Source organism: Bombus pyrosoma, linkage group LG13, assembly GCF_014825855.1.
Source record: "Bombus pyrosoma isolate SC7728 linkage group LG13, ASM1482585v1, whole genome shotgun sequence".
Taxonomy (NCBI): Eukaryota; Metazoa; Arthropoda; class Insecta; order Hymenoptera; family Apidae; genus Bombus; species Bombus pyrosoma.
This window is the reverse complement of record NC_057782.1, coordinates 3282893-3354981: the sequence shown is the minus strand read 5'-3', so window position 1 is coordinate 3354981 and position 72089 is coordinate 3282893. Positions and strand designations below refer to the sequence as shown.

General features: G+C 36.9%; 5 protein-coding genes and 1 long non-coding RNA gene across 22 annotated transcripts in view; 1 reads left to right on the top strand and 5 right to left on the bottom strand.

Annotated features, from left to right (window-relative positions):
• Positions 1-13952: 13952 nt before the first annotated feature.
• LOC122574390 lies at positions 13953-23732 on the bottom strand. Of its 12 annotated transcripts, XM_043741918.1 has the most exons (7): positions 23046-23732; positions 22814-22866; positions 22627-22727; positions 21227-21519; positions 20003-20053; positions 19533-19630; positions 13953-14390 (listed from the first exon to the last, which is right to left on the bottom strand). In XM_043741918.1, exons 4-7 carry the CDS (start codon positions 21386-21388, stop codon positions 14237-14239), a joined length of 465 nt encoding a protein of 154 aa, XP_043597853.1. In that variant the 5' UTR covers positions 21389-21519; positions 22627-22727; positions 22814-22866; positions 23046-23732; the 3' UTR covers positions 13953-14236. The 12 variants fall into 12 exon arrangements, with proteins under 12 accessions (XP_043597853.1, XP_043597845.1, XP_043597849.1 ...); XM_043741910.1 differs by having other exon boundaries at positions 21227-22727; XM_043741914.1 differs by lacking the exon at positions 22814-22866 and having other exon boundaries at positions 21591-22727.
• Positions 23733-24346: 614 nt separating this feature from the next.
• On the bottom strand, positions 24347-64059 carry LOC122574389. 3 transcript variants are annotated; one of them, XM_043741908.1, is made up of 12 exons: positions 63405-64059; positions 35754-35859; positions 35405-35630; positions 34294-34782; positions 31936-32848; positions 31268-31381; positions 29991-30389; positions 29076-29422; positions 28458-28973; positions 28031-28143; positions 27728-27935; positions 24347-27634 (listed from the first exon to the last, which is right to left on the bottom strand). In XM_043741908.1, exons 2-12 carry the CDS (start codon positions 35842-35844, stop codon positions 27070-27072), a joined length of 3981 nt encoding a protein of 1326 aa, XP_043597843.1. In that variant the 5' UTR covers positions 35845-35859; positions 63405-64059; the 3' UTR covers positions 24347-27069. The 3 variants fall into 3 exon arrangements, with proteins under 3 accessions (XP_043597843.1, XP_043597842.1, XP_043597844.1); XM_043741907.1 differs by lacking the exon at positions 63405-64059 and adding an exon at positions 55605-55682; XM_043741909.1 differs by lacking the exon at positions 63405-64059 and adding an exon at positions 47398-50428.
• LOC122574391 lies at positions 41888-51157 on the top strand. 2 transcript variants are annotated; one of them, XR_006319012.1, is made up of 2 exons: positions 41888-46738; positions 50422-51157. It is a non-coding gene; the product is annotated as an uncharacterized LOC122574391 (long non-coding RNA). The 2 variants fall into 2 exon arrangements; XR_006319013.1 differs by having other exon boundaries at positions 41888-46751.
• Positions 64060-67751: 3692 nt separating the features above from the next.
• Positions 67752-68318, bottom strand: LOC122574368. The gene has a single exon (XM_043741883.1). It carries the CDS (start codon positions 68316-68318, stop codon positions 67752-67754), a length of 567 nt encoding a protein of 188 aa, XP_043597818.1.
• An 854-nt stretch (positions 68319-69172) lies between these two features.
• On the bottom strand, positions 69173-70312 carry LOC122574108. 2 transcript variants are annotated; one of them, XM_043741271.1, is made up of 3 exons: positions 70156-70312; positions 69838-69924; positions 69173-69458 (listed from the first exon to the last, which is right to left on the bottom strand). In XM_043741271.1, exons 1-3 carry the CDS (start codon positions 70291-70293, stop codon positions 69378-69380), a joined length of 306 nt encoding a protein of 101 aa, XP_043597206.1. In that variant the 5' UTR covers positions 70294-70312; the 3' UTR covers positions 69173-69377. The 2 variants fall into 2 exon arrangements, with proteins under 2 accessions (XP_043597206.1, XP_043597205.1); XM_043741270.1 differs by lacking the exon at positions 69173-69458 and having other exon boundaries at positions 69593-69924.
• Positions 70313-70731: 419 nt separating this feature from the next.
• The window catches only part of LOC122574239, a 1736-nt gene continuing 378 nt past the window's right edge, over positions 70732-72089 (bottom strand). The window contains exons 1-3 of one of the 2 annotated variants that reach the window (XM_043741597.1): positions 71787-72089; positions 71600-71686; positions 70732-71544 (exon numbers count right to left, since the gene is read on the bottom strand). The exon at positions 71787-72089 is cut by the window's right edge and continues 378 nt beyond it. In XM_043741597.1, the coding sequence (XP_043597532.1) occupies positions 71479-71544; positions 71600-71686; positions 71787-72089 (456 nt within the window). In that variant the 3' untranslated portion in view covers positions 70732-71478. Of the gene's footprint in view, positions 71687-71786 lie in introns of both variants that reach the window. The other variant, XM_043741596.1, reaches the window with a different exon arrangement.

The following is a 72089-nucleotide window of genomic DNA, read 5'->3' as shown; positions in this document are numbered from 1 at the left end:
TAAGGAAAAGAACAGCGAATATTTTCAATTTGCAGCTCTTTAAGCGATTGCGACAAAAACTAGATAAACTAAAATTCACTAAAAAAATTTTAAATTTACCCTCACAGTCCAACAGAAATTGAAATATTCTACCTCCCTAATTAATTACGATAAAAGCTACGCAAATCTACTCGTCACGTTTCAAATTATTCTCAAAAATTCTAACATGACGAAAAAAATGCAAATCCAGTCGTCAAAACGAACAACCATAGTTTAATTAAGCACTTCGCCTATTCGATCGTCAATTGCCAGTCAGTTAAACGCAGCACTCATTAATTAATTACCAGGATGTCGTCGAGCGTGAATCGAACCAGCCCACTTGTTGCGTTCGGCGCCGAGGGACAAAACGCGTGGAATAAATCGCGGCTGGCTCACGCATCGATGCCGTTGCGTGTCACCTACGTGGATACCTATAATTTAACGTTATAATAACTAGTTGCCGGGGCGCCGCGTGATGCACGTGCATTGTGCACCGCGACAGAGAGGCGAGGGCAAAGCAGCCAGGTAGGTGAGCCACGGAGAAAGACGGAATAGAAGAGAGAAACTCTCGTGGCCGAGCCAACCGATGATTCACACTTCTCCAGTCGAGGAAGGTGTCACTGCTTGTATGCATAAGCGCGATTCATTATTGCGGCCTCACCGTGGCCCACGTGCCACCTCGAACGCAGAATGCAAATCGAGAAAGCCGAGAGCGTCTTTTTCTGCCTTGTGCTTCTCCACTTTGCCCTTATCGACCTCGAAATCGTCGGAAACGACGAAGGGGGTCAAATGTCTTGTCGAGAAACGAGAAATGCAGTTCTGTAAATTTATTTCTAGTGAGTAGATTGTTTGGGGTATTCTATTTGCAGAGTCTGGGAACTCTTCTTGAAATTTTCATTAGTAATTCGGAGAATAGTCATTTGATAGTAAATGATTCTTTTCAATTTTCATGTTTGGGTAAATACACGTAACTTTGATGAAAAATAATTTTTAGAAATATATTCAACTTAACTGTTTCAGATGCAGAGTAGATGCCCGACGATAAATAGCAATTTTGCTCAAGAATAATTTCCATGAATGAAATTTTGTAAAGGTAAATTTGGAAGTGTATTAATTTGGTTTTAGGAGGTGTTATGAAAACGTACAAGCGATTGGAAGCCATCGTTGATGATTGGATTGAAAAGCACATGCTCACAACCAACATTCGTTCCAAGTTGAATCGAATGATTTAATATAGTTTTGTTCTACGAACAATTTTGGAATAGTTTCTTTGAATTTCAAAATAATCATAATGAACAATTCAAAGAAAAAATCTTCACGTTTTCTCACTATAAAGTAGACTGTTTGAAATTTGGTCAAGTGAACGAAAGAAACAGAAATACTATTGAATAAATCTATCATGAAACCGCTAATATAATCGTCATGGTATGTCATGGATCGGCGTGTAAATCGGTCGGAGATCGGTAGAAATTCATGACTCGACCGGCTCGAGATTTGCGAAGGTGGCGGGAGTCACACCGTAAACCGTACTCCGTAAACTACTCATCATAGTTACTCCGTGTAGGTTGTCGAGCCATTGTCATTATGAAAATGACGGCGTGGTCCGGAGTCAAAGAGTGGTAGTCCCGCACGAACACCTTACCAGATATACTTCAGCGTACGGTACAGCCATAGAATCAACGTGCCAACGATCTCGCACGAATTTTCCTGAACAATGATCCGTGAAGAGATCACGACTCAACGTCTAATTCTGTATAATTAAAAATGATTCACTCTGACGTTGATATCATTTTTCTAACAGAGTTCTCGATATAACGAAGATTATTAAAAAAAGAAATTTGGAAATGCATTAAGAAATTCCCTCGTTCATTGGTCACAAAATCTAAATTTGATTTCGAAGGCAAAAGTTTCGTGGTTCTTAAAAGTCAGAACTAACCAATTTTCAAAGACTAAATTTTCAACTATCCCTTGATATACACGTATGTATATACGATCATCGTAAAGCTGAATATAAAAATCGGAACATGAAAATCATAAAAAATATTGCACCTATTTGTTTTAGTTCGCGAAGAACAAAATTTCTTTTTCTCAACCTTTCAAGAGAAATTGCTAAAACGGAAACCTGATTCAACTCGCGAATAAATCAGGTGAAAACTAAATATAACCTACTGAACCTTTGAGAAGAATCCGCAAAAAATTGATCGAGGATGAAAAAAAAAGCGACTTCTACGATCCTATGATCAGACAGTGGTTAATGAGGATGACATTTCGGGATTATCGTCGTAAAGATCACCGAATTACAACGTCTAGCAGAGCATACACGTGGGAAATGTCAGACGTCAATGTTACTCATCAACATTAAAGTCTATTCGCCGGATTGTATATATTAATAAGGAGTTATGGCAAAGCCGCGGTGGAACACAATTGCGGATCGTGATTCGATACTAGACATATACTTATCACTATTGTTATCCCCCATGGAGGATGTCATCAGGGTCTATCTGCGGTATCACGATCGGTAGCTATACGTGTATCGCGAATAAACGATTACGATAACTCGGGATCGATAACGATCTCGTTTATGAGCGACTCCCGGACAGGATCGGCTTATGCGATCCGATCGAGCTTATACAATCGAGGCAAAAGTCGTGGATCCCCGTGGAAATAAAGGTATTTCATGATCGTGAACCGCCTGGATCGGCGAGCTCGCAATCTAATCTCTTCGAACTAACGGCGGGGACAATCGTTTCGCGTTCTCGAATCGTTCCGCGGGACACTTGTCGCGATCGATGCTCATGAAGATCGGTAATCTTAATGGGAACACCCACGTTCGTGTATACGAAGGACCAAGGATCCTGTCTTCGCGAAGAAATTTAGAATGCATATACCATACGATCCGATAGGGCAGGATCGGATTCGCTAATTGCAAATTTACGACTGACTTCGCCAAATTCAATGGTAAAACTGGCACGTTATCGAAGATAAGCCGTGCTTTATTCGTCTCTGGTACGCTATTTCACGAGTTTTCTTTGATCTGCTCTGCTCGTCCGCTTCTCGGTTTATCGTTTATTTTAATCTCTATCGAATTTGTAATTCGTAGAGAAGTAAGTCTTGTGACTTGTTTTTACAGGAATATTAACACCGTATTATTGTATTTTTCTTTTTTTTTTATAATTTGAATATACGGTACATAATACATTTCTGTGACGTTTACTGCACTGCATTTATTAAATCGATTTGCAAATAAATTTATTTTAAACATTTAACATTATTTCCATTCGTGCTTTCTCTTTATTTTCTTTTCCCTTTGTCCATTTTTTCTTTTCCCATTTTGAGTAGATCGAAAGGAAGATCGGTGTAAATCACCCAGAATGCGATCTCCATTGGATCGAAGAAACTGTCAGCGACCTAAGACAACGAGATCAATAATAACGTGTAAGTAGTAAGTACTTAGAATACCGGTATAAAAGGAGAGGTGGCAATGTCGACAGTGTGGCGTATGTCTACCACCGCGGAGGTGGTTTCAAACGTGAAATAATCACGCGTGGTCGAGCAAGAGACGTCGAATGAGTCACGCCTTGCAATACTGTAAGCGAGTCGCGCGCGCATTTTGTCATCGTGAGGACTGTTAACAGGGAAAAGAACGGTTGATTGCGGAGGAAAAGCAAAATTAATCGATCAAACGAGATACGACAGTATCGTAAGCTACATGGTATGCCATTATCGTGACGTTTGAATCGTTGATTAACATTTTTAGTATCACGACATCGTCGTGTCCGCATACATAATTTAATACGAAAAACGATATCCTCCGTGACATACAATTTATCTCGATTTTAGGTCCTTTCGCTAATAATTTTGGTCACGTTTTTTTCTAAAATGTGATAAAATGTGATACTGCCTAAAATTTAGATTTTCGTTTGTTAAAAAGCAAAAAGCAAAAATATATTAATTCTCATACTGTCACTTTTTTGAGTTGCTCTTCATCTCTGGGATCATCTAGACGCAAAATACCAAAGAAATCAGTTTCAAGCTGTAACACCTCTCACAATCTAATTAAAGAGACGAAACATCTTAAAAATATCTATTCGCAACGCGAGAACATCTGCCTGAAAACGTTTGTTGAGTGATGATCGATGCCCCATTTAGGAACAACAAAGCTATCACGTAGAATTGAATCGTTCGCCCAGGAATTCGTAAATCAAGAAGCAAAACATAGAAAAGTCCGGTTTTACTGCTTCCTGGCGCCTCAGTTAGTCCAGACAATGCGTCACACACTTGCAACTGCTGAACAAACGTCGAACAATGCTCCGCGCGTTAAAACAATGCGTCGTTAATGCTTCCCTTGTGTTCGTGACAAGATTTTTCGCTGGTATCTACCGGTAAAACCGGGATTCAAACGAAGACGATGGCGAACCCGAGTTTCTAGGCCGATGCATGTCTCGATCTTCTGTGAAAAGGAAAAATCTCGAGATTCTTTGCGCAGGAGGAGCACTTCCGTAATTGTGTCGTATAATTAGGAAGCTTAATGAGCTACTTGCCTCTTCGTGAACTTGTCGAGGGATTGATAGACATTTACACGCGGTAAAACGAAGTGTTTCGTCGATCAGTGATTTGCAGTTTAAAAGAAAATTTATGCTAATGGTAAAGAATTTCAAGAGCAGGATTAAGAACTTGTTTACTTTAAAAGCTTGAAATCACGCTGAAAATATAAAAATTAGAATACAAGATGCGATTCTCATTATTTATTTCCCGAGTAGAGATCATTTTTGACAAAATCGACCGCTCACACATATCTGTCGTGACTTAATCTGTATATTCGATGTTTTATTTAAATTGATTGTTCGAATTGGACTATGTCGTAATCCATACGAAAATAGGAGAAGTCACCACTTTGCTAGTTTCGAAATAAAAGTTGTCAGTCTTTGCTGATCTCTATAGAAACTACATATCTTCGTAAAAGAATCTACCTACAAACCTTGTAATCGACACCTTCCTCTGAAATATTTGATTAGAGTTGCAAACCACGAATTCACAACCAATCTCAGGTTTCAGAATCTCCGTTTTGACTACGAATCAAAATTTTCTTGCCAGTTGTTCAACATCAGCAATGTATGAAATTGAACGCTACTTTGAAATCGCACGAAAACGAGATATTCTTAAAGAAAAATTCTTAATAAATCACACCGATAATCCAAGCAATTGCAACCTTGTCCCAGCGATAAAAGTCTTTCAGTTATGTCAGGATATATTCATCGCGTCGAAAACTACCCCTTTGTTGCCAGCTCACTCAACGACCATGACATGACAGAAAAAACGAGAACTAAAATTCCACGACGTAGTGTCGCATAAAAATTCGCGTGTACGTTTCTGTCGATCGATTGCAGCGATGGAGCACACAGGTCTGGAGAGGAAGAGAGAATTATTCGTCGTTCCTGGATACGAGATTTCTCGATATCCCGAAGAAGCATAGACTTCTTGCCTCCACGATTTCACCTCTCCTCCCTCTACTTTCCTTTTCCCTTCAGTTGTTTCTTCCCTTGGTTGGCTTCTCGTGGCGTGCCACAATACACAGAGAGGGTAACCAGGAGAACGGCCATAAAGCAAACGATAGAGAGACAATATTCTCTCCTGTGCAAACAATGGCTAACTTACGGCGATCGTAAACAATCCCCTTATCCGCAGGTCGTTAACGCTGCATAATAATTTTCACTAACTCTCACCGTGTCACTAAACATTATTTCGCGAGGGATCAATCGGGAACAACGATCGGCATACACCCTCGACAATCGTTAAAATCTAATCGTCTAATTTGATTACATTGTGATGAGTGAATTGATAATAGCTACATTACTTTTGATATTCTGTCTAAGGGTTCTTCCTGTTAGAATCAGGATTTTTATTAATTTTTAACAAATTTCTTATACGCCCTAAACCCTTTAACTGAAATCTACACTAATATTATTAATGAAACGCTAGGAATAACGGATAACAAATTGCCAATAAATAAATACCTCTAAATTTTCTCGCATACACATTAGAATTTCTAGGATGAGAAAATCGTAATCATAATTGAAATAAAATTTTGAATTCAAGATATAAAGCGTTAGATTAGCTTTCTACGTTTACCTCGGTTTGATTACGCAACAGAATAACAGATAAATCTCAGTGTCTCGACAAATTATCTATCCTGTGCAGAATTAATAACTCGTAATCGTACTCTAATAACCAATTCGCTTCGTTTCATTCCATAAGCACGGACAATTATATCGATCGAATCGTATCAATGCTCGTTGCGATTTAATTGGAGCAGTTTGCTCGGGCTCCGATACGTCAAGGATAACGTCAGGCTCTCGAGCCATTGAAATTCATCGAGCGGACGAGCGACGAATAAGTTAATTAGTCTGTTTTATTAGCAAATCCTTCACTCGGTATAATAACTCGTTCGTGCGTGTGGCAAATGATTGTTCGATCGAAACGAACCGAAAAATAGAACGAAACGAGAAAAACGACTGGCAAGACAACGTTTCCACAGGATATCTATAATGAGATCGGTGGCATTGATTCGAGACAAAGTTGAAAATCACTTTGGCCAAACGTTCGAGTCGGAAGGTACGCCTACAGGCTTAGAACAGGCGCGAGTGATCTATTTACGATCAGGTGTGATCTATCGGCGATCGACGGCCGTGGGTGGCGGACATTCGATCCACGGTACTGGATCTCGACGCCGCGCCACGCCGGTGAGAGGTCATTCTGACTCATTTGAGCCACCAACGTGACGTATTGTCCTGCGACAACGTTAACGTTGCACTCGAGATTATGTAAGCGTACATCGTAACGATATGAACGTGGATATGACAAAGTAACGTGTATATGGTAGAAGAAAAGAATTATGATACGAGCTAATTTTAATCCTGCAACATCTTTCGAGTAATTTCCAATTTAACTATGTTCCTCTATCGTACGAGGTTTTGTTAAGTTTGAGGCAAGCATATTTGATTTTTTGTTAAAATACCCGGTTTCTTTGAAGTTCAGGATCTTTCGATACTCGAGAACCACAAATAAAATGAACAGAAATAGAAAATAGAGAAGAACTGTTCTAAATCTAAATTATCGTAATAGAACGTCTGCTATAGAAAAAATGACATTCACGTTTAAAATATTTGTTACAATTGTAATTGCATTTGATATTTGATGCTGCACGTCTCGCTGTATTTCGCTGACTGTGTTTCGTCAACAACCACTACTCCCAGAACGGATAGTCAGCAACATACATCGTCGTCTCGCATATCAAAATATAAACATGTAACCATTTGTGAAACTAATCTGTGTCTTGATTCAACGAATTCACACGGTACGCGATAAATAATAATCATCGTTGTCGATACTCATTACGTATTTTACGACATTTCACGGTAAATCGACTAGCAAAATAAACGTCACAACAGAAACGTTTCGACACGTGTGATTTACGAGTGAAACCACTAAAACCAAAAGGTCCGTGCAGTTGATACAAGACATAGTGCAAAATCGAAACTCGTTCCTTGCATTGTTTAATGAATCATTTAGCAACGTTCATCGAGTTCACCTACGTGAACCTTTTATCCGTTGTTTTAATAAGCTTCGTGTATAATGTATCCACGTGGTTTCGGTGCAGAGGAAAAGAAGAACGAAAGAAAAGGATTTGCACGAGTGTATGCGTGTACGTGTGTACTGGCCGTGTGGCACAAAAGGAGCCTGCAGCGATACATGGCTCGACGTGGAGCAATATATATCGATCGGGAGGCCGATTGCGTAATTGCAATTAAAGCGATCTTGTAATCGTAAGCCGGGTATAATTAATGAACTGAATCGTGCTGACGCTCCGAGTGTTGTCTATCGCGGCGCACGATCGTGCTGCGGGGCCGTGAGTAAGCGCAATTTGCCATATTGTCTCTAATAATCCTGGCTAATTAGTTTTGTCTCCCGTTTATATCGGTCGCCACGGCGGCGCACCGTGCACACCCGTGAGCCTCTTCTGCCGAGAGCGTTCTACAAACGGAAGAGAAAGCATCGACGCCCACGCGTCCACACGACCACAACGCTGAAAAATTTGGAAAAATTGCCAGGATGAAAGCAAGTGGCGGGAGGGGGAGGCGCTCTGCACGTTCGTTCTTCTTCCTTTTCATGCAGCGACAATCGTGAGTGGTTAAGCGGACACTTGACTGTTTTGAGGGATTGAGCAACGCGAAACTTTTACCAGCGTTCGTTGCACTTATGGAATAATTAAATTGGAAGCGCGATGAAATATTTATTAAGACGAAGCGTTTGACAAGTATAGAGCATTTGGTGAAATGAATACGTATCAGGATGAGATATTTTATTTACGGCGTAGACAAGCGATAGATTAAAAGTTTCTCAAAATGTTTAGCAATATGAAAAAGATATCGTTGATCGTATAAATTGTTGTATTTGTCTGTTTGTGCGGATATTTCTGGAAGAATTTGCAAAGAACCGTACATTGCTGAAATCCATTTTATGAGTTTATACGTAGTAACTATCGGAGAAAATCACGTTTCACCTTTAGAACGAAGTATAACACATTTATAAACATACTTGATTAGATATTAAGCAGGTAGATTGCATTGTTTGCTAAGTCGTGGAATAATAAATACACGCTAATAAATTATCAATGATAATTTCAACTTCATAAAGAACACGATATTATGGTAATTACATAATCGATCTCTGAAACTAAAAAATTCGATGTTGGATTACTCGAAGAATTTACGAAACCCTGTTTCTTAGTTCCCTAGTCGGAGATATCAAACGAAAGCACAGACGAAGAAGCTAAATTGAAACGTAAAGGCGAACTAGGAAATAATCAAGGGATCTTCTATCTATGCGCTTCTTCTACAAACAGGGCATAAAACCCGGCCGGTCATAAATCCGCGACCTCCGGTCGCTCGCCTTGCTCTCTTTGCTCTTCGTTCGCCTCGTCTCTTTACGTTGCATTATCTTTGCCTTACGTGCAGAACTAATTCCACATCTTCTAATAGACCGTGTCTGTTCCTCTATTTTCCCTCACTCTGCCTCCTTTCTTTTCCTTCCAACGCGAACATTCGCGAGCAGATAAAGATAATTCGAAGAAACTAGAAAATTGGAAATTACGCGTGGAGAATTTTGAGGGCGCGTTATTCGCTCCCAACGATTCTGGAATTCGTCACACGACTACGTTAAATCGAACACGATGTTTTATTTAATTTCGTCTGTTCCAATTTTGATACAATGCCTATATCTTTTTTATACTAAGAGTATATTTGAATATAACGGGATATAGGCGAATTAAAAGTATTTTCAGAAATAGTTGACGAAAAGGAAATAAAAAGAAATAAAAGGAAAGGCTCGAGAAAACCCGAACAGTTGATTATGAAAGAAAACACGTTTAAGATCGCTGATAACAAAGTCATTTATTCGATTGTACCTTACAACCCGTTGATACCGATATTGCAATCATAATTCCTCCAACAAAGGCCATGCACCGAAATCAACAATTCACTGACACGGTTCTGAGTGAAAGATCCTTTTATGCGAAGGCTGTAATAAAGTACGACGTTGGTTTAATTACACATACCATGGTGGTCACTATGTACGTTTCTGTCGCAACATGAGCCAATAAAGCCTGGGGAAATCTTTGTTAAGGGATCGCCGCGAACCAAATAAATCTCAATACAAAGTCAATTATAGGTGGCAGCTATGGTCACGAGCGTGGGCGTGAATAGGTCGCGCGACGCGTTTACCTCACACGCACCAGACACTTCGTGTTGATTTACAAATTCTAGGGAAGCAAGGTTGGGAAATCTCCGTCGTTGACTAACGCGTCCACCGGCAGACACAATCGCGTCGTTTTCCCTTCCCTAACTGCGAGATAAACAAAATTTATTCGGCATAAACAGCTCGACAGCGGACGAATGAATTTCATTAAGCTGAAATTACGAGGCTCTCGTTGCCAGATTCCAAAATTTTTGCGAAACGAAAAACACAGCTGCATTAGTAAGATGCATTTTCAGCTAATGGACACGTCCTGACTAGACAATTCGAGAATATTTATCGTTCATAAAGCTGACAGATCTACGAGCCGGTTCCTAGTTTCGTTTCAACTGGACCTGATTCAAACGTGCGATGGCAGGCGTTGGCAAAAACAGATTATTCGTCATATTAATATATTACGGGAATGAAATTCGTTACGCGAGTTCGGATCTCCAGAAACGTACGTTGCTACGCGATAACGTAAAATTTTCATGTATCAAGAATCATTTTCATGGATCTTTACGTACAGGAGTTTGTATATTTTAATCCTTAACACACCTAGGTGAAGTCACGTAATGGGCCTCATTGATTCGAGATAATTCTCACGATTCTTATGTTTATGACAAAAATAACATAATACAAATTGATATAAAAATAAACAGAAACAAATAGTTTTGTATCCTTCGAAGAAAATGCTCGCATTACTTACAAGTGACAAAATGTCTGTTTGTCATGAAAACACGTATCTGAATATTAACCAATGAATAAATTAAACTGGATTGAACCAAATAGCTTTACGAATATATTTCTGTCAGAGTGACATTTACAAAGCGTCTTTTGTAAAATCCATCTTTCCAACTTGCAACGCGACAGATTAATAATTAAACAATGAAATTCGGTGAAATATTCGTATGCAGATGTAGAAACAAAAAAAAAATGACGCGCAGGTCGATTTATTCGTTGTAAATTCGTCGTAAAGACATGCCAAATCCGAGTTGGCACTTGGAAGGCAGCACGCAAACAGATCGCGAGGTATTCGAGACGGTGCGGCGCGAGAAGATTTATAACGTGGCGCAAGTGCAAGAACCGCCGCGACTTTCTGTTATTAATTTTATATGTTGCGCAATGCGAACTTCGACTACGGAGGCGTCGCGTTCGCGTGACGATATTAAATAGCTTGACTTTTAGCCGGGATAATTAACTCGAGACGAACGTGGAATGTTGGGGCCTTCGTTTTATGAAGATACGAGTGAAACGGTCGACGATACACAGTGAAAAGAAAATGGAGAGAAAAAAGGTTTCGTGGCACCCCCTTTGCGCAATTATAGCGATTCTTCCTCCTGATTGTTTCTTTTCGTTTCCTCTTCTTTTTTCTTTTCCTTTTTCTTTTTTTTTCCTTCTTTCACTCCCTTCCATGCCACGTCGTAATGACGGTCGCATAACTCTCGTGAAACGACTTCTGGCCAGGTCCACGGAGACAATCAGATAACTGTGAACACCCGCGTGATCTTATGTAACCGTGCACGCGTTACAACGTGCGTGTGACTCGCCACGAATTCTGATTGTGTGGGTATTATACGCTTTTGATTCCGCTGCCGAGGTTTTGAGTTTCTCTTTGACAGCTTTGAAGATCGCGATAAAGAGACGATGAACGCAGAATATAGAAAACACAAAAGAATTTGATGTAGAGTATATGGATTCTCTTTTTTTATTTCTTTAATATTCTATTATTATTCTATTCTTGTATTTATTTATTGTTATTCTTCTCTTTATTCTATCCTATTATTATTTTATTTCTTATGTATTTTATTCTTTTTACACACGCATATTCTGAACGTTCAGACGAATACAGAATATAAAAAATATTCCGAGAATTTCTCTGAATTTCACAGGATCCTACAAGTAATTTATACCAACGTAGACGATTCGTATATCTGAGAAATAAAAAATTAATTCTTAAAAAAATAAATTCCTCTCCCGAAATTTCAGCAAACTATAGAATATAAAATATCCTCAATAAATATGTAATAATTTCGAATGTCTACAATCTTTCAACTAAAACCAAAATACAAAAAAATAATGAAACCTTCGTTTTAACATCGAAAAGGTACAAAAGTTTTTGGCAATTTTAACGGATTCAAATTTCCAATAAACGATTATCACGGCTTAAGGCCCATTGAATTTCGCAGTGACAAAATGTCATCGGATTAAGAGATTATCACGACGTGACAATCGAGAACGCGGGGGTAATTGCCGCTTGCTCGTGACACAATGATCACGAGCGATAATGGCATGCTTAGGCCTTGCTAGACACTGGACGACAACGTGTGTCGCGATAGACTTGCGTCACGCACGCACGTTGAATAATTAATGATATCCACCGCACTGAAAGAAATAAATGTCGGCCCTCGCGGAATCGGGTAAACACACGGTGTGGAATTAATTTTGGCGTGTCGCAGCACCGAGAACCTGCTTAATCGATCGTGGAACACGCCCCTTCAAATGTAATTATTCGAGCAATGTAAACCTTCGGCGATAGGGAAAGCGCAACTCTCGCACGGAGCACGATATTATCTCATCGAATAACTACAGGTATGAAGATAATTCAACGTGCATGAATCGCCGAGTTACAACGACCGGTATCTTCCTTTCTTCGGTGTTTGATTAACAAAGTATCAATGTTTGGTTTAATCGAGCGACACTTGCAGGGAAATTCTAAGAGTGCACGCGGTGCAAGGTGTTTAGATTAATTAAAAGCAGTTACATCATCGAGTTGCAGCGTGAATACCAATGTAATCTTGGTTAAGAGATAATTACTTTCAATCAGTTTCCTATTAAACGCTACACATAATCAGGAATTCTTGCAAGAACGTAACGCTTATCACCCAAGATTATAGCCTCTATCTGTCAGAAACTCGCAATAATTACCACTTGAAAGTGTTAAACTACCGCTTTGCCTAACCAAATTAAGAGCAAAGATATCAAACTGAAAGCGACCAATTCTTCAAACCTATCTAACACGTCAAGAAACTTACGAAACGAATCGATAATCGAACGAGGGAGCACGTTGTGCAAGAAACGCGCGCGCGGAGAAGTGTCCACGCTGGACAACGAGCCTCCGTTCGAATAAAACATTGAAATGATCGAAGAGAAAGAGAAAAAAGAAAGAATTTCTGCTCCACTTATAGACAGAACTGTATCTGGCAGCTGCTACGAGCATCGATCGTTCGATCCTCTCCCGAATCGTTTAACATTATAATGACGAGAGGCCCCCGAGAACATTCGTAACAGGTAGGAACATACCACGAGACCTGTTGCGAGAGAACGGACCCCCCGCAGCTTGCGTTCGCCGACGTCAGATGTTATCTTCATCTATCCGGGACCTAGAGAAGCGGGCCGCTAGATCGACTTTTCTTCTCCTCCTGTTCGTGCTCGGGCGAAAATATCGCGAGCCGACTGCGCCGCCTTTATCGCCACGATCTTTGGAGGCATCTTGGCCACGACGAAAAAGGGAACCCGCATGTGCGTCGTTGTATCCAGCGTTTTTTGGAGAAATTAATGGCCCCTCTGCCGGTGGACATTCTGTTTTTTTGCTTCTCTTACACGAACACTCTGGAATTCTTGTACCTTACGCAATTTTGCGGTACCTTTAAGACACTTTTTTCCTTCTTTCCTTCGTTTTCGGTTTACTTTGGATTTCTAGACGGGGGAGAGGCTATTTGATGAATTAAAACGATGGTCTTCCGTCCGTTTGTTATATATCGAACCGCCAGTACAGCGCGCAGTGCGTTCAAATCTGAGCGCTAACAGTGGACGTATCGTTTAATTTCGATGGTCCTGTGGAGATTTTATTGTGGAAATTCTATGGAAAGAGTTTAAGGATTACAGCGAATTCAAGGAAATTTTGTTTAGTGTGAGGAAATAGGAAGATCTTATGATTTGTCCAACTATCTTTTAATTATGTTGATGGCTGATGATGGAATCGAATCGGTGACTGATTATTAATTAAGATAATCGTCGGAGGATGTTGGTATAGTTGGATACGAATTACAGGGAAAATATTTTTCTTTAAATTTCAAAAAAGGTATTATTTCTAAATGAAAGTATCGTTTTTTATAGTGTTGGTTTCATGATTGCTTATTTATTAGTTTTATTGAACGATTCATAGAAATGTCATAGAGGCGCGACCTATCGGAAATTGCATGAACTAATGTCATGAAATTTTGTATCGCGTCCTGTAATACCGACGACCCTGACAAAGTTTTCCACGCCCTCTATGATTTACATCGACGGCGAACATGAGAACTGCATTCAAGCAACATCTCTCAATAGGCAACAGGAATAACATTACAATACCTGCTGATCATAACACAGAATTAAATGTAGAATTTAATATGTATAATACAAAGTTACCGAAAGTGAGAAACATTTAACATAAAAGGTAACAATTAAAGCAGAATATAACGAAGAAAATTAATTTAACACGTTGATCGCCCAGCGTAATTCGGCCAAGTCTTCCGCGGAGCCCAAATCCGACCGTCGGTACGCATTCCGACCAGAGTATTCCGAAGGATCTCGTTCTCCTACAATGAACACCTGAATGCGACCATTAGAATCTTTCTTACAAGTTCTTAAACCTAAGGAAAAGTTCTCCAGATCACTGAAGAATCTTCATTAGGTTTAAGATGTTGTCATTTGTACTGATGAACGATCACACTTGCACAACTCTTGTAGCTGTATCGTGTGATCCAGGAACAGTCTCCGACAATGCAGTCGGAGAATTTGGGCATTTTGTAAACGCAATTTTGATATTGTAATTTGCAATACTATAAAATTAATTAAAAACTGAAATTTTTATAATCTAATTTTAAACAATAGAAAACAAGATAAATTCCGATGCGTATAATTCTCTAAGAAGTTGTAAAAATTCATAATAAAAATTGCAAAAGACAAACGCGATATTATAATTCGCAACTCTAAAGCAAACGCGATTATCATTTTGTCGCAACTCAAATTCAAACCGTAATCATTCTGTCGCTACACAAATAAAAAACCGCGATATTATTTCGCTACTCTAATTCAACCCGTAATTAATCTCTCGCGACACTAATAAGAAAAACCGCGATTTGCCCAATGTGATGACGTACCGATATATACATCGGCGAAAAAAAATACTACTACTACTAACTACTACAAATACTAAAAACGAGCATAGTGACAAAGTAGTAACAAGAATGATTTCCCATGCTCTGGATGACCCAGAAGATGGGGAGTCATCAGTAATTGCCCTCTTCTATGGCAGTTTGCCGGCTATAGCCTCTTCTTTCTTCGGGCGCAATGCCCCCTGAAATTTAAATTTAGGCTCCAGTCTTTCTAATCACAAAGAAAAATGAAACTTATAAAGGTAAAATAAAAATATAAGCCGCGGAAGCTGATTCAAGTGCACATGAACTGACCAACGATCACAGTAGTGATCGTTGACCATTCGCATGTGCGTGGCTCGAGCGATAAAAGCGAAAAAAGAGGATTCGGAAAATCGATAGGCAAAACCAGAGACGAGAGCATGCTCTACTCGTACTAGTTTCGCCGTCGATTTTTCAAATTAGATTTCCAGAAACAGGTTGGTCACTCGAAAACGCGCCTACCCGACCAGAGACTGTACCAACCTGCCTGGCCCTACCTACTTATAATTAGCAGATACACCAGAAAGTATACTCTATCTATGCTACCTAGCCCTATATTTAAAAAGTGGCAAACAAGCACACCAACACACTCGCCCCATGATTCTCACACAACACTCAGGTGGAAAGGACCTATACTAGAGAGGACGTCCCGGGATGCCTGCGACACCCGACCTTAACATACAACATGCACACTCTAATTTACGTATCATTTTCCTGAATTATGGAAAATAGCACAGATCGTAATGTTACCCAAACCAAACAAAAACCCACATTTAACTGCATCTTACAGGCCAATATCACTACTACCTGCGTTTTCCAAACTACTAGAGAAAATAATATATAACCGCCTAAAACCAACAATAGAAAAAGAAAAACTAATACCGGACTATCAATTTGGATTCAGGAATAAACACTCCACAATAGAATAAATGCATAGACTCGTCAATGAAATTTTACAGGCATTGGAAACAAAACAATATTGCACGGCACTATTTATTGACATTGAAAAAGCATTTGACAAAGTTAACCATGAAAAACTTCTTCAAACTATCAAAAAGCAATTTCCAGAACAAATCTACAAATTACTCAAATCGTACTTAAACAATAGAATCTTTGTAGTAAAAATAAATGACGCATATTCTGAAATTAAGGATATCAAGGCAGGAGTACCACAAGGAAGCGTCCTCGGACCAATATTACACACACTCTATACAGCAAACATACCAACAACTGTCAACAACAAAACTCTAACGTTCGCGGACGATACGGTCTTACTAACTAGACATGCAAATCCAGAAACGGCTGCCGCACTATTACAAGAACACATTACAAAAATTGAAAAGTGGCTGCAGAGCAAACAAATAAAAGCGAACACCAGTAAGTGCAATCACATAACATTTACGCTTAGAAAAGGAAAAACACCAGACATCCAACTAAATGGCGCCCACATAGCACAAACAAAGTATGTCAAATATCTAGGAATACATTTAGACACACGCCTTACATGGAAGTATCACATAAAATCAATAACAAACAGAATACGTGGAAAAATGAAGCAGATGTACTGGTTAATCAATAGAAAATCTAAATTAAGCATAATGAACAAACTAAATATATACAAAACAATAATCAAACCAATCTGGACATACGGAGTCCCACTATGGGGGATGGCAGCAATGAGTCACATAAATAAAATAGAAACAGAGCAAGCAAAAATCTTAAGGACAATAGTTAACGCTCCATGGTACGTCAGAAATGAAGATATACGAAAAGACTTAAAGATTCCAACAGTTAAAGAGGAAATCGCCAGATATGCAAAAAAGTATAAAGAAAGACTTGCAACACACCCAAATCAGCTGGTTGCTGAAAGGAATAAAACAATAATAGAAAGAAGACTGAAGAAGAAGCATCCTGCAGACCTCACAATAGAACAATAAACAACCTGGAAGATGGAGTCCCGCTAGGGGTAACCATCCACATGCTATATTTCATCAAAACCCAAACTATAATATTTTACCAAATGTCCTAATGGACAAATTGTAAAATGATTTATTTAAAAATAAAAAAAAAATTTCCTGAAATCGACTGACGAAGGCTAGTGACCATTGCACGAAACGTGATAAAACACGTGTAAAGAAATTATATTGTTAAAATAAATGTAAGTAAACTTGGAATTATAATTGTAATTGACAGCAATATTAACAACGTGATTACACTTAATCGTGTGGATGATATTATCAGAAATTGTTATTGTATTGATACATAAAATGAATTGATATATGTCTCAACATATTTAATATTTGAAGTTGTAGCGAATGAGAAAAACGACGCAATTCCACAACCTAACTACACACACACACACACACACACACAGAGACACACACACACACACACAGAGAGAGACACACACACACACACACAGAGACACACACACACACAAAATATGGAAAATACGTCGTGCGCGATACACTAACACATCGTCACTCGCTGAGAAATTTTGCATTAGTTATGGTAATCGTACCCAATGTCTTTCTCCTATTCAAGTAGCACCTGGGCACGTGAATGAGATCCTGACAATGGGCATGGAAAAGGTTAAATCTGAAAATCCTGATCTAAAAAGATGACTAGTTTGTCTAATTTCTATTTAACGGACTAATGTATTTTTTATTGTATATTTTATTACTTCGTTTAAAATTATGATAACTCTACTTTATTGATTTAATAAATTACTGAAATTTTAATATTACGAAAAAAGTAACATAGATTGAAAAAAGACCAAGACTCGATGAAATGGGATAATTGACTCTAAATGTATTGCCAAGATAGAAATAATCTCAGGCAATCTCTTCGTCAAAGCACATTTTCGAAAATGCAGAAGCAGTGTACAAAATTATCGCTTTGATTAAAAAATCTGCCTAGCGCGAAGTTTCTTCTTGCACGTAAAATTTCACACATTCTTGTACGAAAAAAAATGAATTTCAATTCATATTTTAAATTCTATTAAAGTTTATAATATCTAAAGCCAAATTAATGAATGTGACTTAATGTTGTTATAAAATAGAAGATTAAATTAAAGATTATTTATTGTATCGTATATTGTATGTGTCTTTATTATCAGTGAGTGACAATTGCATCTTTCATAGCAACGAAATCGGAGGGCATCCAATTTCTCCACTACAAAATGCTCAAACGAGATCACTTCAATCTCTTATTCATACTAGAATTCATTGTCTCAGATCAAATCAAGTACATTTATGTCATACATATATATTCGTGTAGATATTTGCCTTGTGCAAATATTTATACCGAATACTAATATACATATTTATAAGTACCATGAATATATTATCAAATGTAAACATTTAAACTAACTATTTAAAAACTAATTATTATAATCGCGACGTGCAAGAAGACCTATCCTGAATTAATAAATAAAGATATTGTTTAGTCGACCGTTCGCGGAGAGACGCGATCGCGGAGAAGTCGCGTCAACAGAAGTCGTACATTCCCGTTACGATTAGATAATCAACGCCTCAAGCTGATCGATCCCCTATTTCGGTTAGGATAATAGAGGTGGTTGAATTAGTATAACACTGAATTTAACAGGTTAGAATATATATTCTTTATTCCAACAACTTCTCGCGGATTATATAAATGTTCGAAGAGATTCGGGAGGTAAGGTTACGATGTCGAATTGTAATGTCGTTTACAATAAGGTTAGAAGTGTTCGACTCGAAGAGTTATGAGCAAGACCACGATCGTAGTAGGAGTGACTTGCAAGTAGTGAGTTACAGTATCGCGAGAGATATAAATCGTAAGTAAGATCTGAACCGAGAGATGGGTTCGGCGATTTAGCGACTTAGCGATTAGTAAAGAGATTTGGCAACTTGGTGACTAGTAGAGAGATGTTGACTGATCAAAGGATGGAAGGTCAGTGAAGTTCGGTGACGATGCTAATGAGGGATGTGTCTAGCGCGCGGGACTATTGGATTTGTTAATGACAATTTTGGTTAGGAAAGTGAGGGCAACGGTCATTACCTCAAATTGTATACGAAGAAGGTTGGTGAGCAAGGAAGGGTCCTAGCCGCCCTCGAGAAAAAGTTGCTAGAGGAAAACACCGAACGTGGTAATAAACAAATTTCTCGTTCCTTCCCGTAGGAGACAATACATTTAAGGAACACTTGTAATAAAAGATATTTGTTTACTCTGAAAGACCACAATTATGAAAATGCCAAGATGGTGGGTCCTTAAGGCTATTAAGGGTACACAGTAAAGGTGTGTGGGCATCTGTTTGCCATCTTGCACGCGGCGTGTGCCTGGTTTGTGTAGAGAGTCACCGAACGTAACAGATATGAAAAAAGAAGTTACTACTCACGGGTATAAAAAAATACCCGTAGTCACTATGCTCGCAAAAAGATTCTACATAATACAACCAGTCACCCATGCCGATACGGACCTGTTATCCTACGGCATGATTAAGTGACCGGAGGAACAGAAATGCATGCGATTCACTATTCGAAGCAGAGTAACAGAGAACGTTACCATCGATACTGTACCATCCCAACCAATACCATCAAGAAGACTGACATCAGACAAGAACCGTTGAAAATCCAATGGTAGAAATAGAGATTGTGCAAAATCTGTTGCAGAATAAAACACGATGAGTGATTGCTAATTATTTGGAAAGTTGGAGATAATGAAAAATAGAAGTTTATTAAATTCGTAACATTAGTAATAATAAAGACTGAAATTCGAATAAACTTCAATAAGTATAAAAACTGAAACTCTAATATGAAATTTTAAAATCTAGAAATTAAGAATCTAATGATTTCTTTAAATACGTTTGTCATTTGTTTTATAATTCGATATTAAGACTTTAACACTTTATTTATTTTAATTAAAGAATAACCTTAGAAGATTCTAACCATCCAAAATTTCAATTAAACAAAAAGTATTCAAAAAAAAATATACAGAGTAGACATAATTGAAGTACGATATGTAAAGATACTTACATTCTTGGCTTTTGAGCCACTGTTAGAACATTCCCAAAGAAGATGAAGAAGCTGAAACAGTGATGTGTCTATAATAAAACATAAACATAATAAGCAATAGCAATAATAAAGACCGAAATTCTAATAAACTCTAGTAAGTATGTAAATTGAAATTCTGATATAGAAGTTTGAAATCAAAACATCAGTGATTTTTTATAAACATCAGTGAATTTTAATATTTCCAAATTTTATTTTAATTAAAAAAGACATTTATAGCTTTCTAAATTATCAATCATTTTTGTTTTATAATTAACAGTAATTCAAACAAAATACAAAAAGTTGTACAAATTGAAATACAATATATATGTCGGAGATGAAGGAACACCGGAGCCTTCCTTTGGAAATTTGGGAAAATCCCGTAATATTGTAATTTAGATTCTACCGTAGCCGTAATTAAACAATTGTCATTCAATCTGAGTGTACTTATTTGGGATCCGTGACAATGAGCTTGGGATCGAGGCGACAACCAGTCGTCAACGTAGCCGCGGTCAAGGGATGAACGTTTGTTTAACAAAGACCTTGTTCTCCGGGTAAGATGGTCGCCAGATGCCGATGCGTTTCCGCAGTGCACGTTCAGCTAGCCTGAGGACCCGTTGTAAATCTTAAGATTTAGTTAATTCCAAGTTCTTCAAACAGAAAACAGTCTTTGTCCCAACTACGGGAAGATAGGGGAAACCTACTTTCTCTCGAACGACGCTCCTCATTAGCAACTTTTCCCTCAAGGGCGGCTAGCATTCTTTTCTAACCATCGACGTGGAAATTGACCAATTAACAGCAACGTCAATTTCCCTCACCCTCTGAACGAAGGCATAGTTCCACGAATCCGATGACCTCATGCCCTTGGGCACACCCCGTCATAGTTTTCCTCGGTGGCACCATCGCGACGAGGATTCATTCCTGTTTGCGACTTTACTAACGAACAGAGTACCGTCCTCACGATCCGGACTTAGATTTTGGGAGAGCATACATCTACGATCCCGTTGACCGCGGATTCGTTATCGAACTTAGGATCATTGTCATTAGCGTCTCGAGTATCTAATTACCACGTTTACTTGTCGATATCTGTAACCATCATACTTGCTCTAGTCAATATCTTCTCTATTGCATAACGACCACGTTTAATCACAACGAAGGTTTCTTTCACGCCCTTACCCCAGCGCTTCTCCGACATATAAAAGTACTTACATTCCTGAGCTCCTGAAGAGGTTTTATCCTCTTGAGAGATGCACTGGCTTGTTCGACCGTACATGGGAAAACTGCTTTCCAGCATTTTCTCGAAATGGACAATAAATCTAAAGAATACTTCAATGAAAAAGATACTTGTTTGGTCTGAAGGAAATTAACCATGAAAATGCTAAGGCTTATGGTGAATCATGGAGATTCTTCAGGGTCCGCAATAGGGATGTGTAAACATCTGGCAGCCATCTTGTCCAAATTATGGAGTCCGGTTTGTGTAGAGTCACCTGACGTAACAGACTCTAATACCCAAACCCAATGTTCAAAAAAATATATTTATATTTATAAAAAGAAAAATAAAAGACTACGTTACCGTAACCGCTTAAATTATGATCGGCGAACAAGAACTCTAATATCGCATACAAACTTGTTTGATAAAATTTTATTACTGTCGCGTGTAATTATTTGATTGAATTTGATCAAAACTATCGTGATTTGAAAATATTGAAAAAGACACTAAAGCGTAGTAAACACTGACTCACAAACTAACTGACAAACCTCGCATTGCGCGCGGTCACAAATATTCTCTGGAAATAAAGTTCTGTAATAGCGGGCGGAGGGGGGTGTAAAAGAAGGGAAATATCGTTTCGATATTTTTCTTCTTTTTCCTATTGAACATTTATTTAAAAGATACAGCTAGTTTTTTACGCTTAAAAGATTATTATTAAGAAATTGGAATAAGTATGAAAAATATTAGTTGAAAATTATAAATTATTTCTCGATATCGAACAAATGCTTATGAAGCCGTGAATGCAATGCAATCATTCGCAAGAATTATATTGTGAATGTTCGTTATTAGAATACGAAATATATACTCCACTATCACACTATAGTCGCGTATTATAAATATTCAAAAATATTTACAAGAATTCAAAAATTCACAACTAAATATCCTTAGAGAGTACTACATAAACGCGCGCAAAACGTTCCTTTGAAGTATTTGGAATAACTGCGCGCCACCTCTATGAGGTTATGTTACAAAATTGCAAGTATATGAGGTTAACTGTAGCAAATTCACATAATATAGCAAAAGAATTTGAATTTGATAAGTGAATGTTACTACGATACCTATCGAAATTAGTCCAAGCTATTGTTATTAAGATTTCTATGTTTCAAACTCTGTCTACACGAATCTATCGTTAAATTATCAAGAATTATTATCTATATCGCGATTCGTCGATAATTCGTTAAAAATTCGTTTGAAATAAGAGAATGATTTCATATATATTCAAAGATTTCATAAATATAAATTGTATATCAAATATTACCCATGCTCGAATAAGAAGACAATAGAATTGTTCACACACAGCTGTCTTAGTTAAAATATTATTATTAAAATGAAACATTACCAAATTCCCATGAAGATTCATCGGATTGATGACTAATTGTCGTTGCGTCCATATATTAATATTCCTGTTACTTCTATATTATCTCTGTTATCGATCAATAACTGCACAAAAAATAACTTGAAGTTAAAACAAATGTATAAAATAATTCAAAATACAATCAAACTTAAATTTTATTACAAAAGCTTACGATAGGAGCTACCGGTAACAGTATCATTTGGTAAATAAATGATTGTAGAAAAACTGAAATAAGAAATTTCAGGAAACTACTCAATTTCATTACCTTAATGTTAGACGAATCGTTAAATAAACGCGTATTAATTAAACGGTATTAATAACGAGATATAAACGATAGCAAAAAGATAATGAAGAAACGACGCTACCGAAAACGCGTCACCAATAGGTTAGAATACGTTACACACCTGACTCAATATGAACCACGTTACCGACAAGAAATAAGGCAACTGAATGACTCCTCGCACCTTTATCTCGCTACGCAACTTCCAAAGTGGTGGGGGGAGGAGGGGGGGTCACACGAGCCGGTACGGAAAGTTAAGCTATCTACAAAAAAAATCGTAAACATTACCTACAGTAAACAAAACATTCGTCATCCACGCAACGCTTACACGAATGTTTCCAAATTTAAAACAAAGCATATGTACATCGCGCAATATTTATATCTTACATAATGATAACATCGATTTTTATAAACATCGCACAATAATTCGTAGCCCTACTGACAGCATTGAGTATCAAAAACACTATTTTCGCGACACTAAAGTTTTAAAAACATCATAAAGTTATAAATTCTAACATGACTGCAATAAGCTTTCCTTAAAAATGGGTAAACAAGGGAAACCTCCATCAATCAAACCATAAAAGAAGAATCGCGGCACGCCCGGAACGAACGAGATCGCGATCTCTCGAAGAACTAATGAACCTACACGACACACCCCCGCACACGAGATAACCTCAAGTTTCAGCGGAAAGCACAAGGATTGATCGTCACTCGATTCCTGTTTCGCTGTTCGAATTGCAGCTACTTAGCTCTTATTAATTGCCGTTATTATATTGTAATTATATTACTAATAATTATACCAGTTATAAGATTAATTACTTTGTTGTGTAGTAGGCTGCCGCCTATGTGTCGTTCGATTTGAGGATCACTGTGCGCTTCGTTGCGTAGGCTAAGCCTCTTTCGCTTCTGTAAGGAAGGTTGCTTGCGTGCAGGGACATTTTGGACAATTTTTAATTGTCAATAACTAAAAAATAAAGCCGAAAAGGTAATTTTTTATTCTTGATTTTCGTCTTATTTCGGCTTCACGAATCACCCCATAAATTTTCTGACATAGCCGAACACCCTGTATATTATTCAATGTTTATTTAACGATTCATTGAACATTAAGATAACAAAATTAAGTAATTCTTCGAAATTTTTTCTGTCATTTTTTTCTTCAAACGTATATTTTATTGCTAGTATTACCGACAGCAATTACGTTCTTGTATAGAACGTATAATTAGAATTTGTTAGGATATTAGCTAAATTTTCATTCTTGAACTATCCTATCTGAGAGAGAGGGTGGGGAGAGAGAGGATCGAAATAACAAAAAAGAAATAAACAAAATAGAGAACCGAATCGATTTCGCTGATCGAATCTCAGGAATTTTACGAATTGTTTTAGGGCGCTCAGGAATATATGGGCAAGAAAATAGAAATTGTAAAATCGTTTTCTATATAATTTAATTCAAGAAGGCATAATAAATATTTTCTCAAGGAATAACAGCATCTGTACAGAATAGTACTTTCATCGTTTGCAACGAATATAAAATTACAACTATACAATTCGAGAATAAATAACATCGTGATAATTTTATTATAGTAAACAATTTCTCTCGTGTAAAGCTATTTAGGAAGGATTGCACTTTCCAAACCCGAGGCACTTGCTTCGTGTATACGGACTGAAAAGTTTGCAGTTTTTATTTTGTTCTTCTACTATGCTCTATGACGTAGAACAAAAGCCCTGCAACTTCCGTCAAAACGAGCGTTCCGTTATAATAATTATATAATCGTGTAATCTATACCCGATATAAAAAAAGAGAAAAAAAAATAGAAGAGAAATTTATCATCACTAAGTACTATGATAAGCGTGTTCGACGTGATGTAACGATGTAACATGCAACGTGATTGATTCTTTTTTTCCTTTTTCCGTCAACATTTTGATACAGGCGAAAACTGGATATATGAACGAATAATAAAAAATTTCGTGCGTAGTATAAGAATCTTATGACTCGATGAAATGGACAATACGAAGCAGCTAAAAATTGGAATTAGAGTGAAAGATTAAAAATACTTTATATGTTGATTTCTTCAGTCATTTCTGGTAACAGAATTCAACTTGATGATATAGGTTTATAACATTTATGTACTATCGCATGATATCTGGATTCTAGTCGAATTTAAGCGTTAGGAACATATTCTTTGGATATGTAAGAAAGCAAAAATGCTGTTAAAAAGTGGTCGATATCAAAACTAAAAAATATAGTATGATCTTTCGACTAACCTAAGGTAATCGAAGAACGGACATGACGACGAACTTTCTAATAAATACAAAAATAAATATAATATTTCGTTAATAAAGAAATATCCTACACACCGTGGTGTAACAACGTGTAACAAAGGATAATATCATTTTTGGTCGAACTTTATTAAAATTCAAGCAACCTGTATACGTCTGTGCACGTTAGGATGATCAATAAGATATTTTTAAGAAGATTCAATTAAAATTTCTCTTGAAAATTGCGATGAGGTCTTAGAGAATTCTTATGACATCTCAGTGTCAATTGTTTTGCGTTTTTGTTAAAACTTTCGTCTTTCATTTGTCAACCATACGCGTAATCGATCGTATCAATATAATATTAACATATATTTCTAACAACTTGTTTCTACAAGACGTTTAATGTTATTGCACCTAAGTAACAGGAATTTTCACCCGTCTCGAGCTACGTTATTTTATAACGCTAATCGCGTTATTTACTAAAATAAATTGCTTCGACAAGATGAAGCACGCGATCAGAGGAATTCAATATATGTATATATGAAATATATTTTACAAAAAATGAAGTCTCGATCAAAGTATCTTGGCTTAAGTCAATAAATAGTTTTACTAATTGTAATACCATGTATATAATAATAGTAACTATTCCACTTGCTTTCCTAGCGAGGATCGAGTGTTATTCATAGTATCGAGTTATTATACTACAGTCACTTTTCTCGACTCTAATCGACGAATATATTGCATAAAAGATAGGTCAAAAAATATATATGTATACTTGGAACGCAAAGGGACATACCGGACCCTTTTCCTTGTTTTCTTCTTTTAATTTCGTATTATTCTTTTCACGAACTTCTGTCTTCTCGAACGTGTTCGCATAAAGAAGAAAAAATACGTTTTTCTTTTTATATAAATGTCATGGTTGCATGCGTGAACGCTTAATGTTCTATCGTGTAAAATATTGCTCTGTTTTTCTTCGGTTTTGTCCTCAAAAAATGCGCCAACTTCGTCACGAGGTATCTAAACGTCGATACGATTGCTTGGAAAGATATGCAGTCTGTTTCGAAGGAAATCGTACAAAGTCCTACATATCTCGAGTATCGAGAATATTTGGACAGGGAAATGCTGCTTACGAAACACTTTACGCAAATACGATACTGTATCCGTTTATCTGTCGTTCTCCTTTCGATTATCATTAAATACAACGTATCCAACCGAAGCAGCTTTTTGCTTTTTTCCTTTATTTCTTACTCGGAGCGAAAACAATGGAAATTTCTACTTCCAATAATGAAATACTCCGCTCGATGTTATATTCGATTATTAAAATATCTTTACTGTGGAAGCAAATAGAGATATTCTAGGAGCTTACTTTCAATTTTTTACGAATATATGTGCGAATACAGGTAACCATGTTTCGATCTTTTCAGAAATCCTCGGCATTGTCGCGTTAACTGTTCGGTAACTTAATTTTTCTATTACATCAGTCTCAAATGTAGATTGAGCGAAAATAGTTGTCCACCAAAGGATCATACCGGTATTTTCGCTTGCTGCAACTGATCGTTTCTCATCTTCGTAACTGGAACCTACGGTATATTTCATACACCATAACTAAATCGGCAGAATTGTAGTTTTCAGTGAATCAAACGACCTATACAATTGCGCATCTCTCCGACTCTAAAATAAGTTTCGAATAAACCACACATTCACCATCGCGAGAACCATACTGTTCGTTCGGAAGCACACACATGTTTCGATTCAAACAACAATGGCCACGAACCGATTTACACGCTCGTTTTCCTATACGATATTTTCGCATATTTTCCGAGTACGCCCTCGGCGCGCCTATAGAAGTGAATCATCGATTTCTGTCGTGAAATCGCGTGCTTCCTTTCCTGTCAAAGAATCGACACGTGCTCCGATTTCCTATTCTCTGACAGCATAGCTACTCTCTCCTCCGCTTGAATATTGCCGCCGTTTTTATGATCGAGACTGTTCGACATTCCTGGCTGAATGTTGACGTACCTGTGCGCGGGTTCGTCCTTTCGTTTGAAATTTTGTAAAATCATCGGCGGACCCGACGAAGACTCGTCGGAATTCGACAACAGAGGCCTGCTACTCTCTACATCGGAGAGTCCAGTGCCTAATAACGAGTCTTGATTTTGTTTGTCGTCGTGAACATTGATGTCCAACAAAGGAGGACTGGATATAGCCACGGGACTGGATGTCGACGTGGATGATCGAGTCGTAAAGTTCTCAGGTGGCCAGGATAACGAAAACTTTCTGATGTTCTCGTTTAACTGTATCTCTAGTTGTCCAGTGTGCTCGATTTGCACGCTGGCCAAAGGAACGTCTAAACACGGTGATAGAATTCGAGGATTCGTTGCTAGAAAGTCGACGATTTCTGGAGCTGTTGGCCTCTTTGTGTGGTCCGTTCTCCAGCAAGAGTACATCAAATTTTCTCTGTGAAATAGGAAAATAGTTCGAATGTTTAATTATCAAAATTCGATAAAGGCTAAGTATGATGCGACTAAAGGACGAATAGATTGATCTTACAATTGTAATTTGACTCCTTTCGGAACTCTCAACGAGTTCCCATTCTTGACGTGAGTAAGTACCTCGTTGTTGCTCATCCCTTGGAAGGGGAAGCTACCAAAGGTAATGATTTCGTAAAGGAGGACGCCATAGGACCAAACGTCCGAAGATGGTGTGAAGATTCCAAGGCCCAGGGACTCTGGTGCCATCCATCTTACTGGCAGCATGCCTAAAACGAGAATCGTTCGTTTGTTAATCAGCATTTGCGAAATCGAAGCCAGTGAATTTTTCTGTTAGATTATAATAAAATCAATATAGTTATACCTCTTCGATTAAACTTGTAATAGTCGTTCTCGTACATAGGTCTCGTCATGCCGAAGTCGCCAAGTTTGACGATGCGTTGAGCATTTACCAAGCAATTACGAGAGGCAATGTCTCTGAAAAAGTAAAATTAACCCGTGACATCAAAGCAGGGATAATTATCGTGTTGATAATTGCACTCTCTGGCAGCCACGATAAATCAAAGTGCCTGCACACGATACACGATCATTACATTTTATTTTCAGTAGGTATGCATGCGTTGTTAATATGAAATCATTAGTTGTTAGTAGCGCGAATTTGAAAAGGATATGCGTTTATATAAGTGAATATTAAAAAAGATAGAATCATATATGAAGGAGGTAATTCTGAAATTTAAAATGATACATCTACAGAGATATAAATGTTTATCGAAAAGAAAGTTTTCATTTACCTGTGAACATACTTCAATTGAGCCAAATAACTGAGAGCCCTACCCACGTCTAGCGCCATCGCAGTTAGCTTTTTATTAGAAATCTCATCCGAGTCTTCGTAATTCTGATCGTTCACGAGGTGTCTTCTGGCGAGAAGATACGTCTTTAGATCGCCATAAAGCATGAACTCCATAACGGTTAAGACCGGCTCACTCTTAATGCATACGCCCAATAGTTTGATTATGTTCTTATGCTCGAATCTTTTCATTACTTCCACCTCGCTGAGGAAGTCTAACTTCTCTTCGGTAGAGCTTCCGAGTTTTAGAGTTTTTACAGCCACGGCCAGCCAGCCTTTTTCTGGGAATAACGCCTCACCACCATAAACCGTTCCAAACGCACCCTCGCCCAATTTTCGATTGATAACCACCCTGTCCCGAGGTATCTCCCATTTATCTAAGTCGGACGTGTCCGCGTGAGCAAAGTCTAGACCTAGAGACTGGATGTATTTTTCGTGCAGACGCACTTTCTTTTCGTACCTGTTAAAAATGAGATTAGAATAAATGGATGCATAAAAATTCACAGTCTAGATTACGTATATTATAATATATTATAATACGTGAAATTTCTTGATTGCTCACCTTCTCTTGATGACAATGAAACCAATGATCACCAGTATCCCCAGTAAACCAAATCCAAGGAAATTGACGATCACAAACGCGACTTCGCACGATACGTTCACGAAATCTGCAAAGCCCGCGATGACGCATCGTTGAGGTGGTTCCGAGCCATCATCTGGCATACTATTTGATAACCAAACCAGAGCTGAGACGTTTAAGTCTAACGTACCACCCACGACTTCGTGCTTTGTCTCTGATACGTTAGGATAGAAGTTACCGACCAGATTAGTTTTGTTATTGACGAACTGAACGATATTGATGACAGAGTATCTCGAAGGACCGCCGAAGAATTTGATTCTTCCAGACACCTAAACGGTAATTCAATGGTAAACTAATGGTAATTAATTTTCTGATATAATATATGAAGAAACTAATACTTTCGTGATTGAAATATTGTCAGGACATTCTTGCATAGTTATTATTAGTGGAATTCTACGGAAGATATGAATTATCGGCATCTTTTGCATAATAGTAACTGAATTAGTAATACAAGAAGAGACATAATGCAAGGCAATTTTGCAAATTACGCGTCAGTTTATTTTTCTGTTTTGTGTAAAAGAAAATACTGTAAAATTACGACTTGTCAATTCGCTAACATTATTACTCGGTAAATATTTTATTCTCTTTCATTTTCTCTTTAAATCTTTGCTCTTGCCGTTGCAAAATTCTACTTCAGCGTCGCAACGAAAACCTGATAAAGTCGAAAATTAATTTCACCTGATCCGATTTTAAATGAGACGACGAATGAAAAAGCAGATACTTCCTAAATGCGGGTACTGTCATATTTGAAAGATTAGCAATACGATCGATGTACTCTCAACTGTTACAATTATTTACAACTATTTGTTATAAATATTACAATTATTTTCTACGTACCCCATAGAAATCCGTTTCACCGATGATATCCGTCATCCGATTGATAGTCTGCTCGCTATGGAGGTCAAAAACGTAACTTTGATTTTCGCGGAGAAGCCGATCCATTGCGTAAGCGTACGTCCACATGGCATCGTACGCGAAACCAGCGTAATTTGATGGTGGTTGTTGCTGACTAAGACAAGACTTCTCGTAATTATCGCGCCACTGGCGCACCGTTATTCCTTCCTGCATAATTTCATTGTCAGGAGCAAAATATGCATGAGAGAGACCAAGATAGCCGTTTATCGCTTTAAACATTTGTGCCGAAGTACAAGGCACTTGTTCTTCGTTCTCCTTATTGAATCGGTCCGTATCGTACCATTCTGGTCGAAGCCAAAGAGGCAGAAACCACACGTAACCCTTCAATCCCAAAATATAGAGTTAAAATGATGGAATTGAGATATTTTTGATGATTCGATCGTTTTCATAGACACTCAGAGGGTAAGATATTGTAGCCTTTGAATATTTTATAAAATGAAACGAGTCGATTTCGATGGATTGTTTTCTATTTCGAAGATGCCGTAGCTTGCAATAGTTTGGATAGTGTATATTTAGATTGAAAAATTTCTAGAAATTTGATATGATTCGATCGTTTTCCCAGACATTCAGAACGAGAATAGGAGAAAACATGGAATTTGGAAATTGTATAAAATGACACGCGTCACGGCCACACAAGTAAAGTAAAAGGTAAAGTTTGTGACTGATAGAAAAGAGCTTAAGGAGAGTGACGGAACAACAATTGTATTATATATAACGCGTCAATTTATTGAAATTGTCGTTTTCTATAATCGTCTCTAACGGTAAAATCGTTGTTTCACTATTTACGTTACGATATTTCATGATAATACAAATTGATCAATAGATTGGGATTGAAATCTGTCTATTTGCTATGCATAGAGATTGACGAGGAACCAATTACAGATATGAAATACGTGTATGTGTTTAGAATGGCTATTTTTTGTGATTAATTATTATCATGAAGAAACTGTCGAATTTGTGTGTATGTGATTTTGATAAAATTCTTGCGTTAACTTTATGCTACTATTATCAAAACGCTGTTTCAATAAACAAAGTCAGATAGAAGGAACGAAAATACATATCTACAAAACTAACAATAAATATACGACGAACTACAAACTACTTTACACCATAAAGTGTATACGAAACTGATCGAATGTACGCCAAATATTTTAAAGTTATGTCAAACAAGTCTTAGTTATGACTTTTCATAAAATTACCTGGACAGCTGTCATCTCTAATCTGTACGCTTCGCACATTACTTGTCTGGCCACTTGATCATAAACATCGGCGATGATGATCTTTGCCTTCTTCTGCTTCAGATCTTGCAAATACTGCGAAATGATAACATTCTTAATAACTCTATCAAACTTTGTTGCCTATCATATAAACAGTATACTAATTAATGATTTTTATCTTTAAAAAAAACAAAATCCTCTCCTTGAATATGTCCAGCGAATGATAAGAACTAGATTATAACTTTACTAACGTTCAGCCATTAAATTTTTGCTATTCTGTTCATCATTAATGTCATCGATGCTTATTAAAATTCGTTTTCGATAAGAAAACCAAGGACAAAAGACAAAAAAATTATCGTCTCAATAAATTTACAAGTGTTGCTCAATGTCCTCTAAGACTAACCTTCTATCTTAATCGTACGAATAGATAATTTTACTCATCATTATCATAATAGCATATGAATATGCATGCACAGTTATTTTCCATAAGTTCTATACGTCTAATCCTTTACAATATACCATATCACTGCGGTTTATTCGTCAAAATGTGTAATTAATTGTGTAAATAATCGAATACTTTATTTTATAGCGATATAGCGACAACCTTCGTTATTGAAGGATTCCAAATTGAAAAAGAAAAGAATGGTTACCTTAGTCATCACAACTGCCTCCCGTTCCCTTGGAAACTTTGCATTCGCCACAAATGCAATTCCATTGTCCCTAAGTATATCTTGCATATAAGAAATATACTCCGTATACTTCTGTCCATCCTCCGTCAACGAAGCTACTCTCTTCCAGCCCAGTTTCTTCAACAGTTGCAAATAAACGTGCTTATACTGCTTGTTCTCGCCGATAGTCCGAAAGAAGTAAGGATATTTGGTACGATCGTTAAAGCTCGATCCTTCAGCGCTATAACTGATGATCGCTGTTCTGTAATGCTTCGAGACACCAACCAAAGGTTCGACCGTTTCCGAACAAGCGGGTCCCAAGACACCAATTAGCTTATCATATTGATTGAGCACTATGTAATCGATGAACGATCTCATTACCATATCCGACTTACATTGACCATCGCTAGCTAACATTTTAAAATCATAATTTGTAAGGACCGTATTGTTCATATTGATCGCCTCCTTCGCCATTCTGGCTGCGATTAATATCGATTTCCCTGAATAGAAAGCTTCGTTCATAGGAAATATCCCACCAACGTATAGAATATTCTTGTCGGCGGTATTCGGCATCCATTCTTTGAGAGTATAGTTCAGATTGTCCTTCAACCAGTCGCACGCGATTTGTTCTTCGTGGACAGTTTCAGAAAAATTATTGTGGCGATAAATCAGATCTTCGTACATTTCCCGTGTGAATTTCGCGTGACTAATCGCTTCGAATGCCAATTTCGCGGCGTACTCGAGTTTACTCCAGACTAGCTTGGTTAACCTGTTGGATTCGTATTTGCATTCGATTTCTAATTTCGTCGTGCCACAACGGCCGAATTCGACAGTGACAAAGTCCCTCTCGTTTGGTACCACGCTGCTTGGCGTCCAATGCAAAAAGACCAGAGACCTGAAAAATGAGAATACGCCTTCTTGTACGCGATCAAATACGAAACGAGATGTAAAATGGAGACGCGTGTTTTTCGAGACGATCAAATAAAAGCAGGACGACGATGTCTACAACGGTTGGTCGATAATTCGGTCGAAAAGAAACGTAAAATGTTTGCGCGTACAAAATGTTTTCGGCGTCTGATTCTATTTTGAGGCGACGTTTATTGCGCGACACGGTCATCGAGGAAATAATATTGACCTCGAGTAAACACGAATTTTCGATCAGCCGAGCGTTTCGTTCGACAACGATAACGAAACGGGCTCGATGTAATTTTCCTTGTGTAGGAAATTAAATATACACGAGCGCCGCATATCGTGAAAGAATTATGGAAATTCAAGGTGTCACAGGTTTTTTTTACACAATCGTCTCGGCACAGGCAAAAGTAAAAAAGGAAATCTTCTACGAATGAAAACCGATAATCGGTTAGTTAAGGAAGTATGATTTTTCGTTCAATAAAGCGTAAAAACGCATTGTACGTATTGTACAAACGAATATGTATGACTAGTCCGCCTTGAAAGTATTACACGTTTTTACATATACAATACATATATGTATATTCTTCTCTGATAAAGTTTTTAATTTACAGTAAAATCGCAAATAAAAAGCTCGATATCTGACGATCTTGAGGCTAAAAAATTAATCTTCCTCGATTTGTTCATCGTTGTTAATGTTCGTTTAATGTTTATTTCGGACAAAAGATCAGTTCGATATTATTTCGTATTTTTGTTGCAACTTTTCGATAAAACATTTACGAAATTGTATTTATATTATATCTTTTCCTCATCGTTAGTCGTAAAACGCAAAATCTTATGCAAAATACCTGTGTTGTGCTTCGGATACAGTGTTACGCAATGGTCTCAGGTCATCAACGTTATAATAGAAATTAAGTATACTTTTAGAAAATGTTTCTAGGTAGTATTATATGGTAATAAAGATTTGCATACCACCTCTTTACTATTTCTCACTTATTAACGTTGGAAACGTTACAATAAATAGATCACTGATTCAAGCTAACTCAAGTGTGATAAATCGTGTGTGAGATCACTTAAAATGTATGATATCAATTAAAAGGGGAAAGAAAGTTAAAAACGAAATCCAGCTTTTATAATGTCAAAAATAGAATGGCCAAAGATACGGAATTTATTACGTTATTCGGCATTAAAATAGAAATCATTAATAATAGTAATTATTTGAAATTAGTCTCGAGATAATAACTCATCTATATCTCTAAGGTAATGTCAAATTGAAAATAATATCAAGCACCTTCCAGTCATTCGTAAAAACAAAAAGTTTCTGTTCGATAGTCCAAGACTTTTGCGCGACACTGCATCTCCGTAAAAATAAAAGTTCCGACTGAGACCAGCCGCAATGTTCATTCATTGGGAAATGTGCCAAATAAATACCTATCATGGGTTAAATTTCGTATAAACAACAGCTCCTTGGTCAAAGTCTCAGTCACGTATTTCAAGTTCGGCCCCACCCAGGCCACTTTGACGTATAACTTCAACTGGTCGATGTGATCCTTGACAAAGTCAGTAATGTTGCCGTAACTAGTCAATAATAGAGCGCATGGTTTCCCCTGACACCACTCGGGAATGTACAAGCCATCTTGACAAAACGATTGCTGGCAGTAGTCAGCCTTGGTGGCTGGATTTATGGTGAAATTTCGAATGTTGTCCAACGTGAACTCGTCCACATCGAAACGTGCGGCTGTTTCACGTTTAGTGAAGATTATCCAACTGTCGCCAGGTCTCGATAACGCAACGGGAACGAACCAGCCGAAATGACCCGGCGGAGCAATGGATCCGCATTCCTTCACGTCGAGAGAATTTTGCAACGACATCGTGTCCAGATGTGTCGGAATCCAGACCTCCATGTTCACCATTGGAACTCTGTTCGAAGAAATTAATGATTTGTCAATGTCAGACTGCTTCTCTTTGAAATTCTCTTGGGATTGGAATTCGAATCTCTTGAAATTTCCTTGTAAAATTATAGCTGCTCATGAAAGCATTCGAACACTTATCTCAAATTTTGAACTTTCTCTATATTTATCATACGACATATGTAGCGGTTCTTCGGTTTTCGTTCGATACCATTGATTATTGCGCTTTGTTCCGACGTTTCATGACCGTTTCAGTTCACTTCTTCAGGGAAGAAACTGTGTCAGCGAAACTGAAGAAACGGTATGGAATCTCCTCAAGGAAGAGAGTTTTAGCGAAGTTGAAAGACTATATTGAAATGTCCTCGAAAAGTCGAAGCAAAGTGCACCTATCAAAGACACGATGAAAACCCGAAGAATCATAGATATGTCAACTTCTTGAAATCTTTTACGAATATATTATATTCATATATACGTATTGTAGGAAATATTTTCCGCTGTAATGGGCTTTAATTTATTATTTAATTTAATTGTAAATATTAATTTAAGATAACATAAAATTGTAATTTAATTGTAAATAAATCTTCGTTTTAAAGATAAGTATCTATAGTACAAGAGTAAACAGTATATCTTACAGTTCCGGATTATTGAACGTTATATCGCCAGACAATCTATCGAAAGTGTCATTCGGCATGAATTTGTCTTCCACTTCAAAGATAGACACTCCCGAATAGCCAAGCACCTCGGTCAAGAAAATTTTCATGATTATGGTGGCCAACCTGTGGGTGACTCTTTCAGACACTTCAAAGTTAAGATTCAATGGTTGTCCATCCATGTGAATCAATCTCTTTGGATTGACTTCTGCCAAAACAATTGACAATCTAATTAATTTCTTATAGAGGTTGTAAGTCGGTCGTGAAGCGCGACCAAGGAGAAAAGGTTCATAAGTGGTCAGATGAAACGAAAATTTAGGCTAAAATTTACCTTCGCGCGTTACCAAACAACGATTCGAGACGACGATCTTCATGATGGTCATGAAGACCAGCATGGTCAGTAGAGATCCAATCCTCAACATTATGATTTTCTTCTCCTGTAACAAACGAATAATCCATTGTTATTTTAAATACTTATACCGAGTTTCGCAAAATTTTATTACTTATTTTACATTCTCTTTTAACGAATTTTTTATGTTTCCTCAACTATCTAGGAAAGTTTTCAATTCCACAAAATAATATTTAAAAGGTAGAAATAATCAATTATCGGGAAAATTAATTTTATTCACTATGAAACATCCGCTTCTTCGTAATCGTTTTATTTTTGTAAAAGTTCCATGTTGTTCAAGACAGTCTTTCCGTAATATGACTAACAATTATGTCAATGGCAGTGTATCATCTCCCAAATTAATCACGAAAATAAAGAAGCGACATAAATATAAATAAATATACGTGTAACCAAAGATTCGCAGACTTCCTGACGCCTAAAGCTTTTACGAAACATACCATCGACACATACATACGTATACACACATATATTAAAGACAAATCGCGTTAATACAAATGTCTCTCTAGCTAAATCGCTCCTTATCGATGATACTTGAGTAAGAGTGGTGGCGTTTCCCGCAGTCCGGTTACCAAAAAAAGTCCACCGACTATGGACTTTCCGAACATGCACTCAATCATCGTGCCGACGTCTTTATCGAGCTCTCCGCCCAGCCATAAATATGCCGCAGAATTTTCATGTAGTATCAAAATATAGTCTAGAGCAAGGACAAAAAAAGATGGTTTATTTGAAGTTTAGTTTTATCCGTACAAGCCATACCCAATACAAAAACTGACTACAATATCTTCGTACGTCTTACCCAACTTGGGCTTCCAACTTCTGTCTCCTCAGGTCAAAAATTGCTGACCCACAACCCTTGCATCCACTCCTTTGCTCATTTAGCTTTGGCGTCGCCCCAAGGCATACACTCTTACTTACACTCTCTCTCTCTCTCTCTCTCTTTCTCTCTTCCCCAGCACTCTTACGCTTCTTAGTTTATACCTTAAACTTACAACTTATACTATCCCGAGAAACTCGAACTTAAATATACAATAGACCAAGCGTATACCCTCCTTTTCCGATACTACATTTATGTATTTCTGTTTCTATGAACATAACTAAAGAAATGTAATTTGAATAAAAATTTGTTTCATTTATCAAATGTTATAATAGATACTCTACTCTGGATATTTTATGTACTTTTGCGTATTATATGCAAGGTGTGCGTTTTTGCATCATAAATGCATAAAAATCCGCAATCTAGTCATAAATTATAGTAAGACTAAATATCAGTGAGCTATCTGCCGTCGTATCATCTCGGAAATGCGACACCGCTAACGTATCCTATTCAAATCACGTATATTTGATATCAAGAAATGTAATCGAAGTCAACCTGAAGCCAAAAATGTGCATTTCCATAACCAAAAAATACACATATACATGTATATATGTAATAGAATTGTGTTGATTTTTCGCTTTTGTATATAGATATTTATTAATACACTACATATATATGTCCAAATATAACAAAATAAATTAAATGTCCTAATCAAACTTAAGTAGGACAACGACAAAAGCATCTGCCATACCAAGGTAGATAAGAATTTGACAAAGTATGACGCACATTCCGCGATTCAATGGACATTCTCTAGTAGGATATAATAAGATTCAGACTGAGTCTCGTAGGTTACAGTCCAGTTAACAATGCAACGGCTTGAGTATAAATAGCAACGACGTATAGTGGCAGTGATCCTACGTCAACCGAGGAGCACACTCTCGTTCATAAGTATTAAGACACCTGCTGACTTCATGTTGTGTCAATTTATCTAACGTACCACAGCAACATTTAATCTATCGAAATTCTGTATTCATGCAAAGTTACGACGTATCATATACATAGGAAAAATTTGCTAAAGGTGTTTGTAAGACCTAATATAGCAAGTTATAATAATTAAAATACGTTGGCTTCTCTTCTACAGTTTTCCAAATCCTATCGAATAATAATACGAATGCTGAAATTGATGAAAATAGTGATCGAAAGACACGACACGCATAAATAAGAAAAGATTCGATTTAATATTAAATTTACGAGCTCGTTGTTGTAATATCGTTTAACGTACCAGATAAAATATTAATTCTTGGAGGTTTTGATCATTTCCTAATACTTCTTCGAGTTACTTAAACAGTCGGATGTTCATAAATGTAGAATTGAATCATCGCAAGTAATTATAATATTGAATACGATTAGAAAATTGTAGTGAACTCTGCTTATAAAAAAACTTTGTAGTTCACTTTATAGAAATTAACCTTTGCGTGTATAATCTGGAAGGCTAGAGATAAGCGTCCTTCGCTATTAGAAACCTAATCGTATAATTTTGAAGTTTCGTCTCTTCGGACTCTTTCGTGACCGCGTTTGTTTACAATGACGAGCTTAGCAGAAACGCGCGTGTCGCGTCGCCAAGACATCGACGAAGGTGACAAGAAGCAATGATCGCCACGTGCTATTCTTAGCCATCGCTCGGGCGCTTTGACTTTTCAACTCGTGGGCGAATGAACTGCGCCGTTTCTTCTTCTTCTGATCGTCACACGCCATTCTTGATTTCTACCTCGGTCACTTTTATTTTCGATTCGAACTTCTTCGAAGAACTAGGTCGACTGCATAGCTTTCCGTGGAAAACCATGTTCCGTGACTAACTTGTTGTTCAAGCAATACATATATATCGTTGAAACTGTTCGGTGAAATGTAGCTGTTCCTGGAACACAATGAGTTGTAGCTCCGTTCAAGTACTGATCATTGATCGTTGATTATTGATTGATTTGTGTATTGAGTAAGCGCAGGTTTGATTCGACGGAATTCGTCGTCGTCTTTAAGATTATCAACAATCGTGGATCTATCAGATTGGTTCGTAAATATCTGAAAAATTCTTTTCTTCTGTACAATTCTTCTGGTGTACAATTTATTTATCGGTGATACTTTTAATGTATAAAATTGATATCCAATTATTATACTTGCTTTCATATTTGTTAACGCTATCGTCAGTTATGTATGTTCTAAAAGCAAGAATTTGAAACATTTGCTGTAGGATTTTTTTTTTTTTTTGTATTTTATGTGGAATTCTTGGCATTTTCCCAATTTTTCTTTTATAGATTATTCTTCAATTGCCTTTGGACTTTTATTCGACACGTTCCTCAGCCAAGTATGTTCTCTTACAAGTTCAAGATATAGATCTCTGTATAGCGAATAGGATAATTTTATCTGAATAGGTTAACTGTTTCTTAAATACGCTACTGAACCATCGATTCTACTGCCACATTTAGTATAGTATGGTAAAAAATTACCATATATAGAACTTTGTCGCATATTACATTCCAAGTCACTCGTTTTCTCATATATGTATAAATAAACGTTGTACATAAAGAGAACACATCGATTTTTACATATGATTAGAGCGAAACTTTATAAAAAGCTTTATAACAGCTTCTCCCTTTACAACTAATTTAATTAAGATCACTTCAAACGACGATTTTATCAAAATATTAAAAAATATAATTAGGTTAAGGATCTATCTAAAAAGGATAAGAGTGAATTAAATACGCGAATCTTTAAGACTCGGCACAAGCTTCGGCAAATTAGAAGAAGTAGGAATTTTTCAGCGACTCTTGGTTGACGTTAGACTTTGCAAATTGTTAGTACAATATTTAAATATTCAACGTGTACAGTCAATTCACGAGCAGAGACGACGCTGGTTCTTCTACTTTGTGCATCATGCAACATGTTTCATCCAGATAATCAAATGATTTACGTGGTGAATAAACGAATGCGTATTTGTTGAAATAAGTAAATTCGTCAATGGCCTAAACGCTTACGGTGTTCGTGCAAATATTTATATTCGTTAACTTTTTTCGAAAATCGCTCAACCATAAGCCAACCATAGAATTCAAATGTACGAAATGTTCGATCGACAAAGGAATATTGGCAGATCTTTCTTCGATATTGTTCATTAGATTAATCAATAAAATACTCGAGGTTAAATATCCGTACGTGATTGTAAAAATAATTCGCATTCGTTTGTATAACCTACACGACTCAGTAAATAATCCTCGTAAATCTTAGAATCGATAAATCAAGCTGGATCATGTTTACTATTGATTACATGAATAATTTGCAATGTGCTTCTGGTTTCTTTTATTGCATAGAGGCAATTCACGTACAATACTAATTGCACACATCTACCGATCTACGATAATAAATCATATGCAACTACATCGAGTATTTCTGTCCTTCTATCCTAGTTTTAACTGCGTACGTTTATCGATTTTCAGTTATTATTAGTAAACGAGACCCTGAATTGTGCGTGACGTAAAACAATTTCACCTTGTTCAGAGAAACCTGAGAACCCCACAATAGTGCGAGCTGCTATTAATTGACAAAAGGCAATCAAAAAATAAAACCTCAGGGACAAGATGAATGCATTTAGTATCAGCTAAAACAGAATATCGAGCTTTCCATTTACATCTTTAATAATTTATGCCGTGCTTCTTCGCAGAAATCCTTTAGAAATTATGATTCAGGACTTCCAATGATGTTATGCTAATCGGTCGAGTGACATCATTATTCAAATTTTCTGTAATTTACCCTAAAAATAAAAGTATTATCCTTTTTTTTTGTTGAAATCTGGAAATTATAATTTAACACATCCGACGATTCGTTTTAATAAATAATCGAGGAACGTCGTCATTTATATTTCGAGTAATTTACATTCAAAACTAATTCCTTCATACAAATCCTTCCGAAGTTGTGATTCAGAGTACCCAACAATTCGCTGGACTGTTCTAGTAGATCGAATATTGTAAAAATTTATATTTCCTGTAAATTATTCCAAGAACTAAAGCAGTACCATGCTTCTTCATCGAGATTCCATGACAATTATCCTTCACGACACTCGGCGATTCGCTATGTTATTCATAGTCGATCGAGAGATACCATATAAGATTTGCATTTCATGTAATTTAATCCAAAAACGAAGGTAGTTAATATACTTCTTCATTGAAATGGGAAGAATTTTGAAAATTACGATTCACGACATCCAAATATTCTCTGCATCGATCACCATATTTATTTCGTGTATGTATTTACTATACCTAATTCAGAATGATTTGCTTCAAAACGAAATTAATATACCTTTTTATCAAAATCTCTTGGAAATTATAATTCAAGATATAACTAGCTCTACTAGTCGATTATATACATTTTTCATAATTTATTTCGGAAATAAAAGTAGTATTAAAGTTTTTAAAAAAGTAGTGGTAAAGATTTGCTATACTGCACTATGCGTGCCACCATTTACATGGCCAAATAACACACACTAGAAATGAAAATAGTATACACGCTTCTTTGTCATCAGAATTTCACCATCCAAAATAGTTTATACACCCCTGATAACTAGGCTGAACCACGTATGTATGTACTTGACAACGATATCACAATTTATCGGAACTAGCGCAGATATTTTCATCATCGTTACGTCACTCTTGTAGCCTATTATGAAGCAACGAAGAAGGAGAATACCAGTGTATCGACGCGACATTTCAAAGTGGGCGATAAATGACGCAGGAGGCAACGTTTCGCACGTAGTGAACCTTGCCCGCAATTTACTGCCTTGGGAGAAATAATCCGGATCCGATCTATGACCCGTATGTATCGTCGATGAATAAAACATTATAAGAGACTGGTCGAACGATGGAAATAATTCGATTAATTCCTTTATATTTTGTCCCGTCAGCCAACCCTCTTGTTCGTCGTATTCTCGATGCGTGATATAGCGTAAAACAGCTGAAACGAATAAGCCACTCGGATACGTACGTAGTATCGTCTATGTTCCACGGCTCGTGATATATATCGAAGGTAAACATAATAACATTTGCTCTAGATTTTCCCATTAAAACGAACGCGTAGGAATAAGAGGCAAACGAACTCCGTTTGGTTGCGAAATTGAATACTCGGACGAGACTCAAGAAGAATTTTGATAGCATTGATAATATTATATAGAATTGATAATATTCGTATTACCAAGTGGCGGCTGTGATGAATGATTTTGACTCGATTAACTGTATGTTACTCTATCGATTGACTGTCTTCGACTTGGCGGCTGTGCTGTCTTGACTACTGACTCCTTCTGTTCCTCGCACTGGTTTTAACTGTTACTGATGAACTTTGACTGTTACTCGAATGTTACTGTGTGAACAAGTCTAGAGAGCAAGTCTAGAACAAGTAAAATTCGTTCTCGTGTTATCACGGAGGAAAACTCGGTATGGGTGTACCTTTTGAACTAAGCACGCGGATTCGTTGTTCACACCTTTCGTGAGGGTAATGATCCGCAATACTAATTGGCTATAGCCAACGTTAATGAATGAAGATAGGAGAAGGGAGTCTCCTACCAACGTGAGGGGTGTCCTTGTTCATGGGAAAACCTAGCTCTTCTCGTTAGGTAAATACTCGCTATTTTCGTTAGATAACTACCTGCTTCCTCCGTGATTTTTAAGAATGAATAATAAACCTAAGGACTGTTCTAAGGACTAGCCATAAACCGAATATACTTGCAGAAATAAAGATTCTGTTTAAGGTGGTTCCTTAGGTTTATTAAGGATCTGTATAACAGTACGTGGGCCTTTGACGGTCAGGCAATGAAGGATGTCGCACGGACCACCTCACGTGACGTGAAACAAAGAATTTTGTCTTAGAAAAGAAAATTAGAGGTAAACATTGCGATTTCCAGGGGTTATTTCCTTTTGCACTTCTCGTTTCTCATAGTGTAAAATTTACCGCCATGTTTTATAAAATATAGTATAACGTTTTTGCAAATTTCGTTGGTTGTGGAATGGTGCAAGAGGTATTAGTAGAAAATTAATAGAACACTACAGTTTCTGAGGATACTATTTGCCTTCTTTTCTCTAATCCCTTTTACAGCACAGTTCCACGAAATATCACAGAATTCAATACGTTTATAGATGTTAAAGAGCCAACACTGTTTTACACGAGTAAACATATCGTATTCTCGATCGATCAGTGTTTTAATTTCGTTTAGTTAGAAATTTTTCTTCAGTTTTTACTATTGAAACTATATAGGTACTTCTGACAAAATTAATGTTGCCTTTTACTGAGGTGAATACCGTTTTAATTTTAGCTGTCTATGTAGCGTTAAAAGGCCATTAAATTTTCAGACGTAAAAATAGTAGAAGCTTGTAAACCGATATTACGAGAAACGCCACATAGAAATCAAAACGGGAGAAAGACAATCGTATATTTCAATTCTGGAGTTGTAAATTGCGACTCATTTACTCCTACAGTAAAATCTCGAATAAAAAGAGAAGATTCTTTGACGCCACTGGTCGTGCGAGGATACGTAAATACGTACGCAAACAAATAGATAAATGCGTTCATTAAGATTAGTATACAACCGCGCGATATGTAGAGTTAATTGAACGTGCGGCAGAGGGAACGAAAGGAGAAAAAGGATGGAAGCAGCATTTCACTCTTCTTCGGGTTTCGCTATAAATCGACGAAAAATACGAAAGATAAAAGCCGAGCGAAAAGAGGAGAATATTAAATGGGACTGTTTTCGACAGCCATGAATTTCTCAAGCTCTAAAAACAATTCCAACAAATAGCGCAACTTTTAACGTACATCCGTGTCATCGAGACTTGCACATTTTAAGTTTAAGTGTTCCCAGAAACGTCGTGCACGTCACCCCTAGTATTGTATCAAGAAACATCAACTGAAAAACTGTTATAACGCAATAAATCACGCTGAATGTTTATCGCGGAGCTGAGAAATTTCACGGAAAGCCTCGAGAAACGTGGGGGGATTCTGAACTGTTGACCTTCTACTTTTTGATGGTGAGACGTCAACAATCGACTAGAGCGTTCGTTTAGCCTTGTTGCCACGCTGATAACATAGAAAAGCATATCCATGTAAAAAAAAAAAACACCAATGCATGCGAATGAATTCACAGGTGGCTAACATGTTGGACTGAACATGATCTCATTGTTTGACAAATTTCGGTTTGATAGGCAAAGCAAAATTAAAACGATGACCGGTTCTTATAGTAGATCTGATGAATAAATCAATCCAGACCTCTTCGTTTTTGTTCTTTTTTTTTTTGGTAGGAATCCTTTCCGAAATATAACTCCTTTGACGTGTTATATTATTATATTATATTATATTATATTATATTATATTATATATTATTTATACATATATGTAAAATAATATGTGATATTAAAAATATTTTTCATCGATTGTCGTTACTATTACAATATGGAAATTCTATCTAGCAGGGAAAGTGATAAAATTTTTCTTTATAACATAATTTCTGAAAGAGAAATTAAATTACAAATAACATAGTTAACTTAATAAAAATAGTTATTAAGCCTGGCTTCAGGGACATCGTATTACAGTTACAATTTGGGAACTAATAGTAATTTAATTTAAAACTCAAGTGCCTTGGATGTAGTTAACACGTAAATCATGTTGTTATTGCGTTTAGCGACGAAAAAAATCTCTAGCAATAAAACGTAATGTTTTTCATTTACTTTATGAATATTGAGTGACTTCTCTTTATACATATGTACATCATTTGCAACTTTCATTGAATTTTCTCAAGAACGTAATATGTTATTCATTGACGTCTCCTCGCGTTATTTTGCCAATTATGATTTTTAAATTGAGCGAAATCGCTGTATCATTAATGTAAGACATATATTTAGTTAGACGAAATACACGATGCACCTTGCTCCTCAAAAGATATCAGACCGATTCTGTCAATTACGTAGATTGTTCAAGAAACTTAATCAACTTAATTAAGATCGATATATCTATTAAAAGTCCCCCCAAAATGGTATAATTCGATAATTTCGTCGGCGTTTTAACGTGTTACACACGCAGTATTTTAACACTTCATAAAAAGAAAAACACGAGTACATCTATGCTCTAAACGAATTGTATCCCAGTTTCTTTAAGAAGTAGAAAATTGACAAATTCTATTTAAGATTAAGAATCCCTCTTGATAGAATAAAAAAGTGAAACTGTAGAATAAACGTAGAATATAAACCGTAGAATATTTATCTGTTATATTTTCTATCTAGTGCAGCCAGAAGTGCTATCATTCGTTTATTGAGCTAAAATAATCATTCTCCTGCATTTTATCTGCCCAGCCTACAAATTTTAAATACGTACATATGTACTCCAACGAAAAACAGAAGTTTCGAAAGCTACTGCGGAAACTAATCGCGCGATGACGTCATTCATCAAATACCGTGTATGGAATCAGTTGAACGGTTTGATAAAGAGACGCGAGAGGCCAAGGGAGAGGAAAGTGAAAACAAGACAACCTTCTTATCAATGTTTTTCCTAACGGAAATGCAACGCCTCGCTCGTATTTATTACAACTGATAAACAACGTGAGCAATTAGTATACGCGATGACGAAATTATTTTCATGCATCAACATTCTCGTCACAAATGCGATTCTGATTGTGAGTAGCTGCCGACCGTTCCTGTCGGGGGTAGTGTCGAAAGCGTTTTTGGAGAACCGCTCCGATCTTTGCTGTTGATGCTCACTGATATTGACATGGACACGATGACACGATAATGGCAATCTCTTCCATGAAAACAAGCGTCTGTCGATTCAATTGCTAATCCTATTACCGAGTCATCGATGCGAGTTGGCATGCGTCACGGTTAGTGATTGCGCGTTATTCGCATGATGAACTATGGAAATCATAGAATGGCCTTTCCAGGTGGATCGTTGTCGTTCGTCGTAATCTACTTGAAATATTTTACCAGCCTCGGGACTCAAACTACGCAAATTTCTATTTCTGCGTATAGTCAAGTATAATAAACAATAATTAGTTAGCGAACAGATAGACGGATGACTGCTCTAGTCGTCGAAGGAGGCCGTTAGCGAGAAGTAGTTTCCCGGCCCGGGAAAACCCCTCGAGAGCCTGCTGTAAATTTAGCGATGAATGATACGGTATTGGGATTGCCGGATCCGCGACACATGGCCCCTTTTAGTATGTTTAATACCTTTTAGTAATAAACACATTGAGGTTCTTCCAGCGACAGGTCAAATTTCTCTTACATACGGATAAATAGAACAGGCTTCTTAAAAAAAAAAAAAAGTTAGAGGTTCAATGACAAAATCTCATAGAACATAACAGATGGCATAAGTGACAAAGCAGATGTGAAAGAAGAATAGTTACGAAATATCAACAAAGCGACATCATATATTGTACGTATCTTATTATTATATAAGAAGGAAGCTTTCCGCGAGCACTATTTAATTTACGTAATTTTGCAACGATTAATCAGATAATAAATTAGCCAACGTATACATGAATATATTAAGAAGAATCAATTCTTTACTGTCAAGCGGATTTTTTTTCAAGTAACAATTAAATACAATCAAGATCGAAAACCGTATGACGATCGATAGGATCGAACAGTAACAAGCGTTTTATAATCTACTTACGATCAATGAACGAAGGGAAGTCAACGAACCGGATACAGTTTACCATTATCGAGCAACAATACCTCATAAGATCAAACTCATGTACGCTGTTAAAATTCGTCGTAATGACACGTAATTATTCCTAAATGCATAATACTTGCACGTGTGCGCATTTTCGTGTTATATAGATAAACATTTAATCATATCCATGAAAGTACGCACGAAACGGCCCCACCGTCGTTGTTACTTGCCGTTGATTGACGTCATAATGACACTTGTTTGCTTTAACAGCCCGGTATAAGTACGTGTATGTATACGCTAATCGATAACGATAAATAGCGGCACGGGCTGCCTGAAAATAGTGCCGGCGATTTCTCAATGAAGAGAGGCAATGGGCACATGTCTGATCGATGATCGACCACACGTATGTACATAATGTAAGAACCATAATTGGGAGAGGAACCAGATAAGTATTTCTCAGACCATCTGTCAAATGCGCGATGTGTTGCCTTTGTTGGTGCGTCTGTAATCGACAGCGAATTTTATATTACACTTCTTCAACATTTTTTTGAACTTCGGACCATATTTTTACGACCTTCTTACGAATTTTTAAACTATACTTTTACGAATATCTCTGCGAGTTTCATATTACGTAATTTTTAGAAAATTTTGGTATTTTAATTTCCAACGGGAATAAGAAATGATTTGCTTGCGCAATTGCGAGAATTACATATTGTCACTCTATTGCTCGAAGAGATACATAGTTACGCTGTTCTCAAGAGATAAATTGTAATCCTAATCATATCACGGAGAGAAGCCGATTTAACAAAACAACGTAACTTCAATGAAAATTATCGTACAGCAAAAAGGAAAGATAGACGACGATTCGATATTTTATTTACTTATTTCCACAGCTGTTTAGAAAGATATTATTACACGTTATCATAACAATTGTACGTTCTAAAAGAGATAGTTCGCTGAACGAATTGTGATATTCAGTACGTACGTACTTTTAAAATATTTAAGCAAAGAGAAATGTTGTTTAACGACAAGTTCCATCTCTCCTATGATCGGCCTACTTACATAGATACCTCATAAATCCATTACGTTTCTATCACTAAACTTGCGTTCTGTCAATTACAACTGACCCGATTTACGTCAATCGATTCGACCCAGAACCCGATGCCGGTACCAGTAAATACACGCGCGCACAAATTTGCTTAGTCAGTTTTCGACTAAACGACACGAGAACACTGTCAATAATCCCGGCATTTCTCGCGATCACGCGCTACCAGCTCTCCTATCCTCTCTACGCGAGAACGCGACGTCGAATGGCCAAGGTTAAGACCGATAAATCGATTCGACTCCGACAGGCGACACAAAGTCAAGTAAACGGCCGGCTTTTTATTCACAGACGGTGATAATGACGAAGGTCTGTTACTGAAATCACCTGGGAGGTGAAGCGCCAATTTGGATTGCGAAAATCACAGTGCAATTCGTTGATTTAGGAACCGAGGGGGGAGAGGGAAAGAGAAAGTTTATTATTATTTAATACAGAGTTTAATTCATAGGTTTATTGTTTTAGTATTGGAACTAGGAGAACGATCAAAATGGTCAACTTGTAATTTTAATTTCTATAGAAATTTTAGAGATTTACAACGAGGAGTATCTTTTTTAATAAAGTTTGAGTTTAGTTAAAATATAGAGTTTAATAAAATTATTATTTAATATTAGAATTAGCAAGGGTTTTCTATGATATTTTGTAAAGTATAGATAAAAATGCAAACATTATCTATATACATGCGTACGTAGATAAAAATTTTAGAAGTACTTTAACGTTTCTTTGTTCGAATGCAATAAATAAAAACTCAATTTATGCGAAAATATTCACATTCAACTTCTGTTTCTCATTAATTTTCTAGGATAGTTGTTACCTGAATTTTTCGTATTTTTATCTTTCTCGTATTTCATGTTCCAATTCTAATCGCAAAAATATGAAAAATTTGAAATAATACCAGGTTCTTACCGAAAATGAAAAGCGAATATTTATATTTTTATGATAACGATGCCTTAACATAACTAATGTTAGATTTAATTTCCTGATAATACATATCCACTTCAGTGATAATAACCAGGAATATCGTGCACATATTTAACGTAAATTCCTTAAAAAATTGACAGCCAGTGTTTACAACTTGTTTATAGCGTTTATAATTCATATTGTGGCACTGAACGTTCGATATTATGCCAATTGGAATTATTTCAAACTTCTTACATTCTCATATGTCTAATATTTTTTTACTACGAAATTTTAAAACGAAATACTGTTCTTATTTAAAAGCATCAATTCAGGCTAAAAAAAGGGTTAATTTCCGCGAATGTGAAAAGATCTAAAAAACGACTTATACATATTATATTATATATATTATATATATTTCATTTCCTAGATTTGGTTTAGGAAATTCTAGTAGATACAGAGTTGCTCATGTACTCGTTGACCAATTAACCTTGCCCTCTTCCGTGAATCTGAAAAGACCGTGCGAGTAACGGGGTCACTCGAAAATTTTGGCCGATGATCGTGAAAAACAGTCGAAGGCCTGCCCGTCTGTCTCGACATATTCTCTCGCCTATTTCTCGAATCAACGTTTTGGCTCTAGAGGATCGATGTAATCGTCTCTCAACTGTTTTTACGCCACAAAGCTGATAAACAAGTTTTTGTGGGTGCAATCGAAATCGTACGATATTTAAACATAAATTAACACCTTTTTACCGTTGACCACCGGTGTTTGCGAGTGACGTGATTTTGATAGCCATGAAAGTTCACATTTTGGAATTGTAGACGTTCGATCGCGAATCTTTTCGGCAAAAAATATATCAACATACAGCACAAAGAAAAGCTAGGAGAATTCTTGCCAAGTTGTGCATTAATATGTATTTATTTTTTGCGGAAGAAACAAAAACAAATACCTAAATATGTGTTGTTAAGATCTGAGAATTTCAGGCTATGTATTTTTCCTAATAAGTCAATATTCGTTATTTTGTTTGTCGAAGCTGTTAAAATCATTCCATGAATTTCGTGGTCGATAAACTTTAGTAATCTGAATTTCGGTAATCGATAAACTTTGGTAATTAAATTATTGGAAACTGTTGTTAATACGGTGGATTCAGAAATTAGAATTACAATCCGCTGAACTGGAAGACTTAAATTTAAAAATATTAAGTAAATTAAATATCGATACAATTTAAATATAAATAATTAGATATTAACTAAATTGAAAAATCTTCCATTTGAACAAGTTATAGTTAAAATTCGCGAGTCCAAGGTAACAGTAATTCCTTATAATATAACATTTTACACCGAAAGAAACCGGCTTTCCAAATTATTCGTGACTAAAGAAACAATATCGTTCCAGACGTATCTCTTTTTGTCCCAAGTGTTCTCAGACGTCTGAAACGTGCACACGCCTGTTGTATCCACAGATAAGTGTTCGCAGGGGAACACGTTGCGTTTCGATTTATTGATCTGGGCCATCGGCGCGACCAGATAACGCGAATAAAGATGAGATAAAATTGATGTTTTTGCACTATTACTAGCGTCTTTATCTCATTTTTCGGTAAATCATTAGTATACCTTTATTAACCTTTTTATTATTAACCCCTTTTCGCCATGCGTTCTTTTCCCTCTGACGCACCAACGCTAGAAGGCAGTGAGCGCTTACGAATGCGATTTGCAGTACGACAAACATTTCAGAATGTTGGATCGAAGTACGTAAATGGATCGCGGATATTTATGCAAATTCTGCTGTTTCTGAATATAAATAAGGAAATGAAATTCAGTTGTCTGATTCATTATATTATCCTACCTTGGATATTTCTACATTTTTGCAACTTTAAATTTTCTATAAATGCATAAACGACATTTTAACGAATCGAGAATTTCATCGTATCCAACAAGCATTGAAACGCATTAGTGCGAACTTGCTCGCGGTCGATATTTAGTCTGCGCTATCAGAATTTCATTCGTTCTTTGTGAACCGACAGCGAAGTTATTTAGGTATTCAATGTCAAAATTCTACTTTTACGAGTCCTTCTGATTTTCTATTTTAGAAAAAGTGTAGAAGTGTCGAAGATCTTACTGGAAAACTTAGCGCTTCTTCTTAACAGATTAGAGAATTTATGTGTGTATATATTTAATTTGAAACATTCTTTCTAGCATTTATAAGACAGTAAACGATTCTGTAACTTAAACTGCAATGCATCGTAGAATATAGGAGGAGGATACGTTCGAGTGGAATTTCGACACAAAAGGAAGCAGCGATTGACTTGACGTGTTATTACATTCCACCGTATGAAACTCTTTAGCAACATGTGGACGAAAAGGGAAGCATAAGAATTCAAAACAATAATAAATTCCGATCACGTTGCTTCTTTCAGCATATTAAGTCTCGAAGACTGGAAAGAATCAGAAACTTTCACGTATCCTATGTTCAAAAATCAAATGAAAACTATTCGGTCAATAAAAAGCTTTAGTCGAAAATTTCCACAAATAGTTACAAAATAGCAGATAATTACAAAATTTGATCATTAATCGTCAGGTAGAAAGATTTGTAATGGAGACAACTATGTCTTTTCTAAATAGATCACCAGTTTATTTATACCTTTATAAAACGTTTTTCTAAAAATGTTCGATACTGAGAACCAGGCTATATATACGCTGGAGGAATATTTTAATAACAAGGATGAAAAATTCAACAGCGACGGAATAAACGAATTGTAAAACATGCAAAACACAATTATAAGTAACAACGAATATTACGTTATTAAAGAGAATAGTTAATAAAAATTCCTCTTTCTTCCTTTCAAAGAAAATATCTCAAATCATTCGCGTTTCATGTACGCTAACGTTGCAAAGAAATTATTTCTCCTTTTGATCCATCGGATCGATAAGGGACATGTCGCGCAGGAAAGCTGACTTGAAAAAAATTCTTATTAATTAATCAGCATATTTGTCAACTGTAATCGCGACCCTCGGGCGAAAAGGATTGTCGCGCATGCATTAATCAAGGCCCTCTGAATAACTGCAACTGATTCCACGGAATTGCAGCGGCAAGTATAACTCTCTGTTGTAAACAAGTTTTATATTCATACCAGCATCACGTGTTTCTATACTCTATACTAACGTACTATATTCATCGTATGTATGTCGCTTAATTTCCTACGTTCTACACAATTGTCAGGAAACCGATAAATAAATACGTTCGTTTCTATTGTAACAACAGACCCTTCAATTGTGAATCGTTGAAATTTCTGAATGTTTAAGGAAGGATGCGTCATCGTTTACACACCATAGGTGTTACGGTGATGCGTAGTAGAGATATTTTCGGTAGTTTACGAAAAGTATCCTTGAATCCGGCCAACTCACCCAGCCGCTAATTTCAACCGTGTAAATATAATTAGAAATACTACTGCGAAGTGGTGGCTTCGATCCGACTTAGAAGACATTCATTGTCTATTCGTTTTTGCTGGTAAAAATGTTAGGATAATACGGTACTTGGGTATTACCAGTGAAAAAGTTATAGTTTCTCGTTCGAGGGTAATGGTTAAGTGACTTACGAAATTTCAAAGGTGGAGTACAATCGAGTATGAAACCGGTAATCATTGGTACTTCGTTGGTTTTTTTTAGCATTCGATGAAAATATTGTTCAATTATTTATTAAAGACGACGTTTCTAGAGAAAGTTTTAAAAAATAGGTGAACGAATGATAATAATTTCTCTTTGGAAGTCTTCTTTCCGAACATCGAAAATGTACTGAATGAATAGCGAGGTTTCGAAAGTGTCCTAGAATTTACTACTTTATTACTGTCCTGGAATTATAGTTTAAAATTAATTATTCGGCAAACATGTTAAATTGTGCATCGGAAGATAAGAAGGGCAACATGGTATCTACATGTTATTTTAGAGACAGATAGGCAAAATTTTAAAACTCATTCTATTCGATATACAATTAGAATGAATTATACGAAAATATGTATATTCAAGATTGTTAATAGCTGTTTATGACAGGATCTAGTAAAAATAGTTTAATTAAAAATACTTGTTTACGATGGTTTTACAGCTGATTATCATAAAACAGCTGTTTATTTGTATCAGAAAGATAGGAATAACGATATTTATCTACGAACTTCGCAAATATTCTCGTTAAATTCTTCTACAAACCAAGAATATTTAGTTAGTTTAAAAAATAAACGCTTCCAGTTGCATCTTTAAACAATTCTCCATTCTTACGATGAACAAAACTCCCACAAAAATTTAATCACTTGTTTTTCAAATATCCTGTATAACAAATTTACTTCACCTGGATACCTTGCGCCTTATTGCGATTTACCAACGAATAACGTTAGTGAACAGGCAGACTACAAATTATAAATCATAGGTAATCCAGATTTCTGTTGTTCAAATAATTCTATAGACATTCATTTTATTAGTTACATATGAGAATTTGTTAGTATCGATTTTTTAAAGTGTACCTACAGTGTTCTTAAATTAAAGGTATTGTCACACGCGCCAGCTTTGCTCTAAACTCCTGAATTATGCAAAACGTTCCTAGAAGGCGTTTCAACCGCTACGACTCCGCTCCAAAAACTTTCTGATTTTTCGGATAAACCTGTTATTTCTTCCTACTCAACTCCATTTTATTCCATCCACTCGAATTACCTTGGAAAACAATTGAAGTGACAAAAAAAAAAAAAAAAATAGTTGGAAAGAGCGCGTGCATAGTTGAGGATTGATGACCACGTATACACGCGTGCCAGGCGAGCTGACCGATCGTCAGGGTGTCAAGGCTAAGTACGGACAATGCAGTTCTTGCAGAGCAGGTGGACGGAGGTCATTAGCCTAGTTTGTGCAAACGTGTACAAGGCCTCCGCTCGCGCGCAGCGTGTATCAGCTCGCGCAAGGGGAAAGACGACGCTTTCGATCGACGAATGACAAACCAGTGAGGTAAACGTCCGTTGTGACGCTAACGTGCTCGATTATGAGCATGTGCAGTTGTGCACTCTTGAAACAGCGTGCGTGACGCAACCCATGAGAGAAATATTTGGCACGCGATGCGGAAATCTCGGCACGTGGCACAGCCACGGAGGGATAAATAGATGAAGAAGATACGCAGCACGACGACAGCCCTCCTGCTACGGCAATGTACGTACAGACGAGCATTTGCGTCGAAATTGAACGAAGGACGCGAACCATTGCTACTCGTTTGTAATTTAGGTCAAAAGAGAAATTTTTGGCAATTATTTAGAACAGACACTATCACCGATTTTGATAAACTCGAAATATGTTATCTAGGTTAATGTACTGAATAATTTTTCTTTGTACATATAACTGCTACTCGGTCTTAGTTTTCGAATGATTCATAAAAAATGGAGTTGAATTTTTCAGAGGCTCGGTTGAAGGACACGTAACAAAAACGACCTTTGTCCATGTTTATCTTTTTGTAATAAAGCAATGAAATACCGTGGTATCTTTTATCTTTGGTTAACATATTTCAACTTCATTTAGCAAAATATTCAACGTATTATTGTAATTGCACAATCGTTGTAAGTATATCTGTAATTATGTCACGGAAATTATGAAGTTATGAGCTTAACGATAAAGACTGTTTTTATAGAACCGATTAATTTTCATTCGACAGTAAATCAAGACGTAGATCAGTTTTTGTAACATCGATTCCATTATACCATAAAGTTCACTTCTGATTAATTTGACAAGGGTCGAGAGTTTGATACGAGTCCTTCGATCGACTGGCGATTCAATGAATAAAACTCCAGAAATTGAAATATAAGCGAGAAACAATATTTATTTCTTTCTATTTATTTCAGAATTTACAATTTCAGTTTTACAGTTTACAAGAACGAACAAGTTGAATTACGTATATTGATAATGATATTGAGAAATTTACAAAAAGTGGAGGTGATTAGTTTTTGTCAGTATTGCAGCTAGCTGCGACATTCATTAGGATATCATGCGACCTTTGAATATAACCTCGTAATTATAAAAGTAGATGGTGAAATTCCAAAAAGTTTTTCAAAAGGACACCGATTGTATCCGGAAGCCTTGGCTTTTATAACTGTGTCAAATTCCTGCCCTTGATAAGCATCTCTTGGCGAAGTGGAAAAATAAATACATTCAAGGAAAACATATCTGTCTGGAGACTACTCGTTCTGCCTCTGTATATCGACCTCCTACGAACTTATCAAGTTTATATCGATAATGACGTATCTAAATCCTGAACAATAATCTTTATTAGAGCTACTTACGCGTAGTACAGTGCTTTTGTACTCATACTCAATTCTTGATACTCGTGAAATGTATCGTAGAAGTATGGGAAGAAGCGTGATTAGATTCTGAACAAATTGCATGAAAAACAATGAATCGTAAGATTTCTATCTTGTTCGTCTATTCTTACAGTATACTAGAATCATTGGGAAAGAATGCAATTAAATGTTTAACGAAGTTCGAGACTGTTACATTTGTATTCCGAGGAAGACGATAAATTAGAAAATCTCTATTTCATCTTGAGGAAAACAACTAATTGCAAAATCTGTAACATATTTATCCAATTAAACTGTATATTAGAATCGTTATAAATGCAACGCAATAAAATGTTGAACAGATTGCAAGATTGTTCTGAGAAAAGTGGCAAGTTTCAAGATCTCTAGTTTATCCTGAGAAAAACAACGAATTATAAAATCTTTAATGTGTTTATCCACTTAAATTCTAGATTAGAGTCGTCGTAACAACGGTGCAATTTAATTTTAAACACGTTGCAAGATTATTCTGAGAAATTTCTACTTTTATCTGCAGAAAAAAAGAACAAATTATATGATGTTTACCGTGGAACTTCAAGATTCCTATTCGAGATTCTAAGAAAAACGACAGATTTCAAGTACTTCGTTGGTCCTCGCTGAATCTAAACTAGAGTCGTCACAAAAGAAACACAACCGAACTATGAAAACAAATTTCAATATCTTTATCTCTCACCGAGGAAAATAATCGAAATCTTCACTTTGTTCTACGACAAATAACAAATTGAACGACCTTTACTTTATTCACAAGAATTTCAAGATTCCTATTTGATTCTGCGAAAAACAATAACCGTCTAAGATTTCTACATGACGAGATCTCCACAAACTGACAAGTATAATAATACTCGATATTTTAGAAATACGCGAATCTGAGAAATCTTTTCAAGACAAAGATCCATCTCTCCCAAACTTAGCCTACTTACATAAATACCCCATATGTCCTTTATGTTCCTGCCATGAAATTTGCATGTTATTATTGAACTTTTTGACATACACTGAATCCAAACTAGATTCGTCGTGGTTTATATACATCAGACACCCTCGTTCAGTCTTCACCAGACGAAGAATCGTTCTGTAAGGTTCCTTGGTAATCAACCGCAAAACCAATCGTCAAGCGACACGATAATTGCGGTTGTCTCGGTGTCAATTTAACGACCATCGGCGTGATCACGTTAGTGAATACTGTAACCAATCTCCGCAATAACTATAGTAACGATACGTGGCTATAAAAAGTACGCTTCTTCAGCGTAGTAATCAGCCAAGGGAAACGTGCGCGTCGTCCCTGACACGCGTCTCACGTATGCCTTCGACCATCCACAATCAAACCGTTTTACGTATACATACTGTGTATTTATACATATATGTGTATGTATGTACATAAGTTACACACGTATATGTAAATCGGATCTATGACCTGCAACTCGGACAGTTGCACCATCGAAGCGCAGCTTGCGCTTTCGTCGTTTCTAAACGACGTGAGCATCAGTTAATATACGTCACGACGTCATCTTCATCGGTCACGATGTTTGTGTCGGAGTTTAGGGGTTAAAAGAAATCACTTACGATCGCCACACTTTTATATGATGCAAACTACCAACCGTTTTTTGCAAGACTCGTGGTCTAGTCGTGCTATAATCTAATCTACTGTTTTGGTACATTTTTTTATATTAACTTCTCAACTGTTATGGACGTTATTATGAGTGATGGTGTATTTAAACTTTATAAATTTGTTTTCATCGAGGTAAATACCTCTTCGCGTGAATGCGCAATATGAAACGTCGAACAAATTTTAGAAGCATCCGCTGCGCCGTCGGTTATATTAATTGGTATTACATACACATGAGAGGTCAGTGATCTTCAATTCGTTAATTCTGTAATTATAATACGCTTTTATAGGAAGACTATGCGTATTTCGAAATCTATATAGAGATATATCTGTACTACGTATACGTCCAACATATTTGGATCGGCGCAATTTATTTCTTATTGAAATAACACAATTTTGGACGTGTTAGTGATACAGGTACCATTCATCCGCATACAATGATTCAGAAATACGTTGCACTGCGCGTAAAATGTGACGAAACATTTAACTTTTCTATTATATGTATGTTAGCGACTGTGTTACAAATTCTATACACAAATGTTTTTAATAAAAAAAATTACAACGTTAAGAGAGAAATTTGAAGATTTGTTTTTACACGATTTAGGACCACGTACAACATGATAAATCACAGTTTTCATGTTTTATAGTAGAGGTTTTTCTAGATTCAATATATTGTCAATCAATTCCATGCAAAAACTATTATATTAAATACGTGTTTTTATCAGCATTCTGAAAATTTAAAGAACATTAATAACATTAGCTATGCAGATCGCTGTTAATTAAGTTAAACGTGACAATTAAATTAATGACATTCGTTTCTTACAAAACATTTTTAATTTACCACCTACTTCGGAGATAATTACTCTGTCTTTTAATTATTTCATATTAAAATTCTTCTTTTTAGTCAGCAAATGATATAAAAGCCAGAAGGTCGATAAAAATGGGCTCATCGTATCTTCCCTGTATGGATTTCAATATCGAACTATTTCTTTGTAATTTCATAAAACGATGAGCTACAAAGGTGGTCGAATGTCGAAAAGAGATAGCGTGGTTTTGGCCTACAGATAGCAAGAAACTGCGTTTGACGATGACGCGCCTCTTTCTACTAGTTTCGTCAGCCACCGTGATCCACTCTCTATCAAGAGCAATTCGTTCGTGTCTCAGTTGTCTATTTCACGCATTCTTTTATAGCTCTGTCAGATTGTTTACGCATGTAATAAAAACTTTTAGTTTTGACATATCGATCGCTGGAAGTAGTTTTCTTGGAAACGCTTTGAAAAAAGTGACTTGCACTTTTTCTTACCGCTCTCTTTGCTAATCCAGATAAAAAGCACGCATACTGGCAATGTTGTATTTATCTATGCACGCCAACTAGCAAGCCATAACAGCCACTTCATAAATTTTCCGACTATCATTGCTCAACCATTACGAGGAATTAACGTAGTCTCGATCGCGGTTCGAAACGAGTTGCCTCTATATTCCAATGGCTCCGAAAACGTTTTCAGATCAGTGAAAGCGTGGAATAAATTCGCCGCTTACGTAATCAGTTACGCGTTCCACAATGGAACGTCATCTATTTTTTTGCCACTCTTCGCAAATCCGATGCGAGGTTGTTCCAATCCATCTTCTGCAGATTTGTTGATTTTTATGAACATACGTAGCTATTTAATTTAATTTGTATTTAGTTTCTCGATTAATCCCAACAGAGAATCTATCGCTTTACAATGGAATTCGAGGAGTTAAAAATTCACAGATAGCAGAAAGGGACTATTATTATATGAACTATTTGTCACGCGACTCTCGTTCAAATAAATAGAGTTCTTATCATACTACGAATTATACTTTCATATTTTATATTTTCGATTCTCACAACGTAGGAGTTCTTCGCTAAGGCTTTCTCGATCAAACTCTACTTTATCGTAATCGATATAGCTGGTTCCGAATCCAACTAAATGCGTATTCCAATAAATAGATGTTATTTCAATGTGTATTACGATTCTCTATTCATCTTTTCTCTATAATTCTGTGGTTTCGGGGAAATCTATCCAAGTCAATACATAATTGCACAATACCATTCCAGAAAATGAGATTCCACTGTAATACATAAAACAAGAAAATTCCTCTTCGTGAACCACCTACGGCGCCATTCATCGTTTCTCGGAAAACCTATCCATTTAGAATTCGATCGTAAGACGTACATTGCCTTGGCGCCTCTAAGCAATCACGTAAAACATTCTCGATTCACATCCGGTCACGGAAGCTGTCGCTCTTTCTTTGTCGCTCTTCCTTGGCTGGGAACAGCATCCACGTCAAAAAATAGCATCGTCATAGTTAGCGTCATCGTCATCGGCTGGTGAGTCACTGAACGTCGCGAAAGAGGGCACAGTGGATAACTTGTTCGAGAAAGTCGTCATCTCGAGTCGCTTACAAAAATAGCGACGAACCTCCTACACTGAGTGAAACCAAGTCGAAGGTAACAACCGATCTATCGACATAGAACCTGGATGACTTTTATATAGACCTGGACGATGGACCTGCAGCATCTAAACAGGCGGCAATTGGCGTAATATTCGAATCTCTTGCACGTGGAACGATTCGTTGCCACATGAATCGCCTAACAAGCGAGATAACAGATGACAAAGCGGTCGTGGATCGGGGAATCTATGTAAATGCACCTAGAAACAAGGAGCTCCCTGGAAAATCCAATTGTGACGTAACGGCCATTCGATCGATGGAACATGGTGATAAATAAAGCAACCGGTTTCCCACTGGGGCGGTATTTTCACGAAGCAATTAGGCCTCTAGAAAGGAGAAGACACTTTAGTTTTGTCTTTTTCAGATAGCACAGATTTCACGCACTACGAAGATCATAACTTCTTGCACTTGGAAAACTACAAGTTTCTTACAGAAGTAAATATTTGGAATTTCGTAGAAAGCTTTCACGAATAATAATATCATGTGCCTTGTAAATATTTTTATATTATAACTTTTCATTACATATATCTTTATCGTAGGTTATTGATAAAGCTTTAAATGACTTATGTTCATATAATATTCTTTGCTTGATTATACCCATAGGATACAAAGTTCAACTGTGAAACTCTGGAACAGCTTGTACAAGTAAAACAGTTACTTGTTTATTATTCAGGGGGAAATGTCGTTTTGGTCGTCGTAATATTGTATATAGTTCCCCTGAAATCGCCGGTCGATGTAGATTCGTTTTCGTGAAACGGATTTTAAAAGGAAAAAAAAAAACGTGGAAATCCCCCTTTCCTCGATAGAATTAAGAATATCTAATTTTTCTGAAAACTAGGTGCCTATAGGAAAATTTATGATTTTCACGATCAAGAGTATTAGTTGTAGGATAAACATAAACTATGTTCTTTTGAAAAATGATTCATCAAAGATCCAAGAACAGGCTGATATCGTAATCAGTACCCCGTGTTGCAACACCTCTCGGCAACATGAAAACACGCTGATACTACGCCCAGCAAAACTACATTGTACAACATAGTTACCAAAGATTATTATCAAAACAAAACACTTAAACATGATTCCATAAGAATTTACGTCGATGATTCGAAAGGATTTTCATTTGTTTCGATTGTGCAATAATAAAATCGATGTTTGATAAGAAAATTATCCAAAACATGGTAAAATATAAGGATCACGTTTCACGACAGTACGAAACACGCTCGTGACACGACTCTTACAATCGCATTTGTAAATATTACGAAGTTTGTTACATAACTCGAGTTAAATATCGTTAGAACAAATCTTACCTAACCAGTCTCCGCGATATTGGGTTAACTGGTCGAATGAACGAGAAACAATAACTAGCAAACTTTTCCCAAGATCCACAAGTAGTGAAAATGATTTTTCAGTTTCTGTGATAAAGATTTTAGTAGGATAGTTGACGATAGTTTTGAGAGTCGAAACAAGTAATTTACACCATTTTAGATTAACTTTTATCAGTACGATAATCGCTATTACACATATATTATAACGAAAACGACAAATTCAGCGATTCTTCATAGTGATAGATTTAGGTGACGCATTTTTACGATTTGAACAATCTTTTATCACGTGTATAAAACAATAAAACAATATCATACATATCATATAAATATGGATAAAGATTTATTTTCCTTTACATTAATTGTTTTGCCTGATTTAATAATTTTCTTGTAGCATGGGGCTTTTATTGCCATAGAATACCATTGTTATAGAAGAAAATTTATTAGTAAGTATTCATAATTTGCAAGTTTCTTTAGCAATTGTTACTTAACGAGACACTAGTGTATAATAAATAAGACGACGCACAGTAGGCCTGATCGTGATTCTCTGGGTTAAAACTGGTAAAATATTGTGTCCTATGTTGGAGATAAACTGTGCCTGTTCAATGCTAGTATGTTAGAAATAAACAATCAGATTAAGAGATCTCTAATCTCTCGCAGATAGAACAGTATTCGTTTAACATTCTTGCTGTTCTTATGCTTTTAAAACTTGTGTTATTATTTAAACATTTTTTCGATAGAACATAGATAGTAATCGAGAAAATATGTCTTATAAAATAATTCGTCGTTATAGGTCCTTCTAATAAAGCAAGTGACAAAAAGAATCACAACGCTGTATTAATATCAAAATCATCATAACAACTATAAGCTGCAACTTTTTCTATGCATCAAAGCTTTAAAAATATGGTATGCGATATATGTATAGTACAGATTACATTTAATTGCGTCGTTTACTAATAACATTAAAAATTGTAACTAAGGAAGAAGAACGTCCGACACAGTAAGAATTGAGCCCATCCCAAAATTTCATTACTTATTAGAAAATACAACTTTTAAAATTTGACGAATTATAACTTTTGCCATTCTGCATAGGAAATATTAATAAGTATATATTTTCTTGTTTGCACGTAGTATAGATGCAAAATTAATCGTTACATAATAATTATAAGTCATACATAATAATAAGTCATAATACACGTGGTATAGGTTATGTTACTAAAACATTGCTTTAAATTATATTACGATAAGTGTACTCGAATAGTACGTGCAGATGTATACGTTTTTATAGATAAGTGTCCGTTGATGACAAAATAATATTACTAGCATGAACTTCAACTTGATAGATTTAGGAACCGTACAGTAGACGTACTAATTGGACTTGCACGTGCTGCCTTCGACTTTTGACCCGCTAGCATCGCGGGGACACGGCGAACTATATGTCTGGCTGCCACGAGTAAACAAGTTTTTTGCAAATCATTCACCGCACGGTTGCAAAAGTTTTCTCGTATCTAATAGAGCACCGTGACAATGACTATCGTAGGCAAGGTCAGCCGATTCTAGCCGGAGAGACGGCCAAGAAATGTGGGAAAGAGAGAGGGGAGATAGTCGTGGCAAGGGCATAATAGAAGGCAAGAAAAAGTAAGTGATTTTCAAACGAAGAGAGTATTGAATTTTATTCACAACACGGCGAGACCGCATTCCCCGCCAGGAAATCGTGAACCAACGATTCGAATCCGGATTATTTTTACGGTTAGTCGTGGTCAGCGAACGCCATGTGAAAGTGTAACCGTGAAACGATCTTCCACGCTCTACGCCATAGTTCTTTCCTCTTTTCTCCTTCCTCTTCGGTTAGTTGGTTATTTGACATTCCAAAATACTCACGTTCTTTTTCCTTGTTCTTTTTCCACGCATGGTTTCGTGAGAAACGGAAACTTCATTGTGTTTTCCTCATAGACGATATGAATTTAGATGAGAATTCGGCTTAAGCTTTGTTCAAATTATTTAACATGCTTGTACTCGAGTATTTCAATTTCAAATTTAACGTTATCGAATTCAAGTGGATGCAAAATCACATCGAAGATAAATGCGTGAAATTTTATATTTATTAGTCCACGGATTCTTATGCATTTATGGAAAATTTAAAGATAGGAAAATATGTAAAATGTCTAAACTACAATATCTCTTATAATGTTTAGTAAGTAAACAAATTTTCTACCTATCTCTCATTTACTGTACTATCTTCATAAAAATGTGGATTTGCAAAAGTATTCGCAACTTAATTATTACGTTAATTAGAAACCTAGCAAAATTGTGTGAGGTATAATTGATAATTTAGAACAATTAACAAGTAAAAAACTGGAGATAACGTTACATTGCTTATCAATCATTGTCTCTTTCAATTTAAGAAATAATTGGAAGAAGCTAAACTTTGTTTGCAACTTGAAGACATATTTCAAGTACAACAACAGATTCATGTAAGCAAGTATTTCAAATTGCTCGTTGTTGAATGACGTGACTCATAAAGGTTTCACGTCGGAATTTGTAATAATTAAGAACGGTGAATAGTATCAAGTTCACGTTGATAAAAAAAAGTTCCAAATTAATTGGATTCAGGTAACGTAACTGATCTGAACGAAGCTGGGGTTCCATCGAATATATGTACAGGTAGGGCAACAAGAAAAGGAAGGAACGGTTGGGAACGTTGATATATTCCGTGAATACTACGCGTAACGGCTATCGAACGAAAATATTTGCTCTCGAGATACAGACGACACACAGACTAACTTGGAAAACATTTTTGTCTGAACCATGGAACAAATAAGCCGCCGTGCATTGTTAATCGGCGTTGTTGACGCGAAATCTTATCGATCATCTGCGAAACGAGGGCAATTTATGACTCGATAACGTATTGTTTTGCAATCTACCGGACCTGAACTTGTTCTGTTTATGAATCAACAGATACATAAGAGAGCGGATGCAATTACTACGATACGTATTCTTTGCATAACTAGAACGTACGTCAAACGTGGATAAAACTGAACGAAGAGAATCGTTTGATAACTAAGCACAGTCTGTCTGTCTACCTAATAGTCTAATCTTCGAAGGCCATAAATTCTCGTTAACTCTTCCCAGTTCGAACAGCGAGTCCAAAGTGTCGTTCTATAAATATAAAATCGTTTTTCATTCGCTGAAATCTATTGTCGCGTATTCTGTTTCTCATACAAAACTTATCTATGGCGCCGATATTTTCCCGTGTACGATCACGCGTCAAACGCCGTTGCACGTTAAGCGAATCAAATCGTAAAATGTGTGCTACTTACTTCATCACGTAGAAACGAAGCTAGTATAATTCCTTCGCTCGTCCTCGACTTATTCTCGCCCGAGGAAACCCATCAAGCAGCTAAGAACACATCGTACCGTATAAAGGCGCGCGGAATACCGCTATATACATATAGTCGTATACACCTATAGTTTTCTTCGCAGCGTGCAAACAGAACGCATCGTTGAATATACGTATAACGTATAACGTATCACGTATCAATGAAACGTCGAATTTCCAACTGTCAGTGTCTCATGGAATTTTATACACCACTGTGTTGCAGCTTTTCTGCTTGTATTTTATCTAATCGCTTTAACGTTCGATGCCGGTCACTATTTTTTTCCAGTCTAACACTTATTACATAAAACTCTCCTCACTCTCTGTCGTCTTCGACCGATGTCCTTCCATCTAAATTCCATTCAAATTTTTTCCTCGAAAAATTACGATACACACGAAAGAACTCGATCGTCGGGGAACAACCCTTAAAACGTGTAATCCCATATATAACAACAAAGTTTTTGTCGAATCGCGTCGATCTTGTCACTTGTCCGGTTAACTGATAGAAAGAGCAAGACTCGATATATCGATCAGACCAACAACACCTTACACGCACATTTACCGCGCGGCTGTTGGCGCAACACTGAACAACTGCGTATCGGTCACATAGTAATAACTAACAACGCTACGGCGTCTGGGAGCGCGCGATGTCTCGCGCAGTCGCGTGATCGCCTACACGACAAATCGACCGCCTGTTTACCGCCAGAATTAGACAAAACAAAGTAGCTCCACTGATTAAAAGTCTGATTGGCTTAACAGGGGTTCAACTCCGCGGAGACGCGCCGCCCTTGCCCGATATTTTTTCATTCTCGCCAACTCTATTCTCGAGGAAGCACGATGGTGACACGTGACTTTCGAAAATATTGTTAACAATGCTATTGAGTTTTATACGAACTGTAATTTCTCTGAAATGTATATTTCAATCAATACCATTGATTTGGTCTTGTTTTCTTGTTAATGATCGACTATATTGAAAGAAGAAGACATTTGGTTTTGAATCGCGTATATGTATCGAGTATTAAACAGATCTATAACGAAAATATCAAAAGCTCGTTATTGGCAACAGCCGATTATCGATAACAATCGATAATCAGGATATTCTTATCGTTCTTTGCGTGAGCTTAAATTTGGAAAATCTGCCATGAATTTAATAAAAATCTAAATTTAGTATTTGGCGTTATTCCACTTAGGAAATGTTTTAACGCTAAACTTAAATCAACTGTTTTAAAAAGGAACTGTATTTAAATTCTAGAAACGATAATTCTTATAAATGCAGAATAATGAAGCTCGTTGGGAAAGTCCGTTGTTGAATCATATGGAAATTACTTTGATTGCATATACAATATGACGTTTTGAGGAAACTATTTTCGGCTATATTTTTATTTAAAGAAACGATATTTCATATATAATCTAATGCGTCAGAGAAATTAAATTGTCATCTTACTAGGAAGCAATTGGCAAAGAGCATCGAACAGTTATCAATAGGTAAAAGTGTTCGCTTTGCCTCGTACAACATTTTTCGTTCTGATCAAAGAAAGTAAATGATAAATGACGAGAAAGTTCTTTTTTTTGCACTTCTCCTTTGCAATGTGTGAAATGGAATGGTAGATTTGAAAGTCGTCGCAGATTGTTGACGCAGCTTTTGTTGTTCGTTCTGAGTGAAAGGGTAGAGACAGCGTTGCTCCAATTGAATTAATTAATTCTTCGTTTTTGCGATAAGTATCTGTTTCACCATTAAAAAGATAAAAAAAGTGTCTAATACGAGTAAGTATTTAATAATTTGCTGGAAAATATAATATCGTAGTAAATCTTCTTATACAGGTCTATAATTTATCTCTTTGCTAGAAATTTTGTGCTTCTCGTAATACAACAAATATTTAGGATATCGATCTTAAAAAAATAAGGATCAACGACTTATTACGACTAATAATTAAACTAAGTGTTTATGAACAATTTTCTGTTAAGACCATTAAGTTTGCATTTTTCAACATGATTAATATGTTTTAGTACGAAAACACGTGTCTTTTGTTATTGCATCTCGTAGTAAGCGCTAAAATTACTTTAAAATAACCTTCAGTATAAAAAATCGTACGACTATACCGTAATTCCATAGTTTTAAGCTTCCGTTACTACGTATCAAATATTTGTTACATCGTTAAAAGCAAAGAAAACTTCTAGATATTTGAATCGTGACGGGACCATATATCGTGGTGTGCATATTACAAAAGAAAAATCTCTAATCTTACGATTAGAAGTAATACAAATATCCATCGTTGGTAGATTTAATATTAATTTACGAATGACGAAATAGACGCGTGAATTCATATAACGAAATATTCAAAATCCTCTCGTGGAATAACAATATCAATGAAATTGTCATCGTTCGAACGTTTCACGATATCAATATCATACGTGATAGTATTTAGTTGAAAGTATCTCTTACTACTTCCGCGTATTATCTCTTGTCGCAACATTAACCTTGAAGAGAATAGATTGATTCGACTCCACCCCATAATGTATCCAATGAAACTGACATTTCTACTTCGAGTGATCGCGCCTGACACTCGCGCCTTGCTTTTCTAATGATCAAAACTGTTGGTTCATGAACCTCAGCCACGTAAACAAGATATTTCACCATATATGCAAAGTAAAGAAACAACTAAACATATACGTAGCTTACATGTAATTTATTTCCATGACAAGCTACGGAAGATTAAAAAAACGGTCGCAATTCCCACAAGCTATATGATCGTTTATCGTAAACTTCTTACTATTGTTAATTCTATTGCTGCGATAATAAACGAGTTTAAAGTCGATAAATTACGTCGTAACGAAAGACTAACAAGGTTTGTATTCGTGATCCTGTTTATCTATAGAACAATATCAATCATCGCTGTTAAACAGTTCATTGTCAACAGCGCGTCGACGAAGATAAATTCAGAAACATTTAAATTGAGTGCGGTATTTATCCCTTAAGCTGGTGGTATCGTTGGTGTTTTAATACATATGCCTAGAACGTTTTTATCGTCTCCACGGTGATTAAGCACCGCATTTCCATTCTCCAGACTCGTTGAGATCGAGTTCGGAAATAAATAACGACACTTCTGTCACGATAGGATTATCTATCTATCATATATCCATCTTAAAATTGAAATTATATCGTTTTAAAATACATAAAGGGAGAACCTGAAGAACGTGTAAAACGAAATTTATTATTTTTTAAATTAAGTATTACTGAATGAGAAATCCGATCACGTAAAAAATTAAAAGAAAATAATATAGGATTTCTATCCTATATGATAAGTTTATTAATTGATAGATCTATTTACAATGGATTAAACAGGAAACGATGATTATTTAACGTGAACTAAATACAGTAATGTGCTATAACTTTTTTTTTTTAAGTGAAGGAAATCCGCACAGAGACTAAGCCGCTTCTGGGGAAAGCGGCGTGGTAGTGCCGGACTCAACCGACTAAAATCTCCACGATGACCGTCCCGGCTGCGATCGAGAGAGGCCCGGGAACCGGTACGCGACACACGCCCCCCCCCGCGCACAATACATCCCCTAATGGAGCGGTGTGCGGCCATGTCACACCGCGTCTCGTCGCCGGAGCCACAGTGCCAGGCAGTCCGATTCCCCTACCGGACCGCTTTGCGGTCCCGAAGCGCTGAGAATATGCTATAACTAAGACAACTAAATAGTTAATTCACAACTCACAACTAATAGTTTACAACTCATAGCAGCTCGGCAACTCAACTCTCGACTCTTCCCAACGCGACTCTCAGCTCACAACTTGCTTTTTTTTTACATGGGGAAATCCTCGCGGACAGGAATCCCCGCCCTCTAGAAGGCGACGAGGTAGTGTCGGACTCAAACTGACCAAAACCCCACGGTGGCCATCCCGACGTTTGGCAGGAGTGTCCCGAGACACTCTTTCGTCTACTCCCCGGATATTCTAGGGAGCCCTACCTGTCGGTTTGGCCGCCAGGAGGGACCACGTCTCCTAACGCTACAGACAACGGGCTGTCGTACAAGTTCGAGGAGGTCCAGAAACTCCTTCGCCGTGATGACTCCTATGGCGTTCTAGGGCGGCGGTGGTGTCCCAGCTCTACGGCGGCTACCGACCGAAGCCCCGCGGTACGGGACTCTGAACGGATGACGCTGTCACACCCTGACTTTCTCCGCCAACTCCTTCGCAAGCATGATTTGCTCGCAGAAGGAGCGTAAGGCGAGATACTCCCGCTGCCCCCTCAGCATAGCGTGCACGATCGCGGAAGGGGCCAAACTCTCACACATGGCGAGCTAGAACACGGCGCTGATCTGCCCACGCTGGACACAATTCCAACGCGTGTTGCGCCGTGTCCTGCTCTTCCTGACACTGGTCACAGGTGTCAGTTATCTCCCGCTGAATCCTTAGCAGGTACTTCCCGAACGCTTCATGTCCGGTAAGCACCTGCGTCATCCTGAAGGTCAGCGGGAGCCCGCCACGGTCCCTCCAAGCCTCCCAATTAGAGAGAACAGCTCTCACACCACGGTGAGCCCGCACCGCATCCTCGGCGAGGAGATCGGAGTGCCACCGCTCCCAGGTCTCCATCCTCGCCTCCTCACGGACGTCCGAGGCCACTTGCCCGGCAACAGGGGGAGTAAGCCCGCTCGAACCCAGGCCCCTTAGGTGTTGATACACCCGTCGGGGCGCCAAGGCCTGAAGCTCGAACGGAAAGGAAGCCGCCAGGACAGACGCCGACACATAGGATATGGTTCGATATCCTCTAACGATTCTGATGGCGGTCGTCCTGTGCAGCCTCCACAACAGGAGTAGACTGCGACGGTTCGCCATCAGATCTTCCGCCCACATCGGGGCCCCGTAAAGAACATGGGATCGAACCACCCCCCCCGTACAGCCGACGAACTCCGACCCCGGTCCCGCCGATATTCGGCAGCAGGCCGCATAAGGCGTTGGCTGCGGCTGTTACTTTAGGGATCAGGAGCTCGAAGTGCGGCCCGAACGTCCACAGACTGTCGATGGCCAGGAGCCCCACCCGGACATCCTCTCCACCAATGTCCATGCAAAGGCCGGGCGGAGGCGCTCCCCTCCGACTCACAACTTGTCTGCTCACAACTCAACTTTTCAGGCAACGACCCCCCCGGTAATGACACCCAGGTAACGACCCCCCTTCCCCCCCGGTAACGATTACGTATGCCTTCTTCCCGAGTTACTATTCGACTGAAGGATCGACAGCATAATAATGGGTCGCTCGGCCCATTGAAGTTTCCAGACCCTTTTGGCCTAACCGCACTTAGACTTTCTCGCAATATTGTTTAAAGTTCACTCGATATTTCTTAGGCCATTTGTCCACGATACTACAATAGTATTTTAAAAAAAAATTTGTACTTATTTGATAATTACTGCAACTAAATTATAATTCCCTTTCACATAAATTTGGATATGTAACTATATTACATAATTGTGTTACACTAAACCAGAAGAAATATATTTTCAAAATTTGTTAAATGTTAACTGTGGTATATGACGAACATGGAAACTATCTAAAATATTAAGCTATCGGGTCACTTTTATAAAAATTTTAATCAAATCTCTAGACATTGAAATTTCAATGTTACCATGTGACGGTACCATTCAGTATTAAGAATAGAATACCCTATTATCATAAATTAAAAGAAAGCGTTGCAAGATTATCTCGCGATATTGTAGTTACTGAGCTCGCTTAAATCCCGTCATTTAGTGATCACACTTATACACACGCTTTACCATTTATAAATAACCAAGCGAATGCAGAATCATTACAGGTGTCCGCGCATGTAAACAGCGTATGGTCTCACAGAAGACAGCCAAAGAATCAATAAAGAACACATGCGCCTACAGAATCACGTCACTTCAAAGATCTCGCTTTCATTACATCTGAAGAGTGCACACAACGTAGTTCAATAAAAATTGAAACAGGATCAAGATGTACATTACGATACCTCCGACGATCTACAAAAATACACATTATTATTAGAGAATTAAAATCTTAACAATATCAAATTAACTCTTTCGAGAACGAGTTGACACGCCCAAGATAGAATTTCTTCGGGCTTCCGAAAAAAAATGTTCTACCACCAATTATCTTGTATCTAATTATTCTTTATCACTCGTTATTACTGATAGAAATTTCTAGTAATAATAATAATACATATTTTCTGTTGGTTTTGTAAAAAAGACAAAATGTACTAAAATCAGAACCAGCTTCACCCAAAGCAAATGTCGTTTTAATGGATAATGATTAAAGTAACTGCAGCAAAGTTAATTTCGAACGCGAAAAAGTTAATAAATCAACCGATTGTAGAAACTTCATGAATAGTGTTCGTATTACCTTTGCCAAAAATGATGAATTCATATCGAATGTCTTTGCCGTGAATATGTTTGTCGTGTGCATTATTTGCAGAGAAAAAAGCTCCACCTGCAATTTCATAATTAATGTAACATTGAAACGTATTTCGTACTCATACTTAGACTGTAAATTTATCCCTTTTTAAATACAATTAATGAAATAGGATGTACATATTCTATTGGTTACATTTTGATAAGTTTATNATATTTCTGTACATTACACATCTACATTCTGAACATCTTTGCATCTTTGAATTTTCGCAGTTTAATAATAATAGTATTACTATAGTTAAATTGTTACCTCGCGTTTCACGAATGGATCGTTTGTAGTACTGAAAACATCCCAAAGTGTCGTCCTCATTTTTCTCGCTCGATTCGTCGCTGTTTCGCACGCCCAAATCATCATCCAAAACTTGATAAAATAGAAAGCGGCTGGCATGACATACGGTCTGTACCAGAACTTGCTGTCCGCAGGAAATTTACTGTATAAACAAATTATATAGAAATATACATCGAAAGTGACCACGACGAAAGTCGTAATAGCTGTGATTATAACACGTATCATAAACGTATTGTTCAGCAATTCCAATCCATCGCTGATTTCGAAGTGTTTCTCCTCCAAATTCTTCAGTTCCATCACCAACAATGGACTTAGTTGTCTATGATGCACAAACGTCTGCATCCATATATAATTATTCATTGGAAGCTTCTTCAGCTGTCGTATAGATTCATCCATTTTCTTATAGTAATCTTTCAAAATGCATGTGCAATTTATGTAGAGCATGTCCATTGAAAGGTTGACCATCATTATGTACATGTTGATAAAATTCCAAAAGGTCACGAAAATGTTGTGCTTAAAACAGTTTGGTATATGGATGGCCAGAAATAGAAAACATAAAATGTCCTTCGTGTGAATCACCTTAGACAAATCTTTGAAATCCTTTGCAGACAGTATGCAGCTGGTTCTTGACAGATTTTGGATCACTGATAATCGAGCATCAGTTAACAAATACATCACCACGATCACGAACCCATCTAAGAACACGTACATGTTCGCTTGAATCGACTCTGGTATGCTCCTGTTTATTTTCATGTCAATATTTATTTCATAGATTGTGATTATTAACGAACACACGAAAATGAACATCATAGACGTAGAAAAAGCGAAACGCCCCTTCGAAACTGAGTATACTTGATGTTCGTACCTATAAGGAAAATATCCGAGTAACCAGCAGATGAAGAAGCAAGGATACATCAACGATTCGAAATCTGCTGCTCTCAATAACTTCCATGTTCTACGTTTCTTTAGTTCCTCGATTATTCCCGTACTTTTTAACATCATTAAATAGTGGACAAATTCGACATTAATAAAAGAACTTGGTCAATAATGTACGTAGACTACAATTTCTCACAAACGACTATCGTTTTTAAGACGGAGACACTTTGACTAATGAAACTCAATCATCAAAGCATGAAAAAATGCAATTCGATAATGAAATGTGTGTGTAAATAAATAATGTGGATTGCTATTTCATCGTGCAATGAAAATGCTTTTAACTTGATTAAATATGTGACTTTATTGCGAAAGAAGTAAGACAGAAATTGTACTAATTGAAGCTTCTCATCAACAAGACTCGACGAGTAGGAACTGCACTAATATTAACAAAAACGTGGTGATGCCGCACGCTATCTGTAAAAAGTGTTGATAAAAATACTTCATTCCTTTTGATCCAATTTTCTATTACCTTTGTCAAAAGAGTTGCATCTATTACGAGTCCCTTCATCACGAACGCGTTACCCTTTTGTAGCACTTGCAACGAGAACAATTCCAACTAGAATCGCGTACATTGATTAAAATTTCAATATATTTCTTCCTTCCAATATAAATCATCTATAGTAATCATCTATAGTAAAATAATCGTCTCATCTTACCTCCGTCGTCACCTGCTCGTCGAAAGTATGTACAAGAATTCGATGAACGTTGCGGCCAGTTTTCTGCATTTGAGCCCTGGTAATTTCAACGATCGAAACTGTGACAATTATATGTACGATGTAATAAATCGCAAAGCCAAGAATAAGAGTTAGCGATTTCACCTCGCCCACTTCTCTGTACATGGTGTACAAATAATTGTACATAGTGAATATAATGTAGATGAACATTATTGTGAACATGGCTTCTATCTGCATGCTACACGTATTATTCAGTAGCTGAACGACTTCGCTCATCTCTAGATG

Coding starts and splice junctions, on each gene's coding strand:
- LOC122574368 (XM_043741883.1), bottom strand. CDS start 68,318: ATGTGGGCGGAAGATCTGATGGCGAACCGTCGCAGTCTACTCCTGTTG.
- LOC122574390 (XM_043741910.1), bottom strand. CDS start 21,388: ATGGTTAATTTCCTTCAGACCAAACAAGTATCTTTTTCATTGAAGTAT. Junction 19,631..20,002: donor GTGGCTCAAAAGCCAAGAAT/GTAAGTATCTTT, acceptor ATTCTGCAACAG/ATTTTGCACAATCTCTATTT. Junction 14,391..19,532: donor GGGATGGTACAGTATCGATG/GTAACGTTCTCT, acceptor TGTTCATTGTAG/GAGAACGAGATCCTTCGGAA.
- LOC122574389 (XM_043741907.1), bottom strand. CDS start 55,673: ATGTCAAAAAGTTCAATAATAACATGCAAATTTCATGGCAGGAACATA. Junction 30,390..31,267: donor TAGAGATGACAGCTGTCCAG/GTAATTTTATGA, acceptor TTGGGATTGAAG/GGTTACGTGTGGTTTCTGCC. Junction 27,635..27,727: donor AAAGGAGTCAAATTACAATT/GTAAGATCAATC, acceptor CCTATTTCACAG/AGAAAATTTGATGTACTCTT.
- LOC122574108 (XM_043741270.1), bottom strand. CDS start 70,293: ATGCCAGCCGCTTTCTATTTTATCAAGTTTTGGATGATGATTTGGGCG. Junction 69,925..70,155: donor ATCCATTCGTGAAACGCGAG/GTAACAATTTAA, acceptor ATGAAATTGCAG/GTGGAGCTTTTTTCTCTGCA.